Source organism: Mus caroli, unplaced genomic scaffold (genome assembly GCF_978045245.1).
Source record: "Mus caroli unplaced genomic scaffold, Mus_caroli_1 scaffold_10, whole genome shotgun sequence".
NCBI classification, from domain to species: domain Eukaryota; kingdom Metazoa; phylum Chordata; class Mammalia; order Rodentia; family Muridae; genus Mus; species Mus caroli.
The window spans coordinates 114179992-114252080 of NW_028227265.1; the positions used below are offsets into that span (position 1 = coordinate 114179992).

The window sequence follows — 72089 nt, forward strand, 5'->3', positions numbered from 1 at the left end:
GGACAGTTTGTCATATCTGTGACCCACCAACAGCTTTTTCCCTAAAGCTGGGTTTGTGGTTCAAGTTATCGTGACAGACACTCTTATAGCCCTGTCAGTTCTCCAGCACTGGCTTCCCAAGGCTTTTAAAACTCCTTTCTTCTTTCTAACTCTTTGTAGTCACTATAACCTATATATGCATATGTAAACAGAGATATACTTACAGAGTGATGTATGTGTGACCTGAGAGTTAATATTAGTAATTAAGACTGCAATAAAAGAACCTGTGTTTCCCTTAGCAAGGGCTACAGAGTAAAGTGGGCCTCTCTGGTGCCAGCGAAGCCACTGTACTTAGTGAAATTTATTGTCATTCAATACATTCTGATATCGTGTAAACTCCTAAGCACGTCCATCTGACATAGTGTGCTAATGACACGAGTCACCTGTATGCCTTATGAAGTGCATCTTAGAGGTGATGGGAAACATGGGGCAAAAGATGAAGGGAAGTCCAAGGCAAGGAAGCAGAGACACAGGCGTCAGTGGTGTGGAAAGGTAGAAAACAAGGGGCAGAATAAGCGACCTCAGGGTCACTTAGAGAAACCAACATAAACACATAAACACACACGCACACACATTTAAAACGGACTTTATACAGATCTGAGCGTGCACACTGACCTATTTCCTTCTATACCTACCTTCTTGTATAGAATTATCTGGTATCCACTAGTTAGGGCAGTGAAAGGGCCTGGGCCCCTGGATAAGTTTTTGCTGTTACTTAACTTTTCTAGTTTTCTGGAGGGAAGAGAACTTATGGATTCTACATGTATAGGGAAATACTTTTCTACACATTGAAAAGAAGAAGAAATGTAGGATATTAGGAAAACGCACAGTAGAAACAAGTTAAAGAGCAAGAGGTTATGAAAGGGCAAAAGTTAAGGCTTTGAAGGATTTAATACAAGGAGGTGACAGTCCTGTGAAAGGTGAACCAAGGGTATAGGAGACAGACTCAGCCTCATTCTGCAACAGCCAAGAGGGAAGGTGTGCTTCCTATGCACGTGGGGGAGCGGGTGGCCCTCCGGCACGCGAAGACGCTGCAGTTGTCCATAACCTGCGGCTTCGAGCTCCTCCTGTGCTCCACGGCCTAGTCGGCTCACGGGTGTCTTGCAGGGAGCATCCTCGTGTCTCCACGATGCTCTCACACGCCAGCACAGGCCAAAACCCACCACCTCACTTCTTCCCGGGCACGTCCCCAGCCAGCATCCGCAGTCGAGCATGCGTCGTGACGAAGGCAAGTGACCGAACCAATCAGAACACGTGTTACACCCATAAGTCGGCCAATCAGGAGGCACCTTATTACCTGGGAGCGTTGCCTCACCCCGCCTCCCCGCTGACAAGCACGGGTCGCGCGGAGCAAAGTGAGCACCCGGAGGCGAGTGCGCCCGGCAAGCCGAGGCGTGCCCTTTCCAAGGCGGCGAGCAGAGGCCGTCACTGTCCCCGCCGGGTCCCGGGCCCCCGCGGCCCATGCTGGGGGCGGAGCCAGGGTGGAGGGCGGCGGCGTGGCCGGCCCCGCGCGGTGATTGGCGGGCGGCCGGCGGTGGCTGAGGTCCTGGTGGCCGCGCGGGCAACGCAGGCGGAGTCGCGGCTGGCGAGCCGAGAGGATGCTGCTGTCCCTGGTGCTCCACACGTACTCAATGCGCTACCTGCTCCCCAGCGTCCTGTTGCTGGGCTCGGCGCCCACCTACCTGCTGGCCTGGACGCTGTGGCGGGTGCTCTCCGCGCTGATGCCCGCCCGCCTGTACCAGCGCGTGGACGACCGGCTTTACTGCGTCTACCAGAACATGGTGCTCTTCTTCTTCGAGAACTACACCGGGGTCCAGGTGAGGCGCGGCCGCGCGGGGCTGCGCGCGAGCCCTCCCCGCTGTCGGGGCGGCGCTTGCAACCCGGGCGAACACTTGCAGCCGGGCGAGCACGTGCCGCAGCTCACGGCCTCCCGCCGCGGGGGGAAGTTTCTGGTTCTCACTTCGGGGTTCCTTCTGGAACGTCCTGCTGAGGCTGAGTGTGTTCCCGGGTCCGCCCCACCCCCGCCCCGGGCCGGCTGTTACTGCCCATCTCAGTGCCTGCCAAAGTAGGGCACTGAGTCCGAGGTGGTGATGCTGGGACTGGCTTCATTTGCACTTCCGAGGTCTTTTAGATTAGCAAGACCTCTAGGCGCTGACCGAAGTGACAGCTGTGAAGGACAACTCCTGCCTTGGGTTCCTCCCGGGTGAAAGTGAGAGCCTAGGGAGGAAATGAATACATTGGTTACAATAGGAGCCTCACTGTCGATACAGTTCTCTTCAGCTTGGACTGGGCTTCAATGTGGGCTGATCTCTTGTCAGATTGCTTTCTTCCTGCTACTGTTTCTTTCTTTCTTTCCACCCCCCCCCCGGCCCCGTGGAGATTGAACTCTGAAAACAATAAAGAGTAGAAAGCTCTCCTAATGTGAATTCGTTATATGACATCCCATAAAAACCTACAGTTGTACTTCCTTTTTGGTTTTCAGCTTCAAAGAAGAGCTCTGTTTGGGTTCTCCCAGATGTATCTATGGCTTTCCCCCCATTTCTCAGTTCTTTTCATTCTGTGTTAGGGGGGTACTTTGGGGATTGGATCCCTTACTGGGTTTTGCGCCAGTTGGAGATTATGTCTGAGGTAGGGAATTAAGACCTCTCTGAATCACTATCTTTTTAAATGTTTTCCTAGGGAATAGGAAAATCACTGTTGCACATCAAGGTTTCTGAATATGACTTTTAGAATAGGATTTCATTCAGAATTTTTAGGAACTCCACACTGATGATTTCAAATCTCCCTCTTACTTTACTAAGTTTGTCAAGTGAATGTATGGTCTAATCGTGGGTAAGTATTTAATTTCACTAGCAGAAGGGACAAGACAGCTGGGAGCACAACTTAAAGTTGCTGACCTTGCACATGACAAGTACCCCTCAGATGCTCAGGGACCTCTACTCAAGTGCCACCTATATTCTTGCTGCAGAGAAATTCAGGATGAGTCAGAATGAAGCAAAGTTAGTGAGTTTATTGATTGGGAGAGAGGGCACGCATTTGAGGGGAGTCAAGTGCAAACCTTATTACCTCCCCCCCTCCAGGCTACAGCAGCTGTTTTCTAAGTGATTTTAGGGCTTTTGAAGTTAACACCTTAAAACTAAGATTAAGGGGAAGAGAGGGGAAAAAATGAGTTCTTCTATTCTTTCCTATAATGAGCTCTAAAAAAGAAACCAACCAGGACCTCACACTGTAGTCTTGGTGGGCAGGAACCCTTTATGTACACCTCACAGGCCTCGAGTTCACAGAGATCCGCCTGCCTCTGTCTCCTGAGTGTTAGCACTAACGGCATGTACTGCCATGTCTGGATTAAACTCTGTTAGTTATATGAAATTTAAAACGGATTCATGGTGGTACTGAGCAATTTACATATGAGGGAGAAATGTGGTTAGGCAGTAATATGGATCAAAATAAAATCAAAGTAATTAGATCACAAGAGTTTAAGATGTAAGCTTGTCTTCCGCCTTAGGTCACTAGCTATATGGATAATCTTTTGTTCGTTTTTTGTTGTTTTTGTTTGTTTGTTTTTTGTCTTTTTTGAGACAGGGTTTCTCTGTGTAGCCCTGGCTGTCCTGGAACTCACTCTGTAGACCAGGCTGGCCTTGAGCTCAGAAATCCACCTGCCTCTGCCTCCCAAGTGCTGGGATTAAAGGCGTTGCATTGGATTCTATGCAAATGTAGGTTCTTTTCTGTTTTCATTTTTGCTAAAGTTCTGAGTAATTCATGTATCCTTTCAAGTTAAAAAAAAAATCTTTGGTGTGTGTATGTGTGAATGAATGTACTGCATGCACATACATATTCATATATGTGATTGTGGGGCAAATGTACCATGGTATGGACATGGAGGTCATAGGAGAACCTTGGGTGTTGGTATTTACCTTCTACTTTGAGTCAGGTCTCTTGCTCACTACTGTGTGTGTGCCAGCTTAGCTGGCATCTAAATTTCTGGTTTCTCTCCTGTATCTATTCCCATCTCACTGTAGGAGCACTCCATAAGAGAGAGATGGGTGTCTGGCCTCGTATGGGTTCTGAGGCTCTGAATTTGGGGTCCTCAGGTTTGTGTGACAAGTGTTTTAGCTACATCTGCTAACTGCCCACACCAATATTAGAGCCTTTCGGGTCTCTTATTAGTGCTGAAAGTGAGCAGCGTGTTCCCCTATCTGTAGGGGAAGTAATGCAGCCTTTGTAAGTTTTGCTCATTTTGCTAACTTGAAATCCATTAGAATGTGGCCAGAGGGACTAGGGACTGAAGAGCTGTCAGTAGTTCAGAGGACAGTCTGCTCTTACACTGGCCTGGATTTGGTTTCCAGATCCCACAATGGCTGTTTCTCAACTACCTGTAACTCTGGCTCCAGGATAGAGGTCTGACCCCCGTGGATACTAGCCCTCACCGGCGTATATGCCTAACCCCCAGTATATATACTTCAAACATATTTTTAATCTTAAAAAAAGAAAAAAAAAAAAAAGAAAAGAAAAGTCTCTTCAACATTGTGAAAAGCCCATTTCTTAAGGCTTAACACAGCAGATTATTTCAGGCTTAGTGGTTTAGAATCAAAGATTCTAGATGAATATTCACATAGACTGTAGTAGTTGTAATAAAAATGAAATATCTTTTTCTTTTCTTGTTTGTTTATATATATATTTTTTAGACAGGGTCTCACTCAGTAGCTCAGGTTGTCTTAAATTCACTTGAAATTACAGTAAGCCTCCTACTTCAGCATCCCAGGTTCTAGCATTACAAAAATTAGCCACCACACTGGCTTTAACATTTTGATATTTTGTGAGAGAGAGAGAGAGGAGAGAGAGAGTAAGTATTGCATGTACATGAGTGTTCAGGTGAACATGCCCCTGTGTGCACACAGGGAGTCCAGAGCAGGATATGGGTCGCCTTCTTCTATTGTTCTATGCTTATTGCCTTGACATGGAGTCTCTCAACTCAACCAAAAGCTCATCATTTTCAGTGAGGCTAGCCAGCCAGCACACTCTTGGGATTTGCCCATCTATCTCTAAGTTCTGAAATTACAGGCATGTGCAGACATGCTCAACATCTCTTAGACATGGGCACTTGTGGTTCAAAATCAGGTACTGATGCAGAGCAATTTTTTTTTTCTATTGAATCATCACCATAGCCCTTTTAGAATTTTTTTTTAAGTTATTAAAAGTTAATGTGAATGGGCCAGTCTAATGGCTCAGTGATCAAGGGCCCCCGTCACTAAGTCTGATGACCTGAGTTTGATCCCCGGAACCCACACAGTAGAAGGAGAGAACTAGTCTCGAGAGTTGTCTTCTAACCTCTACAAGCTCAAGCTCAAGTACCCAGTCCCATACACAGACAGATATATAGGTAGGTAGGTAGGTAGGTAGGTGGATGATAGATTGATGTGGGCTTAGAGAGATGGCTTAAGCATGAAGACCTGAGTTCAATTCCCTAGCAACCACATTAAAAGCCGAGCATGGCTGTGTGTGCCTGTGGCCCCACCACTGTGGTGGATGGAGACAGGGGGATCACTGTAGCTTGCGCACTGCCAGCCTAGCTCCAGTTTTAGTAGAGACCCTTTGTTAGGAGAGTAAGGCACAGAGTGATAGAGCAGGCCAGGAGAAGTCCTCCTCTAGCCTCTAGGGAGTGTGCATGGCCATACACAGGTGTGCATACGCTACTCACACCCACCCCCCAAAATTAATTCATGTTTTCAAGTATTAGAGTATTTATCTTCTCATTGCCGTGAACTCCAATAAAAGCTGGTTATTGGTGTTTGCAGACCAGCTGTCCAGTGATACAATACGTGACTCCTCAGTACCTGGTGAATGCTTTCTCCACCATTATACTGCTTAAATTTGTTATTAACAATTAGAATGAACCTTAAAATATATTTCCCATGGCTTTGACTACCAATCCCCTCTGATCCAAATTCTAGTATTGATAAGATACAAGACTCTTGGGTTATTATTTATTTACAAATTAATTTTGGGACCCTGACGGGGTCTGCAGAGTAGCTAGGACTATAGAGGCCTGTGCCAGCACTCCTTGGCTGAGATCCTTTGTGTAGAGTAACTTTAAATGTTTCAGTGTACCTGCTTACGTTATAGAACAGTGTGAAAGTACTGGGAATAAGATAGTGTGTAGGTGTAAGGTGCTGCTGTTGATGTACAATGCGCAGACTCTTCTAGGGCTTGTACCTTGTACAGAAGCTCCTTTCAGCGTCTCAGAAACAAAGACTTTCTATGCAGTGGCCAAATAAACTGGTTTGCTCTTTCTTTAGCGCTGTCTTATCGAGCATCCTGAACTCTTCCTGAGTCAAGTTTGCATCTGAATCTTGCTGAAGGAACTAAATTCCAGGGACAAAATATGTTTACTTAGAGGGGACTCACAGGTTATCCAATCTGACCCTTGTATTGGGACTGAATTCTTTCCACATTCTGGAATCCACTATCGGTGATCTTTTTGAAAAAATCTTAATTGTTTATGTGTTCAGTTTTGTTCCTTTTTGCTTATTTATCATCTTTGCGATTCTTTCAAACCCCAAATTACTTGCTTTGTTTAGCTGGGAGCTGTAGAACTGTGTGGACTTGGGTGTGCCTTTGCTTAAGCAGAATAAGCAAAACTTTGATTCAGGAAATTGTTTCCCAGGTGTAGTTCTAGTCTAATACAGCTTAAATCTGGCTAGGAAATTGGCTATCGAGAGATTTACAAGACAGTTTTTGAAAAATATGGTTAAGATTTTATTTCAGTATCTTTTGTTAACATAAAACAAACTTGACATTTTGTGTTTCATTTTTGAAGTCTCTTATAAAACAATGTTGTTTTACTCTGAGAATTTTCTATATTTTGACCATATCCTTTTTCCTCCTGCAGTTCTTCCACATCTTCTGCCTGTGTAGTTTTATTGTTGTTGCTGTTTGACTTTTTTATTGATTCTTTGTGAATTTCACATCATGCACTCCAATCCCACTCATCTTCCCATCCTTCTGTATCTGCCCTCTGCCAATGGGAACAAAAAATAATAACAAAAAACAGATCTGTGGAAGCTGCGGTTTGTCACGGTGTGTCCCACAGTTCATCCTTTAGCTCAAACATCTTTACTTGCAAATGTTCCTTGCATTGAAGGTTTGGTTCTAGGCCTCTGCCTTCTGCTACACTATCAATACTGGGTCCTCACTGGGAGTCTTCTCCAGTATCCTGTTGTTGCCCTGTGTCATGGAGATCCTGTAGGTTAGGATATGCCCGACAGGCCCCTTAACACACTCCAGCAGTTCATAGATGAGGTAAGTGTTGGTGTGTGCCAACTCAGCCCTGGATCTAGGCCTGAGTGGCAGCTGAGTTGGTCAGCCTGCCAGTTCTCTTGCATACACATCACCAGGGCCAGCTCTACTGTGCTGCCCAGGCTAGGTGCGGGTGCTGTAGCCAACAAGAGGCAATGCCAGCTCTCCTGCTTTCAGTGTCCTCGGGGCCAGCTTTCCCACACTGCCCAGTGCCATGCTCTCCCTAGTGCCACAGCTGGTGAGGGGTCTGGCCAGCTCTGGGCAGTCCTTGGACAGCAACATGGCTCCAGGCAACAGCCTAGACCAGTGATATCCAAAAGGCCTTTGATGATAACATGGGCCATAGACAATGACACAGACCCCACCCAACCCCGATGCTGCAGAGTCATGGACCCGGACATGGTCCTTGGCAGCAGTATGGGCCAGGACCTCACCGTGGCCTCAGGTGGCTGTGCAGGCTGTTCCTCGGCACCTGAGCGTCTCCAATTCCGCCTCTCTTCATTGTGTAAACACTATTCCACTTCTCTTTCCCCTCTCTCTGATACTTACTTGCTCATCTTGGTGGGGGTCTCCCACTCCACCCACACAGGCAGGGGTCCTCTGGGTGTCCTCTGCCCCACCCGTGCCGTGTGGTATTGGGTGGGGCTTGTGTAGTCTTTGAACACTTTATTTTTCTATTTTAAATAACAGATCAACACTGAAACAATCAAAAACAGATCAACAATCAAACACTGAAACATTGGAGAAAGCCACATTTCCGTACTGCTTTCCCTATGCATACCTTCCTTAGGTCTATAAGTAGTCTACTGTGAAACTTTAGATTTCTTCCAAGAGCTTTTGTAAATAGATCTAATTTTGAGGAGCTGTGGGAACTTGGGAATTGACACTTCTTAATGGAACGAGAAGTTAATTCTTTCTGAATTTTCATGTTACAGTTTCTTAGACAGTGGCTGATATTGTTTGTTTGTTTTTTGTTTTTCAAGACAGGGTTTCTCTGTATAGCCCTGGCTGTTCTGGAACTCAGTTTGTAGACCAGGCTGGCCTTGAACTCAGAAATCCACCTGCCTCTGCCTCCCAAGTGCTGATGCCCGGCAGTGCCTGATATTGTGATAGCTAGAGAATGCAACACTAAGTAATACTTTCCCAAAAGGGTTCTGGGAACTTGGGTCTTCATCTGCGTGTCCATAGACCAGCATTCACATTTGCACTCTGTTTCGGGTACTGTGCTGGTGTCTAGTGGGTGAAGAACTATGGAGCTACCACACTATACTTACTAGTGGGGAGATAAGCAGTAACAAGACCATTCACATTGACTGCTTTGTGGCCTCGCTTAGCCTACCGGGTGGAGGGTAGGTGGTTAGAAAAGTTTCTCTGAACAAGTGCCAGAGCAAGTGCTTTGAAAAAGGTCCGGTGTTTGGGGACATTCGGACAGTCCAGGTAGAGGTGCTGGTCAGTGTAGTGAAGAAGTACATGTGATGAGAGCGAGAAGAAGCCTTCCACGTCTATTTTTAAAATAGCCAATGTGGGGTCTGGAGAGGTGGCTCAGAGCATAAGAGCAGGTACTGTGCCTCCAGACGACCTGAGCTGCTCCCAAGTCACAACCACCTGTGACTCCTGTTCCAGAGGGATCAAGTGCCCCTGGCCTTCTCAGGCACTCATTTGCACATGGCAATGCGCCTGTACAACATGTACACACAATTAAGTTAAAAATAAGATCTTTAAAAAAAAAAACACTAGCAAATATTGCTTTTTGGTTGGTAACAAAGCCTTTACTGAATGCTGCTGTATACCAGTATTGTCATTCATCCTTACGTGGTAGGCACCATGCTTAGCTTTTTATAGACAGAAAACAGGTCCAGGCAGTTCATTTGTGTAGTCTTCATGGCAGCCCAGTTTGGAGGCTGCGTTTGAAGACGTGTTTACAGTTGACGATTGAAGTGAGTTCACTGTTCTTGGGGTATTTGTGCTATGAAAGCACAGAGAAACAATTACAGAAAACACTTGATACCTGACATTGTTGGATGGTTGTTTACCAGCTTTTCCAAATAGAGGCAAAGGAGATGCGCTTCACTGCTGATGACAAGTTGACTCTTCACTTCAAGACAACTCACGTACGGCAGAGCGAGGCAAAGTGGTTCTCAGTTGATACTAGAGGGAATGTGACACCAGAATTGCTGTGAAGTCTTCAGGCTCAGGGTTTAAGGCCTTCTCCGTGCTGTGCTGCCCTGCTGGGCCAGTCTCTGTCCACCCCAACTGCTCCTTTTTGCATCATAAAAATAATCTATAGTGCATTTTAAACTGGTCCTCTGTACATTTAAGGTTCAGTCCAGACTTGTGCTGCTCCTTATCTGCCGTCACCATACCCTCCGTTTTTGAATCAATAACATCATTTTGGCATGAAATTACTATGTCATAATGTGTAGATTGTCTCCTATTCAAGATTGTAGTCAGTAAAAGGAGAATGATCTTCCTTTTGAACAAAAAGGGTAATATCTCACAGAGAATCCTGTTCAGGAGGCTCTGTGACCCTGCGTTAAATTTTACTTTTAAGGAGTGGGGGCTTTTGAATGGTTTGCTAAGATGGTTGTGTTTATCTAACGAGGTTCACATTTACTGAGACTATTGAATCCCCAGGACTATGGGGATATAAAATGGGTAAAGCAAGACAGTATAAAAGAATTCTAGGACTGCCAAGAAACAGAGCAACCTTTGTCTGAGCGTTTAAAAGCCTGTGGTTTTGGAATTGTTAAAACTGCAGCACACCAAGGTTTACCTTGTTTCTCCCATGGCATTTAAGGCAAGTACAGATGGAAGTATTAGGAAGGTATTTGAGTGTCTCTGTGTACATGTAAGAGGTAGTTCACAGGCTGGCAGCTTTGCTGCCATGTCTATGGGAATCCAAGGGCAAGAAATAAATGAGTTCACATCTAGGAGAGTTATATTAAGTTCCAGGCTAGGGACCAGTGTTATACATTGACAAAATAGCTGTCATTCAGGATAGAAAGAAGTTGGTTTGTAACAAAAGACAGTAACTGTGTAATGAGTTAAAGACCAAAATAAATACATAAACAAACAACTTTGGAGATAAGCAATAATGCAGCTGAATCCCAGAGTTTTGCTTTTGTTATTTATTTATTTATTTTATGTATAGCTGTACAGATGGTTGTGAGCCTTCATGTGGTTGTTGGGAATTGGGTTTTTAGGACCTCTGCTTGCTCCAGTCAGGCTTTTGTAACTTTTAAGTGAGGTTGGAGCTGTTCTTTGTATTAGTAGGTGACTCTGTGAGTTGTATGGATCATGGTGAATGTTACTTCTCTGTGTACCTATATAATGTTTTGTTTCCTTCCTGAGGGACATTTTTTACGTTAGTTTTTTTCCTTAAGGATTTCTTGCATATTATCCTTATAGTTAATATTCAGAGTGAAAAAAGGTTCTTTAAGACAAAACACTTTATTTAATTAGGGTAGCTCAGGCTGTCTTCAGACTCATTATGTAAGATGACCTTGAACTTTGGACACCCCCTTCTTAGGGGGCGTGTGTGCCAGGATTTATGTGGTGCTTAGGATCAAATCCAGGGCTTTAGGCATGCTAGGCCAGCACTCTACCAATGGAAGTGTATCCGCAGGCTTCAGATGTGAACTTTTGTGGAGAGTATTTAATAAGACATCCGGATCTTGGAGTGAGAGGCCTGGGTATAATTCCTTTTTCTTTGTCACACTGTAGCAATTCTGCCTCTCAGCCTCAGTTGAGAATGGAATACATTTGTCATGCTGTTCTGAAGACTTTAATGGTTGATCTTTACTGTCACCTTGACTGGATTTAGAATCGCCTAGGAGATGTGCTTATGGGTATGTCTGGGAGGATGTTTCCAGAAAGTGTTTACTGAATGTGTCCTCATCTGATAGGGTGGGGCCCTGGACTCAATAAAAAAGGAAAGGAAGCCGCAGGGTGAGCAGCAGCTTTTATCTGTTTCCTGTCCAGGGACACAGTGTGGCCAGCTACTTCACACTCTTGCTGCAGAGCCTTCCTACATTGAAAGACTGTATCCTTTCTTAAAAGGCGAGGCAAAATAAATCCCCACCCCCAGGATTTTTCTGTGTAGCCCTGGCTGTCCTGGAAATCAGGTCCAACTGTATCTGCCTCCTGAGTGCTGGGTCTACAGGAGTACCCACCAGGCCTGGCTAAAAGAAACCCTTCTTAAATTGCTCCTGTCAGACACTTTGACACAACAATAAGAAAAATAATTCATACAAAGACCAAGTGAGATAATATGTTATATTTTTTAGTTCAGAGAGTAGTAGGTAATCGATAGGGAGGAAAAAAAAACCTTTTGAAATAAGGACAGTATTGAGAAACATGTATGCTGATTGTATGAGTTTTGTGATATGTAAGTTTCTACTCAATTCACATGGTAATTGTGCATTCTGATCATTAATCAAATAATAATAGTGTTTACTACTTTAACCTTCTTACAAATTATAACTTTACTAATTTGTAATTTAGTAAATTTATTATTTATTTAATGAAACATTTCAAATTGGACTCAGAAAAAGACCACAGGTTTTGTACATATTATAGTAGAAGTCCCTTAGTAGGTGGAAATCCTGTGTTTCTTTACAAGGACATGTCTAGAACACGTTAAACAAAAATGAGGAGGAGTGGTTGCACCCGTTAGGCTAACCAGTGAACATGCCTGTTAAAGCCGTATGTCTTGTGTGTGAGCATTTTTTTAAATATGTAGAAAATCCCTAAAATAGCTAGTATAATAAGTTCACACGCCAGTAAGTCTCTTATTACTGTAAAATATTGTGCAATGCTATGTGCATTCTTTTATGTGATTGGCACTGGAGTAGGTTTCTTTACATCAGTATTTACCCATACAAGGTGGCTACTGTCATTCAGGCCTTGGAAAGTTTTCAGCTTCTTTGAAACTTGTGGGGTTACTTCTCCAGTTGTACGTGTTGTCCATGGTTGGCTAGACATAGCACATGACTGGCGCATGGACCTAAAGACAGATTAAAGAATTCATTTCAAATGATTTCAAGCACAGAGTTTAAATTGTACATGCACTCTTAGCTAATGTCCTTGTAGCTGCATTTTGGTGTAATTGGAGGGATATGGACTAGTTAGCTATTTCTTTTACTTGATGACAGTTTTGAATGAAAAGCATGTTAGATACAAAAATAATTTAACTGTTGACCCCCCCCCCACACACACACACTCTCTCTCTCCCTGTATGCCTTCACTCCTTGAATTGGTTTTTATCAGATAGCTGTTCCAGATTTACCAGGCATATATGAAGTAGTTTATGTAGTTTCGTTTATGCCACTGCAATCCTGTGAGGAGCAATTAGTATATTATACTTTATAGTTAATGCGATAGATATAGAGAAAGCAGATACATCACTTCTCCTTCTTGTGTAAGATGGAGGGCTGGGATTCAAATGTTAAGTCTTACTCCGTTTCTTATACTTTGCAGCCTGTGGTCTTAGTGATGATAATGTTATGAAGGGCAACCTCTTCTTCAGACTGTGTCTGCAAGGCCTGTGAATTAAATGACCAAAGGCATACTAACGGTAGAGAAATTGCCCATTTTAATGATGCTAATATTTTCACATGGTAGGAAGAAACTTGGAAGAAATGAGAAACCCTACTCGGGGATTTTTCAGGTGAGATTATGTAGTGACTAGTGTAAAAGAAGCTACTATATGGGATACCAAGTGTGGGAAAATCAGTGCTACACACCTCAGGGTGGTCACACAGACTCGGACTGACAGCTCAGGTCTTTCTTCTGAAGAAGGGGACTTCTTTAAAAATGAGAAGTTCATGTCTTCTTTATAGAAAGTTCTACTCCAGCTCTAGGCCGAAGACTGGGGGCAGAGAGCTTTTCTTGTGCCTGCTATTTCTTAACTGTTTTTATTCAAAATCATTCTTATGCCAAAAGGGCATATTTTGGGTTGAGTTCTTTCAGCAATATCATTTATATTTGAGACCAATGAGATGTTTTTCTCACTATGTATTGTATTTCAACTTTCATGCTAAACCTACGGAACTTTACTGAGATAAATGAAGAACATATCTTTAAACTTTGTAGTTCTTCTTTGCCACCGTGACCAAAACACATGACTGGGAGAAATGGTTTATTTTGCCTCCCAGTCTTGGTGATTTTAGTCCCTCACAGCAGAGAAGCCTGGTAGAGCAGCTCACTCAGTGGCAACAGGAGTGTGCTCATGTGATCATGGACCAGGAAGTGTAGAACAAAGCCAGAACTAGGGGCCCTAGTAACCTACTTCTGCCAGCTAGGCCCCACTTCCTGAAGGTTCCACCTCCCCCCTCCCCCTCCCAAAAAAGAAAATAAAAATAGTGCCACCAACTGGACAGCAAACACCCCAAACATAAGCCAGTGAGGAGAGAAGGAGGTAGGGGGGAGAAAGGAGAGAGAAAGGGGGGAAGGAGAGAGGGAGGGAAGGACGGAGGGAGGGAAGGAGAGAGAAAGAGAGAGAGAGAGAGAGAACACACCAGCTCTCAATTAGCTTACATGTATGTCATGGAACAAATTAAAAACTATGTAACCAGAAAATTATTTTATGAGTCTTTAATTTGTCTATAATGAGTCTTTAATTTGTCTGTAATTAATTAACTGAAAAAAAAAGGAAAATTAATTCCTTTCTCTAAAGACTTTAAATGGACCATTTTTTTAGTGTATGTGTGTGTGTGTCTAGGTCAAAAGACAGCTTTCAGGAGTTGATATTTGACCATGTGGACCCTAGGGATCAAACTTAGCTCATCAGGTTTGGCAGCAGGTATCTTTATACACTGCATCATCTTTATACACTTTATATCTTTATACACTGCATCATCTCACTGGCCTTAGATACGTTTTGAAAAAAAGTGGAAGAATCAAAAGTTACTTGAATAATTATAAAATATAAAAACACGTTTTCATGTGCTTTGTATTAAAAGTGCTTTGTGAAATACTTTGATTAAATAGAAGGTTCACACAATGATGTCTTTAAAAGTCTCCAGTGCAGTGGGGCAGTGGTAGTGCATACCTTTAATCCCAGCACTTGGGAGGCAGAGGCAGGACAGCCAGGGCTACACAGAGAAACCCTGTCTTGAAACAAAACAAAACAGAAAAACCCCAAAAAGTCTCCAGTGTATTTAATATGTTCTATTTATATTTATTTTAAGATTAGTTTTATGTTCAAAAAGAGACATAGTTTTACTAATACAAAACAAAGCTGTAAATGTAATGATTCCATGAACATCTGTCTATTGGAAATTATCTGGGTACTCAAGTCTGGGCTAGAGAACAGGCCATACGGGATCAGTCTGTACAAAGTATCCTTGGACCTCTCCTAGGACTCTGAGTAGAACATGCCGTGGTGCAAAGCAGCCATGGTGAGTGAAGTCTGAGGTTGGGCTCAAGACGGAAAGACATTGGTGAGGAGCCAAGAGAACAGCCCCAGAGAGAATCAGAGAATCAAGGGCGTGGGCAAACATACACTACATATCTACAGTTTTTATCTGTAAATAGTTTATAAATTCTTAACCCTTTAAAAAAATTCCCCAACCCCTACTCTGCAGATCAGACTGCCCTGGAACTCATTGTAGAAGCCTAAGATGGCCTCGCATTCACACAGTCCTCTGACACAGCTCCCCAAGTGCTGGGATTACAAGACTAAGCTACTGTGCCTGCCTTCTTAGCTTTTTAAATTTTAAAAGCACTACAACCTTGTAACTAGTTTTATACTTGTCAATAAAATAACAGTAACTGGGACTGGGGAGATGGCTCAGGCTGCTTTTCCAGAGGGACCCAGGTTCGATTCCCAGGAGCCACACAATGGCTTACAATCATCTGTAGCTATAGTTCCCAGGGGTCTGATGCCCTTTTCTGATTCCTGCAGGCCCCAGGCAAGCATGGGGTGTACAAACACACATGCAGGCAAAACAGATGTCTTTCTGCATTGCTCTTCACCTTTTATATTGAGGCATGGTCTCTCACTTGAACCCAGATCTCACTGATTGGCTAGTGTAACTAGCTGGCTTGCTCCAGGAATCCCTGTCTACACTTCACTAAAGTTCTTGCTGTGTAGCCCAGGCTAGCCTCAAATTCCTAATCCTCCTGCTTTAGCCACTTAAGTGTCAGGGATTTCAGGCGTGCACCACTACATCTGGTTGAAAGGTATCTTTGAATGGTTTGGGTATTATTAGCTTGGAGGCTAGAGATGTCTCCAAAGAACCTTACATAACTTACATATACATACATCCATACACACATACATACATACTTACACACATGCATACATTTACCTGAAACACTGCCATGGGTCTGTAGTTCTTGTAAGTGTACCCAGTGGTCCTTAAATAGTTCTACTTTATTTCTAAGAGTGATCATGAGCTGGCATCCCAATATTAACTCTGCACAGATCAGCTAACCATTGGTTACTTATTTGTTTGATTTATGTCGTTTGTAAACTTGATTAGAAGTAATTAGCACATGTGAACACACTGTGCAGTTGTCTTAGAGCAGTAGCAGAAGCCTTAGTGTAAGTCCTTGACATCTAACTTTATATTATGTAGCTGCATTGTTTTACACAGGGCTTATTAATGCCCTTTCAGTTTTTGTTATCATTATGGTATTTGTGAGTAGTTTCACCATCAGGAAGGCAAACCTTTCCGGCATAGTAGACTCCAAAGCGTTCACTAACTTATGCATACTTCTTAGTGACAAAGTATAAGAACAACTACTAAGTAAAAGCGCCCCAAAGGAAGGAAACAGATGAGCAACATCAGTCATTTCTTCCCTTCAAGTCCCTTTCTAATCACTGGATACTTAACACTTACAAAACAGAACAGTACAGTGAAAACCTGGCCTCATCCCTTGGTTTAAAAACAGAGTGTAGCCAGGAGGGTACAGTGGCCCCGACTTGATGTTCCAGCTCACAGGGACCTCTGGCCTCCCTGTTGTACTCCCCTGGCTCCTTAGCCTGCGTTTTTGTTCAGCACACAAGTGGACTAACACAAGACTCCAACACACAGCTTTCATTTGGTCTTATGCTCAGAAACCCTTTCCTCTCATTTGCTAAAATATATCCAACGGACACAGTAGCTCTCCATTTTACAAATCCTTTAATATAAAGTATGTTCATAATATTTGGGTTATTTCCCATTATGTTATTATGAATATGTCCATCTCTCCCACTGGACTGTAGAGCCTTATATATTATTAGCGATCAATAACTTCTTGTGGATTTTTCTTACAGTGATATCAATCATTCTGTCTTACTTTATGATCATTAACCTGTCCTACATTTAAGTACTTTGTAAGTATGAGCTATTTATAGTGTGTGGGGCTCCCAAGAGAACTCTGATGTTTGTTAGTCATAGATAGAGCTAGTAACATTGTGTCCTTGTCTGTTTCCTTTCACATTCTTTTTTTTTTTTTTATTGTCAAAGTAATGATTCTTTTTGTTTTCTCTTTTAGATATTGCTATATGGAGATTTGCCAAAAAATAAAGAAAATGTAATATATCTAGCGAATCATCAAAGCACAGGTTTGTATTTCATTTGATGAAATTTGGGTTTTTCTAGAAATGGTAAATGAGCATTAATATGTACACACATATGCACACAAACACACATATGTTTTAAAGACAGGATTTCATGTGACCCAGAATGGCCTCATACTCTCTAAGTAGCTGAGGATGATTTTAAGCTTGTGACACACCTGCCTTCTTCTCCAAGGTGCAGGAATTCAGGTGCTTTCTTTGTACGCCCAGCTTATGTGGTGCTGGGTATTAAACCCAAGGCTTCATGCAAACGAGGCAAGCACTGTCCCATCTGAGCTACATCCCCAGCCCATCAAAATAATATTTTAAGGTCATTTATTTAATGAGTTTTATCATGTGTGTGTGTGTGTCTGTGTAGGCCAGAAGGAGAACACCAGATCTCCCTGGAGCTTGAGTTGCAGGTAGTGATTAGTCGCCCTGGATGGATTTGGGGAACTAAACTGGGGTGCTCTGAAAGAGAAATATGTACTCTTAACTGCTGGGCTTTGTCTCCAGCCTTTAAAATATTAATCGTATATATTTAAGCAAACTAAGGTAGCTTTTGCTTTTAACATAAATTTGCTATGGATTTGAATCTGGCTTGCAATTTTATTTTACTTTTTTGGTGGGGAGGGTAAGGTTAGTAATGTGAAAGGTATGGTTTTTGTCCAGGCTTCTCTTTTTCTTCCCTATTTCCCAAAATAACCCTTTAGTTTATTTGGTTTTCTGTCTCTACGTTATATTTCTAGAAGTGGGATTGGTGGACCCAAGTGTATACATTTTAATTCTTAATTCTACACCTAGCCTTTTATTTACTCTGAGACATATTCTTGCTATGTTGCCGAGGCTGGACTCAAACTCAAAATTCTCCTGCCTCCGTCTCTGGAGTGGTGGATCACAGTTGTATGCTGCCACCGTTTGCACTCTAACTGTGTGGTTGTTAAGCTGCTTATTGGTATGCTGGTGTCTGACTGCTCATTTCCTGGACACAGTGCTGTTATAATTAGCTGTAGTTCCTGTTGCTCTTTAATCCTGGTAGCTTAATTCTAACTTGCTATTTTTCCGTCAGAGAAGGCACCAGACTAGTTTCCAGTATAGAACTGTATTTACTTTCAATCAGGTCAAATATTTAAAACTACCTCTTTTTGAATGATTATCAATGAATTGTGAATTATGCCACTAGTCCTGCAGTCCCTTCATGAGGGTCCTCCCCATGAGGCACCGCACAGGTACAGGGCCCAGCCAAGAGGCCAAATGATTGCCTAAAGTATGCTTTAATTCTCCAAATGATTCACCTCATCCAAAATCCCACTTCGTATATTTTCTAAACCACGGCCACTTTGTGTGCATATGTTCTATGGTTCATTTTGATTGCTTTGAAAAGCTCAGTACCTAGCATCCCAAAGCTAGAAGCATCCAACCGTTATGATATTCTGAATGGAAAGCCACTTGTGCTGATGGCTTTTATTTTCCTCCCACCCCCATTTGGTTGGGATTGTAGCTCTTGTACCCCCTGGACCATAGCTAACACACAGGTAAAGGAGCTGAAACACATTTTCCTCTGTGTGACACACTGGAAAACTGATGAAGCTCCAAAACTTGATAGGGATTTTGATATCAGATGTATTATCCTGGGTCATGTTCATGAGACTGGCTCAGACTCTGCGTTTGACTTTGAGTCGAACCACAAAGTGGCCCAGAGTGACTCTCTGCTTCTAACCAGCCTGTCTGACAACCTGGCTGGCCCTCCTCACCACAGTCTGCCCTCTTGCTGGTGAGGGGAATTTTTACCGCATGGGCCATGGCAGCATCCACTCATCTCCGTCGTACTTCTGTTGGTTAAAGGTGGATCCCACTGCAGGAAACTAGAGTTTCCCATCAATGTCTTTCTTCTCAGTTTTATGGAAATAACCTTTCCTTAATGGAACTGTAATCCTACAAGGACAGGTGGGACCATGTACTCTTGCTCTCCTGTGGGTCTCGCAGTAACAGGGCTGCTGAAGGCACGGCTGTGGTTGCCATTGCTCTGCCATCAGAGCTGCCTTTGCCTTCCTTTAGAGCAGGCCTCCAGGAAATCACTGTGAGTAAGCAGCAGGTAAGAGTTCCTACTTGGTGTTTGAGATCTGAAGATAACATGGCAAGCAAGAGACTAAGCCGGTTCCTTTCTTAGTTTAGAGAGACATTCCTTGACCCTGCCTCCAGGTGACCTGCTTTAGGTCTGATAACAGCCAGCCTTTGGGGTTTGAGAACATTTTTTTTTTTTTTTTTTTTGCTCTTGAGAAATCTTTAATTACTAAGAGGGAAAGGTTAAAGACATAAAAAAGGTTAAAGACATAAAATAAAACCGTTGGGGTAAGAGTATCCAGAATGAGGGAGTATGCAAAAATTATCTTAAACTAAAAAGTGAAAATATCAAAACTTCTATTTTAAAGTTATATTTATGATCAATATGATAATACATATTTATATTACAGTTTTTAAAGGATAAATATATATATATATATATTGGGTATTTATTTCATTTACATTTCCAATGCTATCCCAAAAGTCCCCCACATGCTCCCTCACCCACTCCCCCACCCACCTACTCCCACTTCTTGGCCCTGGCGTTCCCCTGTACTGAGGCATATAAAGTTTGCATGACCAATGGGCCTCTCTTTCCAATGATGGCCGACTAGGCCATCTTCTGATTCATATGCAGCTAGAGACACGAGCTCCAGGGGGGTACTGCTTAGTTCATATTGTTGTTCCACCTATAGGGTTGCAGTTCCCTTTAGCTCCTTGGGTACTTTCTCTAGCTCCTCCATTGGGGGCCCTGTATCCATCCAATAGCTGACTGTGAGCATCCACTTCTGTGTTTGCTAGGCCCCGGCATAGTCTCACAAGAGACAGCTATATTTGGGTCCTTTCAGCAAAATCTTGCTAGTGTATGCAATGGTGTCAGCGTTTGGAAGCTGATTATGGGATGGATCCCCGGATATGGCAGTCTCTAGATGGTCCATCCTTTCGTCTCATCTCCAAACTTTGACTCTGTAACTCCTTCCATGGGTGTTTTGTTCCCAATTCTAAGAAGGGGCAAAGTGTCCACACTTTGGTCTTCGTTCTTCTTGAGTTTCATGCGTTTAGCAAATTGTATCTTATATCTTGAGTAATCTAAATTTCTGGGCTAATATCCACTTATCAGTGAGTACATATTGTGTGAGTTCCTTTGTGATTGGGTTACCTCACTCAGGATGATGCCCTCCAGGTCCATCCATTTGGCTAGGAATTTCATAAATCCATTCTTTTTAATAGCTGGGTAATACTCCATTGTGTAAATGTACCGTATTTTCTGTATCCACTCCTCTGTTGAGGGACATCTGGGTTCTTTCCAGCTTCTGGCTATTATAAATAAGGCTGCTATGAACATAGTGGCACATGTGTCCTTCTTACCGGTTGGAACTTCTTCTGGATATATGCCCAGTTCTTATTTTTTGTTTTTGTTTTTTGTTTTTGGCAACTTGAAGAAAGTGCCCAGAGCCTTTGCATGTTAAGCAAGAACTCTTCTGCTGAGACAAACAACTGTGCAACACACACAGACAGAAGCAAGCAGCACAACCTAAGCATGCTGCATTACAAATGCTTTTAAGAAACCCACAACTTGGGAACATACCAGAGGAATGACTGAACTGCATTAGAATTGCATGTTAGTCTACGTGATGGAGTCTTCTCTAATAAAACTGCTCATGGAAGACTTTGCACGAATTCTAGGCTCCCAGAGGGTTCAAACCAGCAACCCAAGGTGGATTTGGTTCCTGGGGATGACATATTTAGGTAAAGAGAGCTTAGGAATCAGTCTGTGGAAGTGTTCTGGGACTGGTGTTGGTCACCTGTTCACTCTCACCTAGTACTTGCTGACCTGATGCTCATGTAGAGTTGACCTTTACCTTAGTCTCAGGTGCTGCTTTTTCTTGGTATCCTGCTGTGTCTACATCCTTACTGCCTCTAACATGTCTGCTTTTGACACTGTTCGCCTTTAAAATTTATTCCTGTTCATTTCCTGTCTGATAGAGTATATGGTTCAGTAGATGGCCATAAAGCTGAGGGCTCGGCATTCTGGGAGACCCTGCTCATGTGTGCTGCTTCTGTGTGTTCTCTGCCAGTGGGCAGAGCACCCAGGCTCTCTGAGCCTGCTGGTTGGGTCTGAATGATATCTATTGATAGAAGCTTTAAGGCAGTGTACATATAGTTCCACTCAAAAGCCCAGTGCAGTGCCTGGAATATGGGTGACATTTAGCAGTACTGTGAATGATGGTGGGGATAGCCCAGTGCTGGATTCATGGGCATAAACCCTTACGTGCCATCCCATAACACTAAGAATTAGTGAGACACAACTATACAGACGAGGAAAATAAGGTTTATTTGCCTGTTCTCCTCTCTTCAAGTTACTGAAAACATGGCTTATGGCTAGATAAGCCATATGGCTAGATCACTGCTAAAGAATCCTGACTTAACCAAATTAAATTATTCTTGCCAAAACACAGATATCCATGTGAATGTAATACATTCCCTTACGTATTTTAATCCAGCGTTATCTCGGAAGCAGTGTGCATAAGTAGAGAACAGTGTTGAATCTACATTGTATTCTTTGACTGTACTTAATTTTTTTTAATTTGGGACAAGGTCTTACCATATAACCCCAGCTGGCCTTGAACTTACCATATAGACCAGTCTGGCCTTGAAATCAAAGAGATTTCCCTGCCTCAGCCTCCTCCAACTCTGAGATTAAAGGCCAAGCTTGCCACCATTCCTGGCTTGTAAGTTACTTCTTAAGTGTTATTGCTAAAATTTTCAAATTTAAGGTTATGGTTCAGGGTAGTTTATCTTGTATGCATGACATATTTAAAAATATTTACATATTCTCTTAATAGTTTTTAGAAGGTTATACCAGAGTCCAAAAAATATCTGCTTATTTAAATATAAAAACAGATTTATTGTTCCCTGAGCTTAAAAAATAAAAGTCTCAGGAAAAGATACCAAACTTGGCTCTTACCCATTTATCTCATTTATACCTAGTATATTCATTGGCCAGCAAACTCTGTAGAGCAGTGGTTCTCAACCTGTGGGTCACAACCAATCCTGCATATCAGATAGTTACATTATGAATTGTAACAGCAGCAAAATCACAGTTACACAATATCAACAAAATAATTTTATGGTTGAGGGACACCATAACATGAGAAACTGCATTAAAGGGTCGCAGATTTAGGCAGGTTGAGAACTATTGTCACATAGAGCCTTCACAGAGTTCATTCTCATTGTTTCTATAGAAAACGTTTATATTAGATAACTTTCTCACAGACTTGGTTATATTTCCAAGAAATAACTGTTTTATAATCCCTACTCTAAAACAATTAAGATTTTTCTAGAAGTTGATTATTCACATTTAAAGAGATAAAATTCTAGGATATTTCATTTGTATATGCATTATGTAAAAATTTTAAATGGTCAAGAATTATGCTATAGCTGTGGGAAAGTGCTCCATTTTAACACACTTTGAACTCCAGGCTTCATAATGCATACTGCAGTTTGTTTGTTGTTCCTCCCCCGCCCTATCCCCAACTTTATTTCATGCTAGGACAGAACCCAGGGCCATGCACATGATTAGAATATACTCCATCACTGAGCTGCACCCCCCCCAAGTTCTTTTCTTTCCTTTTCTTTCCTTTTCTTTTCTTTCCTTTTCTTTCCTTTTCTTTTCTTTTCTTTTCTTTTCTTTTCTTTTCTTTTCTTTTCTTTTTTATTTTGTGACATTGTCTCACTAAGTTACCTAGGTAGGCCTTGAACTCATGATCCTTCTGCTTCTGTCTCCGAAGTAGCTGGGATTACAGGCCTGTGCTGTCAGCCTAGCTGTAAGAGTTTGTTGTTGATTTAAATTAGATATTGTCTCCTCTAATTAACTCCATTTGTTGTCATTTTCATGGCCCTGAGTACACTTCAACAGTATGCCTGTTCATATCCTTGAATTCTTCTCTAAATCCTAGCAGACCTTTCCTGATCTTTCATTTTCTGTTCACATGGAAGGTACCTGCAGCCATTTATTCTCAAGTCTTCAAATATTCTGCTTCTCAGGACACTTTCTTATTTCTTTTTATTTCACCATAGAAGTTTTGCATGACCCCAGGTATATAAGAATAATATAATCAAACACTGACTGATAATAAAGAGTGGAGAGATTTTTTTTGTTTTTCTGTTTTTGTTTGGTTGGTTGGTTTGGTTTTTTGAGACTGGGTTTGTCTGTGTAGCCCTGGCTGTCCTGGAACTCATTCTGTAGACCAGGCTGGCCTCGAACGAGATTTATTTTTAAATACATAGAATTTTAGCAGTTATTAAAGATAAAAGGCAGTCTACATACTGTGAGATGGTTGGGTTTGTATAGAAGAACTTGACTTTGGCTGAATATTTGATACTATAGGATGTAGAGCATTTCCTTGTTTTTCAGAATTCATCAGGATTTTGATTTTGTAGATGCCAGTGCTAAGAATGTTATTTCCACAAACACATAGTACAATATGTTTAGTGTCATTTCAGAAATTGTTTGAAAACTCCATTGTAATTCTAGGTCAAAATTCATTTCATGGAACTCAAGCCAGTTTTTATAAATCAAACATTCTAATGTAATACAATCAAAAGTGCACTAGTTTTGTACTTACATGCTAAGAAATGGCACTGATGAAATATTTACCTATTTTCTGTAATTAAACCATTATATTTCTGTAACAGGGGAAAGCTCTATGTATACTAAATGTACTGCACTTAATGGCACGATATTACATATGTGATGGCATGTGCAGTAAGAAACATGCATGTTGCATACTCAAAACAGAAGACGCAGGGGCAGCTGCACAAGGCAGCAGTGGGCAGAGATGCTTGTTCATTCATATGTATGTGGTTTTGAATTAAGTTTTGCTCATTGCTTATTCAAAAACTTTTATTCACAATTTTTTTTTTGACCACTAAAATCAGTTTGCAACCCACCGTTTCTAAAGCTGCAAAATAAGAACTACATATCTACCTAGCACAATTGTAAATCACCCGAGACCCTTGTTTGGGTATTGTAAGAATTGAACACTGTATCCAGGAAGTCATTAGTAAAAACCTAATGTGGTACCTTGCTTTTTAAAGATTTATTTACTTATTTAATATATATGCCCTATCATATATATACCTGCATGCTAGAAGAGGGCATCAGATGTCAGTAGAGATGGTTGTGAGCCACCATGTGGTTGTTGGGAATTGAACTCAGGACCTCTGGAAGAACAGCCAGTGCTCTTAACCACTGAGCCATCTCTCCAGCTCCTAATGTAGTGCCTTTTGTCAGACAATATGTGTATGGGATATTTAGCTACAGTTGTTTCACTTGCCATTTTTTTCCTTATAATTTTCCATTCTTCATTTAAAAAGAAATATCTTTTATTTTTTTACCCTTAATTAAATATTATTCAATGGTTATTTAGTATTTGGGTTGTTGAGTTACTTAGCATTTTGTAACTTTTAAACGTTTGTTCTTTCTTTTCCTGTGTATGTTTGAGTCCCTACATATATGCCTGTGCACTGTGCATATGCCTGGTGTACTTGGGGCTCATGGAGGGCCTCATATCCACTGGAACTGGAGTTAGAAGCAGAGCTGGCTTATGGGTACCAGACCTGGGCCCTCTGTGAAAGCAGCAACTGAATCCTTAACCACTGAACAAAATCTCTTCAGCCCCATGTATTTTGTAGCTTTGTGTTTTATCCTTGAAATAAAAGGCCTTTTAAGAAATGAGAAAAGCCTTTCATCCCAACAGAGGTAAGTGGATCATTGAGTTCGAGGCCATCTTGTCCAGAGTGAATTCTAGGAGAACCAGGCTACACAGAGGAAAAAAAAAGACAAAAAACAGGAAAAACACACACCTCCTTGATTTAAGGGTTTTTTGTTTGTTGGTTGTTTTTTGGAGTTTTGGGGAGGGGGTATTTTTTTTAATGTGTCTGGAATTGGCTTTGTTTTAAGCATTTTAATCATACTTTATTTTTAAAAAACCTAAAAGCTTATTTAAGGCCAGGTCTTGTTATGTGGCCCTAGTGGACCTGGGACTTGCTCTGTACACCGAGTTGGCTCTGAGCCTGTGCGCCTTCGGCCTTCTGCCTCCATAGTTATATTCTCAGGACATGGTACAAAGGCAGGGCTGTGAAGAAGAGTTTTGGTTCCTGGGAGGGGAAGGTTGGAGCTGATGTGTGAGGTACTCACTTGGGTCTGCCTTACAGTTGACTGGATTGTTGCGGACATGCTGGCTGCCAGACAGGACGCCCTTGGACATGTGCGCTACGTACTGAAAGACAAGTTAAAATGGCTTCCGCTGTATGGGTTCTACTTTGCTCAGGTAACCTTTGTCTTTGCTCTATTATTTCAAACTTAACACCATTTAATGACACTATATCTGATTTTTTGTTTATTTGTTTGTTTTATGGTATCAGTGATTGAACATGGGGTCATATGTGTGCTACTGAGTGACATCCTTAGTTCAGACATTTTTTAAAGCGACTTTTAATGACTTATTTTAAATTTAAGTATTTTTATTTAGAATTCTATATGTGTGCACATGCATATGTGTGCTTGTGTGCACACGTGGATGCATGTGAGGTCGAAGGACAATTTTCAGTACAAGTGTGGGTGTCACTTTTCAGGCACCTTCCACTCTTACTTTGAGACAGTCTCCTAGACCTTCGCTGAGTTGCCCAGGCTAGCCGGCCAGTGAGCCCCGGGCATCTACCCGTCTCTGTCTCCTTACCTTTACTTAGGTTACAAGTGTGTGCTGCTGTGCCCAGCTGTTTACTGGATTCTAGGGATCCAAACGTGGGTCCTCGTACTTGTGAGACAAGTACTTTCCCAACTGAGCCACCTCCCCAGCTCTTCTTCGCGGCTCCTCATGGTGTGTGTCTTAACTATATGGCTGGTTGTCCATATAGTTAAGTCCAGTAGCAGAAATACAAATACCTAGGAGTCCAATAGAAAGCTACAAGTGCAGAATTGACAATCGGTAATGTTCAGAAATTGATCCAAAAGTAGTTAGTGAGTGACAGACAGGAGGTAAAAGCAGACTCTGAGCTCAGAGTGTGAAGTGTGAAGTGTGGAGAAATGCTTTCTCACAGTTCTGAAGGCTGAAAGTCTCCCCAAGGTCAAGATGTGGGCTGTACTGCTGTCTCCCAACACCCACCTCTTTGGATTATGGACTGCAGCCTTCTCCCTGTGTTCTGAGCTGGCCTTTCCCACATGTGGACATCCTTGGTGGGTGTTCCACCAGCAGGGCCTCAGCTAGTACCCTTATTTCACTTAACTGTAATGATTTTCTTAAAGACCCTGTCTCCACACACAGTCACTGTGGAAGCTAAGGCTTCAATGTAAGAGTTAGGGAGGGAGGGGGAAATTTAGTCCATAATGATGTCACACCAATCTCTGTAGCTGAGTCCATGATTCAATTTTTTAAAGGCTGTGATGTAGACATTATCTTAATTAATTTTGTCTATTTATGTATTATTTTTAATTTATTTTATGTAACTGAATGCCTTGTGTATATGTACTTCTAGTTCCTGGTCCATATTTTAATTCCTTAAAGGATGGAGGTGTAGACTTTTGTCTTTTTAATTTTCTATCCTTCCCTCCTGGCCTCCTGTGGCCTCTTTTACTTATTTATTATTTTTAATTTATTTTATGTGTTTGAGTGTTTTGTATCTATGCATTCCTGGGGCCCATGGAGGTCAGAAGAACGCATTGGGTCGCCTGCAACTGAGTTATGGATGGTTTATGACCATGTGGGTGCTGGGACCTGATCACCAGTCTCTGAGAAGACTCGTATCTGCTGAGCCTTCTCTCCAGTCCTGGCAGTGTGGATATTTTAAGGATACTTTTAATTGACTTGGTGAATGACAGTAGAAAATCAATGAGTTAGGATCCATCAGAAAAAGCTTTTGAACTAAATCTTTTAAAGAGAAAATGTTTTAAGTGTTAACAAAATTAAATGTGTATTTTTCATGATGCAGTTTTACTTGGGCTCTGTAGAAATAGGATTTTCAGTTACATATTGTATCGTTGGCAATATTTAACTATTAACTGTAGCTTGAGTTCTGAAATGTAGTTTTATGTTTTTTACTCATTGGGAGAACAGTTGCCTTAATAACTACGGTGATTAGTTATTGAAGAATAATTGCTCTTCTTTTTTCTTTTTCTTTTCTGTGTACCAGCATGGAGGAATTTATGTAAAACGAAGTGCCAAATTTAATGATAAAGAAATGAGAAGCAAGCTGCAGAGCTATGTGAACGCAGGAACACCGGTAAGTGTGCCCGCTTTTATTCCTCAACGCAGGCTAAGAAGTTCTTAAGTCATTTTGAAAATATATTACCCCATGTGGGACGATGGGGCTCCTTCAGGGTTTTGTTGAGATAAACTGTCCTCGTGGCCGTGAGGTAAGTTTGCTGCAGATGATTGTAAGGCTTCTCCCGAGTAACACTCAGCATTGGCTCGGGAGGGGCAAGGGCAGGCCTTAGTGTGTAGAGGATGGAGCTCGCCAGAGCCTTACACTGAGGCCCCAAAGAGTTAGTCTTCACATGAGATTTAGTTCTAGAAGAAGTTAAATTGCTTTCTTTCTGTGTAAATTTGGATTTTTATTGTAGAAATTAAAGTTTGTTTTCTTTAAAAAAAAACACAAACCCAGAGCAAAGAGTCGCCTAGTGAAGAATCATTCCGTGTCAGTATTTTACAGAACTTTTTTTCTGTAAAGGGGGAAAAAAAGAATTCAAATCTTCTATTTCAAGAATGCTGGCTGCTGCCAACTGCCTCTCCCCGTGGCCCCTCTCTGTATAGACAGTCATAGCTATGGTGAGGATTGGGCAACTCTTGTCTTTCTCCTCTCTCTGCTTCTCTACCCTTTCTCTCATGCCCTCCACTTACCAGGCACTGGGAAGCTGCACACCAGGCGACAGTGACCAGGGCCTCGGCCTTCCGACCAATTACTAGAGCAGAAACAGCAGCAGGCTGCAGTGTTGTTTTGTGCTGTGCACTGTATTAGGTTGTGTTTTCATCACCTTTGGGTTTTGTGATGTTTTGATGAAGTCCTGGTACCATTCTGGTTTTTACTTTCTGGGTAGATAGAGTTTATTCAAGGTCTCAAGGCATGTATATGAATGGAAGAGCTCCTCTTTACAGCCATTCAGGTAGCATGCATAACTGCTCTTCTGTATTCTCTCTAGTGTCTTTTTTTGTGTGTGTGAATCTGATGTCTTGTTATTCACCTACAATGTGGAGTAATGGTCATAAACATATAAAGTACTTATGCCTTTATCTGCTAAATTATATTTAACTTTTCAGCTTTTAATATAACTTTTTATATAATAATTAATTTATTTTTAAAAAATTGAATACCAGCCTGTTATAGTGGCATATACCTGTGTTCCTAGCACTCAGGAGACAAAGGCAGAAGTGTGAGAACTTCAGACTCATACTCAGCTATATACAAGACTCCAAATTTGTGCTAGATTCTGCAGTACAGCCATGAGTGTCCCCATCTTAGAGGGAGATCGCTCATCCTTGTGCTGTTCTTTAAGTCTTACCCTACAACCCACTGTAAGTACACTCTTGCTCACAGTCCTTTAGAATCTCACACTCTTTCTCTTTACAGACACCATGTCATTGCCCACTTTATTATTTATCTGATGTCTACAAAGATTATGAAAGAGAAACTTATATGCATTCTATTGTATAAAGTACCTGACACAAATAATAGAATTCAAGAATGACTTCTTAAATGAACACTGAATGAATAGTTCCTGATTTTTTTTGATCAACAGATCAAAAAATATTTAGATTAAATATCTAAGATACAAAACATAATACCACATGAATCATTAAAGTGAGTAATCAATCTTATAAGTGACTGACCCTAAGACTCATAGACATTAATAATTGCTTTCATTGATTAGATATAAACTTTATTGATTAAAAATATGTTCTCATAAAAGTGGTTCTTGGTAGTTCTGGAAACTAAAATATTTTTCTTACTGCTTTTTTCTTCTAGTAACTGATTGAATTTTAATTTTACAAATTTTTCTGCAGTTCCATAAAGCATCTGGTCAATCGCTATTATCCAATATGAGGATATATAACAAAGTATTGATTTTTAAGTTTGGCGGTGATAAGACAAGACTGAGCGTGTGAATGAGGGGTCTCTGGTTCTTGTCCCTTCCCTTGGGTTCTTTTCCTTTTGTTGGTTTGCCTTCTCCAACTGCTATGTGATGGGTTTTGATTATCTTATTATATCTTATTTTGTTATTTTTCATTGTTATCTCTTAGAAGCCAACATGTTATATCACCTCCACTCCCACCATTAGGTGTCTCACAAATACCCCAAGCTAAACAACCACATCGTGTCATGTTCTGTATACTTCTATAAGTGTTGTTAACTCTACTGACTCTTGTGAGCAGACCCAATTGGCTTTATCCCTAGCTGGGTGACCTGGGTTCCTCCCCAACACCATACCGTCCATCAAAACTGAGTCCTTTTCCAAGCGCACACCAGGTACTGCTCATCCACCAAAGGACTGCCTGCTCCTCGGCAGAAAGGGCCTCTAGTCCCATACCCTTATGCCCTCATCAATGCCTTAGGAACATGTGCTCAATGCCCCTGTGGGTCATTTCCATTTACAGTAGGGAAATTTGCCTGATAACTTGCAGCACACCTATAAAGAACCCTTGCTTCCTCTCATACTTAGCTGGAGAAGATAATGTACTCACCAACTCCACTCTATGCAACCCAGTCTGCTCTGCCCATGCCAGTCAGACATGAATCTTACACCTGGATTCAGACTGATGAATCTACAACATCACCCACTCCATGCTTCCTTCTAAATCAACAGTCCTAGCCTGAATGACAGATGCTACCTAAGTCTCATCTAGTTAGCCCTGTCCGGAGTAATCCTGACCTTGAGGATTAGACCAGGATGCATATCCTGCACCAGTTCCCTTTGTCCACCTGACTTCATCCCACCCGTGCCATAGCCCATGCTCAGGCTCCACCCTCCATGCACAAAGCTGGCTTTTCCAGCTTCCTTCACCTGTATCACACACAAATAGCAAAGGGGTCCATGTGCCTAGGTCCCATCACAAGACCATGTGCGGTAGTTTGGAAGTCAGTCTCCACTTGAGGCTCAGATAGTTGGAATCTTGGTTCTCATGTAGTTGTACTGATTAGATCGGTTTAGGAAGTATGACCTTTCTGGAAAGAGCATATAACTGGGGAGGGGCTTTGAGATGTAAAGGCCCCACACAATTCCTAGTTCAAACTCTACTGCCTGCTCAAAGCTTGAGGCATGAACTCTCACTGTTCCTGATGTCATGGTTCCTGTCTGCTTCCACAATTCCCTATCATTAGGGGTCCCTTTCCTTCCTGGAATTTTAAGTATAAATAAACACTTTCTAAAACAACAAGAACAACAAATCTGACACTGATAACGGATTCTAAGGCGTCTTCTCTGGATAAGAAAAAAAAAGAATATATTTGCATAGGTGCTGTACTACTTTTGTCATTGGTATAACCTGACTGGAAACAACTTAAAGGAAGAAGGATTTATTTTGATTTGTAGATTAAGAGCACCATGACTAAGAAGGCATAGCAGCACAGGTGCAGCAGCAAGAACATAGGCTGCTAGCTCAGATCTCTGTAGATATGGGAACAGGGCAGGAAGCTGAGATAGTCTATTAACCTCAGGACCCATCCCATGGAGTTCCTTGTCTTCCAGTGATGTCCCATGTCTTAAAAATTTCACAGTGCCCACAGCAGCACCTGCCGTCTGGGAACCAACCTGTGGTGGATATTTTAAAACACGATAGGCATATTTCATCTCTAGCCCTGTAGGTTCATAGCCATCTTATACTTCAGTGCATCTAGTCCAACCTCAGTCTGATGGTCTTATAGTTCCACCACTTCAAAACTACAAAGTCTTAAGGGCCATGGGCTCAGGTTTATTAGAACAGTAACACCACTACTAGCTTTCTCTGTTACCCACTCCTCTTAAGGTCTGGTTGAATTCCTAATAGGAAGCAGTTTGAGAGGAGGATTTATTCTGGCCCATACTTTGTTGGTACATTCTATCATGCAAGGGTGGCACTGTGATATAGCCGAGGCCATCCAAGGATGATACTGTTGGCTTACATCTGGGTGGGACAGGAAATGGTAATTCTCAAGGCCCGCCTGCTTGGTGACTTCTTTCAGTTAAGCCCCATACTCTAAATATTCTCTACAAGCTCCCAACATAATGCCACCAGCTGGGGATCAGCTGTTGACAGTGCTGGCCCAGGGAAGTAGTTTAAATCCAGACCAGAGGAGCTGAAAACAGAGAACTGCAGAGGGGCTGTGGGACTTTATACCAGCTTTGCAGACAAATCACGGCATTTCTTTGTGACCTTGGTTCATAAACAAATATATATTCTCCTATAGGCTCCTTTAGTGGGTGTTTCATATCCACAAATTTGTTCAGAAAAACACTGTTTTATGCTAGCTGTATAGGAGATAATACTGCTGGGAGTCACTTGAGCATGGATAAGTGACATAGTTCTTCATCATGAATTCCTGTCCTGTTTCTGTGTTATGTTTACTTGATGAGTTTAGTTTGTCAGTTGGCCACCAATTAAAAAGTATCATTTTATTTTTTTTTACAATACTCAGTTCTCAAGTTAGGAGTTTTGTTATTACATGGCCTTAATATTCACATTTTAACCTTTCCAGCAGTTAAGTATAAAAACTTATATCAATTGTTGACTTAGTAAATATCTATTACAGATAATCTATTCTTCTTAGTTTATATCATGAATATGAGGTTGCTTAAAGTAAGTGATGTAAAATAAACTAGGGGATGCTTATAAAATGGAATGTTGTGAGTTTTTTGAAACACGAGTACTAAATTCATAAGTTTTTAAATAGATACACTGTTAGTATTGCTAAATAATATGTCTTTGATGGCTGAAGAGTAGAGCTTGGATATTATAAGTGTACTCTGTGTTTTCATGCAGACATATAGCAGATTCCACTAGTATGTGTGGTTAATATGTGCTAATAAAAATTTAATACAAAAGTAAAATGTCATGTTTTATTACTGGGAACCAGAGGGGTTGGTTGTGTCAATTTTAAGTCAGTGACTATTAGCATATTCTAAGAAACAGTTTTAGGATTTTAAAGATTGGCTTTACCATAAATGTAGAGCTATGTTTTACTATAATCCATATTATGGTCGGCCTTAATTCAGTCTCTGCAGTTTGGTTACTCTGCTCAAAGTGAAGGTCATTTATAAATGATACACATTTTCTCACCGTAGGAAATACTACCTTGGCAATAACAGAGTTAGAATTGCTAAATTGATGGTAACAACAATGGACTCACACAAACTAAAGTTTATTTATGCCCACAGATGTATCTTGTGATTTTCCCAGAGGGAACAAGGTATAATGCAACATACACAAAACTCCTTTCAGCCAGTCAGGCATTTGCTGCTCAGCGGGGTAAGTAAAGATTTGACTGTATTCAGAAAAAATACTTTTTAAGAAGAGTGATCCTTGTTTCCTTCAGAGTCATACTAGAGAATATGTGTTTCTTGTAAGAGCTAAGTGAGAGAATGTCCGATCTTCTACAGAGTTAGGTATATTCTTACTAGTCTGTGTCTGAGGGGTTAGAGTCGCAGGCTTGCTATGGCACATTTCCCATGCTGTGAACTGAGTTAAAATGTAGGTAAATGATATCCCAAGAAAGTATACTTTTGGAGTGAGTCAGTATAAAGCCTGGTGTTATAACATAAATACGCACATGGTGGATGTATATGCAGCACATATGTAAACACAGGTATATGCACTGTAATCAGAAAGTGGAGGTCGGGGTCCACTGCAGGCAAGTCTTTTAGTGATGCTGAGCTAATGCTGAGAGGTAGAAAAACCAAGAAGGTTGGAGTTGCTCATTCTGCAAAGATCAGAGCTCACTGTGTGCCATAACTTGTGTGTTCTGTCTCCCTTTTGATACAGTTTTCTTGTTTTTAATTATTAGTTTTTAGAATTATCCCATAAAATATGTGCTCATTGTGGTCATCATTTTCATAAAGTCCTTCAATTATACACCCAGAAAGGATATAAATACACTAGGAAGAATCAGTCAGCTGATGACTTGAAGTTTCAGGACAGTTAATGCCACATCATGCTTCAGAACTGACCCGCACTTAGTCAGGGTCATATTCATTCCACTTGAAGACTAGAGGAGGTCACGTCTGACTTAGGATGGAAATTTCCTTCCGAGCAACCATGAATGGGCTAGGTCTTAGTTATAGGCATAGTGTCTGTGGTTACACTAGGCAGACGTTAATGGACTGGGTGTTAGAAAGTAAGAATTTGCTGTGGATTTGTTTCCCTCATATGTTGACACCACATCTAACCTGCTTTTTGAGCTTCTAGTCCTAATAATCTCATAAAAATACTGGTTGAGCCAGAAATGGTGTTGCAAAGCTATGATCCCAGCTCCTGGGATCTAAGGTGAGAGGATCATAAATTTGAGGCCAGCTTGGGTCTGTCTTAGAGAAAAAAGGAAAAAAAAAAGTCTGGTCAAGGTAACATGGAGCCTGGAGGTTTCACAGGGTGATTCTGTAAAGGTCCTGAGACAAGATGGCCTCTAGTGGCGAATGACTTAGCTGACAAGAAAACTTTCCCAGCTTGGTTGACTTTTCAGACTTCATACAAGTTTGTGAATAAATTACACTCCTTCTGCCCTTGGGACTGAACTCAGATATGTGGTGTGGGAATGGCTTTCTTTCCCACACCACCCTGCATTTTAAAAATTCTTCTGTAGACAGTCCCACCATCCTGTAGCTGTTCTTCCTTATGTAGCCACTTTCCCTGGAGAGAGGCAGTACAGACTTCAAACCCGCTTCTCCCTAGTCACTGTTCATAGCACATCGAAAGATCTAATGCTTCCTGTGAAATTGTAAGTACATACTGGAGTCCAGGAGAGGAGGAAGCCGAACAGAGTGGAGGGAATGCTGAATTCTGTCCTAAGAAAGACTGCGTGCTTAGCAAGATGTGCTGCTGTCGTGTCTTTCTTGTCAGAACTTATCAAAGAGAAGGCTCGCAGTGGGTCATAATCTTCCCAAGGACTAGCCTTCCCAGCTTCTCGCAGCATATCTCATTCATGTAGATGTTTAATGGATATATGTTCAATGGGGTTGACCTAAGTGAGATGGGAATGTACGCGAGCATTCTAGGTGTGAGGTTATGACATTAAACTTTAATTCCCGTCTATTTGTGCTAGTTGATAAGTAATTTAGATGTTGAATTTCATGTATTCCTAATTATGACCACATTGAATCTACCTGCTTTCTAGGCCTTGCAGTATTAAAACATGTACTGACACCAAGAATAAAGGCCACTCACGTTGCTTTTGATTCTATGAAGAGTCATTTAGATGCAATTTATGATGTCACAGTGGTTTATGAAGGGAATGAGAAAGGCTCAGGAAAATACTCAAACCCACCATCCATGACTGGTAAGTCCGTATTTCCATAGAAGCTGAATAGTACATGGTACAGGTAAGATAAACTCTTGTTTGTTTGCTTTGCTTTGTTTGGTTCGGTTTGGTTTTCAGTAGAGGGTTCCACTATGAAGCTCTGGCTGACCAGGAACTCACTATGTAGACCAAGCTGGCCTTGGGCTCCACTACACCGAGCACCAATCACCCACTCTTATCTTTTATGTGTTTTGTTTTTGCCTTGAGCCTACTTTATAACATGTTTGGGAAGGACATTGCCATTATTTACAAGAAGAAATATGGTCTTTTTCCAACATGCTAGATTTTAAAGACTCAGAACTCATGCCTTTGTCATATGACCAGAGGGCTTTGAGTGAGAATAGTTCAGGTAACTATAGCCACAGACTCAACATTTGAACATGGGAACAGGTGAGAATGGAGTGATGGAAGATTCTCGCCCCTTTCAGAGAATTCATTTTAGAGAGAGATGAGAGTGGTAAGGAAGAGAGAAGAGAGAGATGTGGTATTTTGCTGCATACAAAAGAGATCTCTTATAATCCCAGTACTAAGGAGGAAGAAGCAGAAGATGATGGATACACAGCCAGGCTGAACAATCTAGTAAAATCTAAATCAGGAAGTCAAGGGCTGAGATGGAGCTCAGTAGGAGAGTTTTTGTCTGCCCTACTCAAGGCCCTGGATTTAGCTCCCAGTAACAACAAAGGGAGGCAAGGGTGGGCAAAATCGAACACTTACTCTTGGAGATTCCCTGTATGAATAGTACCACACTCCAGTTTCTTGGAGAGTAAGTAAATACTCTCCAGAGATTTCAGGTGAGATTCTGCTTCCTGGTAAACAGGAGGCCAAGAATATTATGTCACACTGAAAATGGGATGGAAGACATGTTCTGAGAAATGTCTGCACTCCAGTGTGATGAAGACTTGAAGTTTAAGGACATTTTCCCTCCCTGGCCCCACACACTCCTTCTGTATTGAGTATTCCCCTAGTACTCATCTTTATTTGTATGTTAACTTTCAGGAAGGTGAAGCAGATTGATATTCAAACCCCGCCAGTTTTCTTAAATACTTTGTGAATGGGATTGGCTTTGACAGTAAATGAGGAAAAGTACTAAAATGTAAAAGATTCTAAATGTTAATATTTTAAAGGTGAGGTTTTCTGTTAGTACACAGAGTGAGAGGTTTCATACTGATGTCTGCGTACCTAGAGGAAGGATGGCTACTTCTCCAAGGCTTGCTGTTAGAAGTCAGTGAAGGCCAACATGGGCTTAACAAGAGATATGTGCTAATGAGGTTTTAATTTCAGCTTAATACTGCAAATCATAAGTACATAGCTTTATTGTTTTAAATTCTTTTAGTCTTAATGTTTCATTTTTACTGTAAGTTACTTTGTATAATCATGAATTCTAAACTAGTAAGACATGAAATTTTCTTCTTTGTTAGAGTTTCTCTGCAAACAGTGCCCAAAACTTCATATTCACTTTGATCGTATAGACAGAAATGAAGTTCCAGAGGAACAAGAACACATGAAAAAGTGGCTTCATGAGCGTTTTGAGATAAAAGATAGGTAAGTGGTAACAGCTCCAGCATTTAGAAACTGCAGTTCAACCACATTTTACTCTCACAACCTGCTTGAAAGGAGTCTTTTATCTTCACTATTTAGTAAATAGTAATCCTACCTGCATAGACAAGACCATATACACTTAAATGTAACATGTTTAATGGGGCATTACCCTTCTTTAACAATTACGTCTAACATTCTACATCAGTTTGGCTGTTGATTTCTGTACCATGACAACTCAACACAAGGATGCATTTATTCCAAAGTCGATGGCACAACAAAAGTGAAACTGAAGTCTGTATTGTTTCAAGAATGCTTTTTGTGAACTCGGGTTAAATCTTATTCTATCCTGTCGTGCTCACATTGTACATTTTCATGAGTCACTATAAAAATCATGACATGGTGGCCTACCTGCAATGTTTGTTAGACAGTAGAGTGCTGTGTGATAAGAGCCTTTCCTCTGCAGCTACACGGGGAGCACAAGGCTGTGGGGTTCAAGACTGAAGCTCAGGTGAGCACAACACCTTTGTGTTGTGAGAAGGAAGGGAGTTGTTATTTTCATGATGAAATTGTCCCCTTTCGTGAGTTAGTAGAAAGTATTACAAGAACAGATAGTTGAAATGAAGCTTTATATTAGATTTATGCCTTGTGTTGTCACGTGTTTCTACCTGACATAACTTTTCAACCCAGCAGCTCAGGATTATTTTGATGATGGGAACAATGTAAGAAGACCTATGTATCAGTTACTCACTGTTGTTACCTCTGTGGAAGTGGCTCACAAGGCAGTAGGGACACTTCTGTGCTTTTGTGACTGTCTTGCTGTTAGAATCTTACATGTTTAAATCAGAGGAGGATGAATGAATTACCCTTTTTATTTCTCTTGTCTGCTTTTATAATTTTATGGGAATAAGAACTTTTGATAGGTTTCTGTCACTGGCCTCTTGTTGTGAAGAGACACCTTGACCAAAGCAACTCTTCTAAGAAAAAGCATTTAGTTGGGGAATTCCTTACAGCTTCAGAGGTTCAATTCATTATGCTGAGGATAGGGGGGCACTCAGGCAGACATGGTATTGGAGAAGTAGTTGAGAGCCACATTCTGATCTACAGGCAGAGAGAGACAGACTGAGCCTGGCATGGGTTTTTGGAACCTCAAAGCCTCTCATCCCTACCCCATCTCCCCACCCCTATAACACACTTCCTCCAACCAGGCTACACACCTTCTAATCCTTCTTATAGAGTCACCACGCCCAGTGACTAAGCATTCAAATATGTGAACCTATGGGAGCCTTTCTTACTCAGATCACCTCAGGAGGAAAACTCCTATGCTATAAGAATTTCTTTTCTTTCGCGTCTTTGAAAGCTTGTTTTTGTGTGATTAGATCCTGGCCTCACACATGCTCGGCAAGCATTTTACTGTTGAGCTCCAGCCTCAGCCATTTTCATTGGCTTATGGGATGCGAGCTATGGGAGCAAGGAGAGAAGCTGGAAGGCCTTGAATGAGTCGGGTTGGTAGAACCACTTACAGATGGAAGGTTTACAAACAAAAATGAAGCTTGGGCCATCAAGACTCAGCACTCGCTGCTCTTCCAGAGGGTTCAGGTTCATTTCCCAGTAACCACATGGTGGCTTTGTAAATGTAACTTCATATTCAATGACCCTGACACCCTCTTCTGGCCTCTGTGGGCACCAGACACAATCATGGTATACAGACATACACACTAGCCAACACCCATATACATAAAAGTATATAAACATATCTTTATCTTAAAAATCCCCTAAGTCCTCATTAAATATCTTAGACCCCGCCGTGTTTTGATTTTTGTTTCCCATGTGGTGAGGATATAATATCATGTCCATACTGTAAGGAGTGAATGCCCTCCCGTGCCTCTCTGACACCTCTGCACTCATCCAAGTTTTCTAAGGAGCTGTACTTGCTCAGCAAGTACTCAATATCTAATAAATGGTTTATGTTTGTTTCAACACCAAAAATGTCCAAAACTGAAAGATCAATTCTGTTGTTTTCATTCTGGCCATAGGTTGCTCATAGAGTTCTATGATTCACCAGATCCAGAAAGAAGAAACAAATTTCCTGGGAAAAGTGTTCATTCCAGACTAAGTGTCAAGAAGACGTTACCTTCAGTGTTGATCTTGGGGAGTTTGACTGCTGTCATGCTGATGACGGAGTCCGGAAGGAAACTGTACATGGGCACCTGGTTGTACGGAACCCTCCTTGGCTGCCTGTGGTTTGTTATTAAAGCATAAGCAAGTAGCAGCCTGCAGTCACGGTCTCTTACTGATGGCTACACATTGCATCACATTGTTTCCTGAATTAAATAAGGAGTTTTCTTGTTGTTATTTTTTTGTTTTGTTCTGTTCTGTTTTAAGCCTTGATGATTGAACACTGGATAAAGTAGAGTTTGTGACCACAGCCAACATGCATTTGATTTGGGGCAAACACATGCGGCTTTTCAGGTGCTGGGGTTGCTGGAGACATGGAAGCTAAGTGGAGTTTATGCTGGGTTTTTTTTTTTTTAATGTTTTCATAAATTAATGTCCACTTGTAAAGATTATTGGATACTTTCTGTAATTCAGAAGGTTGTATTTTAACATTAGTTTGCAGTATGTTTCACTATATTGGTTATCTTCCATTTGACTACTTGGCAGCTCAAACTCTTAATACTAAAGTATTTTACATTTTGAAGCTATGTGATACTGTTTTTTTGTTTGTTTGTTTGTTGTTGTTGTTAATTTCTGAAAGTCAATGAAAGACTGTAATGATGCGTTAAGATGTTCCAAGAAAAAGGTGAGAATTATTCATGGCAAAAAAGATCTGTCTAGTGTATATTTTTATTATATTGCTCTATTTAGCTAATTTTCTTTATATTTGCAAAATAATGAACATTTCTAATATTTATTAAAATGCTTGATTTGCATACCCCCGATTCTACAGAGAATAATGTGTAAAGTGTCAGAATAGACTTGAAGCTCTGCTATGACTCTGTCTCCTTTGTCAGAGCTTCTCGTAGCCCAGCTTCTGAGCTGCTTTGTTAGTACCTCCAGCACCTGTGCCGTTAAGTACTTATAAATGCAAGGGACCCCGTTATCTTCATATCGGAATAGACATGAACAGAGCTCTAAGGCAATGAAAGTCTGCCAGCATCCTCTCTGTCCTAGCACGTGCCTTCTGCCTGGCTCCATTTGCTTTGGCACTGCGTTCGATCTGGAGTGTAGGTGCTCACTGCTTATTTCAGCCCTGGCTCTTTGGTTTTGTGTCCTCCAGTGGTGCTGTTCACTGTTGGGGTGCAGGTGGTGCTGCCCTGACTCAGAGGGGCAGCTCCCTGGCTCCTGAGGGTGAGCCTTCTTGGCTACTACAGAAGTATTGTGCGTTTGTTTATGGCAAGAACCATCAGGATTGGATAAATTTGTTATTTCTCTTTGATTTCCATGGAGCCACACTGTTGGTACATGTCCCCTGTGAACAGAGCTACCTTTTAGGACCACATCACACTGCCGTGAGTCATGGGACAGTGTGTCCTGTGAGAGGAGGCTTTCTAACGTGTGATTTGCTATGTTTCTATGTTGTGATTTAAGCGTGATTGCCTACTAGTCATTCAAGGTAACATTTCTGCAAATTTCATACAGATTTTTGTCACAAAATTACTATACCAATGATCTAGTTGAAATAGACCAATTGAATCACAATAAATAATTTTTTTTTAATTGAGGGAAAATTTGCTTCTTGTTTTTTCAAAGCCAGAAAACGAGCCATTTCAAACATCTTTGAAGAGTCCTGTGCTGTCACTTGTTTTCTATGTGTTAGTGTCTATATTCATGTATGGATATTCACACATGAACATGTATATTCATACACACACACATGCCAACAGAATATAACAGCCTAAAAACAATCCAGCTTGTGTATCATGTTACTGTGCTGAATTGTAATGGTTTTCACTTACAAAGTGAGGCTGAAATCGATTTTATGTCTTTGCTAAATACGTTTTTTCAGCAGTCCTATTAGAGCTTATTTTGACCAGATCAAAATAAGTACAAGTTCAGAGACTTTAAATATGGCTGAGGTCTAGAGTGATAGCTCAGTAGCTAGGAACACATGCCACTCTTTCAAGGGCTTCAGTTCCCAGCACTCATATGGAGGCTCACAGAAGGCTGGAATTCCAGCTCCATGGAATTGGACACAACATCTGGCCTCCATGGGTCTGTCTGTCTGTCTCCTCTCTCTCTCTCTCTCTCTCTCACACACACACACACACACATACACACCTTTAAATATCATGGATATGCTGTGCATTTAAATTTTAAGACACAGAACTATTGGAATTACATGGATTATAGTTGATTCTCTTTGAACAGGGCACAGTGTTCTGCGTAAGATCTCTTGATCTTTAGCACTGGGCTCACTCTCCTCACAAGTAGCCTATCAAATGTGATATCAGGAAATACATTGTGTCAAAATCTTTGAAAAATGAGAAGAGTCTCCTAAACATGTTTATTTTGACTTGACATCACTATTTCCTGAAAATTAACTGTCTATGATTCCTTTCACATAGTTTAAGATCTTACTTGTATTACCATTGGCTTGAAGCTTAGGGGCTGCAGTTGTTCTCCTTCATAAGACTGCCATCCGTGTGCATGCTTTTATGTTTTTCAGAAAGGATGTTGGGATGAAAGTAAGAAAACAAATAAAGTCTCTCCTTGTCTCTCATGTCTGTGCTCACTAACATTTCACAACTCAGGGATTCATCCATTTTCCAGCAGATTAACCCTGCATTCTGAGTTTAGAAAGCTACAATATTTTTTAAATATTGAGCAACGATTTTAAAAAAATACATTGGAATACCCCAAATTGTGAAGCAATCCAATAGTTGGACTGTATAAGCTAATTTGCCTCCTTTAAGGATGTGACCCCCACCCAGGAAACCTGTCAGATTTACTTAACAAGGCTTTACATGAAAGTGCCACCGTGGCCAATTCTTAGACACTGGTGGCTTCTTCCAGATTTCATTTCTATGTTTTGTTGTTTGTTTTTTTTTTTTAACATAGATTGGTGTCAGGTTTTGGTTTTTTTAATAACAAATATAGATTTTTTTTCCTTTGTCATATTACATGCTTTGTCAATCAAATGACCTAACTAGGTTAGCTATTAAGAAAACTACATATCGAAATCTGCCAAAATGTCGGCATAAACAAACTGGCTCCTAATTGTGTACCAGATCCACATTTGAAAGAACAGAAATGTCTCACAAGACAATAAGGTCAAATGTAAAACACTAAATAAACTTTAACCTCAACAATTGTTTCTGAAGTGTTGAGATTAAAGACTGAGTGTTTGCGGAATGTTGACATGTCCATGGCTAGGCTAGTTTCTTGTTTTCTTTTTGTCTTAAGACTAAACATTGGCTGACTTAAAGTATTACCAGTTCTATATAGTTTACATTATAGACAGAATATATAACATTTAAGTATTAGTATGAAAATCAGTACTTTGGTGAGACTAATATTTGGAATATCCAGATGATTTCATATCATGTAGGTAAAGTAAGTAAGTGTGCAACTGACTGAACTTAAAATCTCTTATTCATATATCATGGATAACAGCTGGGAGTTGTGACACATGGCTCGGAAAATCCAGGGAGAAAGAGAGTGTTTTCCAAGTCAGCCTGGTCTATATAGCAAGTTTCAGACTACCCAGGACTGTGTACCAAGATCTTCTTCACACCACCCACACAAACAAGAGAATACGTAGTAATACGTGGAGTTTTATAAGAGGCCAGAGATCTCACTTTCATATAATATACCTTAGATAATAACCTAGTTGCTACCTAAGCAAAGAAGTTCTTTGGAAGAACTACATCACATAGAAAACTGGTATCAGAGCAGATACTCAGTCCATGGTTATGCGATGAGACAGGCCAGTGTTTTGCCCAGACTAGTGTTTTGTCATATCTGAATAAATAAATAACAAAGTCGTATTCTACAATTCTATAAATCCTCATATAGAAAATCAAATAGGAATGCTATTGACACAATTTGTTGCCTGAAGTGATGAAATTAAGTTCCAAAGTAATCAAGAAGTACTCAGTTACTGTATCTTCTTATGTAGCGTCAGAATAAGTTCTGATAGTGTTACTGGGTTTACTGGTGCTTGATAATCCAGTACAAGGGAAAATATCAACCTCTTTTTTTTTTTTTTTTTGATAAAAATTTGGTGACAAAAAAGTTACATTGTTTTATAAAGTGTTTTGTGTTTTATGTATATATGTGTGTTTGATTGCCAGATCTAGCTATAAAGCTACATTATTTCAGATGGGTATTTTGTTTGAGATTTGCTGAGCGTTCACTGTATGCTGACTGCTTCTGCACCTCTTGTAGGCACCAGCCTGTCTGCAGGCAGACCACCCACCGCATGTTGGGTCCTTCTGCCTCTGGCTAGCCATCCAACCTTGGATAACTTTAAATAAAGAGTGTGCCAGGTTTATCACCTGTAGAACATTGCTACAAGGTTAGCCACAAAGAATTGTTGAGAGCACGTGAACTACTACAGATGACGCAGCAGATGCAGAGCATAGAAAGAATGTAGCTGGTGCTGGCTCGGGTTCATGTCGTCTATCTTCATTGATGACCTTCAGGTCAGACAGGGTTTGGATAAAGTCTAGTGATGGGATGCCATCTGGTCCTTTCCTGTTTCTCAAGGAGACAGTGGGGCGTGGAAGTGGATGCTCCTAGTTATGATTCAGATTGTAGGTTTTGTTTAAGATTCAGATCACGTGGTGTAGAGAGATACAAGAGAAAGAACATCTCCATTATAAGTCTCATGGCCTCTCAACTACAGCTCAATAGAAGCTGGATCTTCAGGGCTAAGGGTGGGGTCTGAGTCTTCACACTTTGGGCACAGGTGGAAGGGATGGTGTGGCAGCTGCAGGAATATCTGAGGGGTTCCTCCTGGCATTCTGCACTATGGTACGTTTTAGACTAAGTTCGGGACAATGCCTATCAGAGTGCCCCTTTATCCGTGTAGTGGGGAGTGTGGAAGTCTGTGGGGAGGTCAGTGTGGTGACTCCATGGAGTGTGGGTTCCCATATGTAAAGTTGCATTCAGCTCAGCTCTACTTGTCGAAAGTGTGAGGGCACATCTGTTCATTATTTTCTGACATATATTAGAGCTCAGAATTGTCAGGAATGTTCATGATTAAACATTGTTCCTTGTCATTTGGAACCATGCCTATATTGGCTTCTGTCCTATGCCTGCATGAGTTAACTTTCTGTCTGGGCCAGGAGTCGTTTTGATTTTTACAGGCATCTAACATATTTCTGTTTGTCTGATACTCCCTTCTTCTGTTTTCCTATCTGCACTGTCTCTTCAGTCTGTTGCAGAAAGAGCAGAGAAAGTCCTTCTGTCTCCCAAGACCTCCCATGGTCTTTGTGCTCTTGCTGAAGACAACCAACTAGTGTGGCATCTAGTTTGATATCTTTTCTCTGTATAATAGAAATGAGATCATCCAAGTTACACTGAAGAACTAGGGTGTTTGTCTGTGTCTCTGTCTTTCCGCTCCCCCTTTCTCCTAGAGAAATTCATTGTAGTTTGGTTAGTTGGAAGTCCTGATAAGGTGGCAGTTCCTGTGGTATAGTGAGGGCCTTATTGCTGGGCTGTGGGAGTCCAAAGTGAGTCTCAAGTCCCCTGAGGGCTCAACCTAGTACCCAATCTTTCCAACCACCCTTTCTTCCCAACCCTATGACATTAAATTTTCAGTGCTTCAATTTTGGAGAGACATACAGACCATGGTGAACTCACATGAGCACCAAGTTGGATTCTTAGGGGAATTCTGAAGGAACTGCTTTTAAAAATATACAATTTTCCTGATGACGTTGGATTGGAACCAGCTGTTTAGAACTGAATCCCCTCCTCCCCCATGAATGGCTTGAACAGGTGGTTTATTTTCCAGAAGCAACATAGAGCTGGATTAATTTGTTATTAGGGAACTAAATTCTCTGTTGACTGTACTACTAACCTCAGCCTCAAAATGTAGTAGTGGCTACCAGACTACCCCAACACCTCTCTGATTAAAGCCATCAGGAGGACAGTAGAGGACAGAAGAATGCCTATTTCCCTTCAAGGCATTTCCAGAGAGTCCCTGATGTTTCTACTTAGCTGTGACTGCTTGGAACCTAGTACAAGGCTTCATTTAGCTGCAAGGGAAGCTGACAAATGAAATCTTCAGCTTTGCCATCCTCGATAAAATTGAAGGTCTGAAGGATGAAAATGTTCTGAGAACAGTGGCAGTGTTCACATCATCTTCTGAATATAAATGCTGAAGATTTCTAAATGGATAAGGTGAATTTTACCACAGTCCAAACCAACAGAGCAGGCTGGGAGTGTGGCTGAGTTGGTACAGTACACTTGCCTAGCATAGAACAGCTGCTGTGGTAACAAACATTGTTACACCAAACACTCAGTGTGTGGATGCAGGAGAATTAGACATTTCAAGGCCATCCTCAGCTCTGCAGTGAGTTCAAGGCCACCTGGGGGTAACTGATTTCCACCTTACATTTTGAGGCAGTGTCACTAAACCTGTAGTTCACTGATGAAGCTAGAGTGGCCCACAGACTCCAGCAGCCCTTCCAGGGCTATGACTACCTTTAAAAAAACAACAAAACAAAAAGTGCTGGAGATCCAAACTCAAGTTCTCATCCTCTGGGCAAGTGAGCTTCCAGGGCTACTCTATTGCCTATGGCAAGACTCACCATAACTACCTACAGTTCCTCTTCAACATCTGTTTGGATTCTCTTTTTGTTTGTTTTTGAGACAAGGTTTCTCTGTGTATCTATCCTGGCTGTGCTAGAACTCACTATGTAAACCAGGCTGTCCTCGAACTCACGGAGGTCTGTCTGCTTCTGCCTCATGAGTGCCGGGATTAAAGGTGTACCACCACACCCCTACCTATTGGGTTCTTAAAGGGCACTTTCCAAAACTGATGAAGGAGAGTTAAAATAAGGAGAATTTTTGTAAAACTAACATGTAATGTGAACTGTGAACGTATGCCCCAAAATCCTGCATATCTACAAAATACACAAGTTTTTTTGTTATTTTAGTCACCTTCTCTGGTTGGCTTGGTTTTACTCTGAGTAATTTTTACTAGGCAACTTTCAGGACAGAATTACAGTTCTTGAAGTTTAATCTTAGTAGAAAAACAGGCAATAGTGAGAAAGCTGTGTCACATTGTTGTTCTGCAAGCACTCCAGATCTATTTGGAGTGCATTGTCGGCTTAGGTGCTGAATAAGGACATGCCAACATTTCTTATCTACTATAAGGCAAAGTTGGTGAGCAGTGCCACTAAACCTGTAGTTCACTGATGAAGCTAGAGTGGCCCACTAGTGAGCCACTATCACTAGTGAGCACACTAGTGATAGTGTGAAAGAAAGTGACTTCCACCGACCCATGAACACACCCACCGTCATCTCCTCTACCATGCACCTGGTTCAGATTTCGGCAGATGCAGTGAGCATGGTGCTTAAGAAGTCTGAAGGATAGCTCTGGGGGACGGTGGCACATGAAGGTCACATCTTTTTTTAATTAAGTGATTTAAATGGGTTTGTGCACATGAGTGCAGCACCCATACAGGCCAGAAGAGGGCATCAGATCCCCGGCTCTAGAGTGCCAGGCTGTTGTGAGCTGCCTGGAATAGGTGTTGGGAACTGATCTTGGGTCCCCTGGAAGAGCATTGAGTGCATGTAATCACTATCTCTCCAGCCTTACACTCTTATCTCCCAGTATGTCTCATTTGTGGGGGCAATTTGGGGAGTCCCACCTGTGGATCAGGTACTGTGAAATATGGAGTTGGCGGGGCTGGATCCCTGTCTTGCCACCAGCCAGCCGAGGAAAGCTGTCAAATGTCTTCCTGTGTCTGCCTCAGTTTCCTAGAAACTGGAAAGGAGAAACTGATGGTATCACTAAGTTCAGGCTTCCATTGTAAGGATCCATTGAAGTAGTCTGTGTGATGTACTCACGCTGGTGCCCCTCCCCTTCTGAGCTGCAAGCATCGGCTGCTGGACGCAGCAGTTCTGTGCTCCGACAGGAAGCAGTGGGAAACTGGGCTGCAAGATGATTCCAGTTCTAGCATTTGCTGCAACCACCTTTGCTCACATCTGTTTCCACATTTTATTTTATCCTTGGGCACATAACCGTTTCATTTTGATACATGCTTTTCTTTACATAGCCTCGGCCAGCCTTGAACTCGGGCTCCTCCTGCCATAATTCCTTAAGGACTGACAATGACAGTGGACATGCACCGGCCAGGTCCCACTGCTCCTAGTACTTTTGTTATGGGTTTTCTATGCTGGTCTAATGTGGCATGTGACACTGCACACCAGGCATTGTGGGATGAAGTAGAACATGTGCATGCACACAAAGATCAATCCCAAACAGCATCTGCCCCCCGCGCCCCCCGTAGATGTTAGCATTCTCTTGTGTGGTGCTGGGTCGGCCCCTTCTCTGTCTCTAAACATTGAAACAAGGGGAACAAACCCATAACTCCAACACAGCGATCTGGTCCGAGTCTGGATGTAGAAGCCTTGGCTCTACTCTTTTCTCCTCTTCCCAGAGCTGTCCCAGTGGCCTCCCTTTCTGATTGGCTGGTGCTCATCTAACTTGATGTATATGCTTCTTTCCTGGTCTGTGTTATGACTGGCCTGCTCCAGTCATTAGTGCATCTGGAGTTAGAAGCTAAGCTCAACTTGGCCTCACAGTCTTGACGGTCAGGACACATGGGGTTATGGCTGGATCCTGTGTCAAGCACATCACTTCTTTCTGAACCCACACATCTTAAGACATGGGCATTGTCACATGGCTGACAGCAGTACATTCTTGTATGTAGTTTTCTCTCAAGTGTTTTGGTTACATGGCCCTAAAGCCTAGGAATGTCTGTCTTCAATCATGTCTGCCACCTGCTGCCCAGCAAGCCCAAGTTGTGGTTCTTCCTGTCTAATCTGCCTCTCTTTTTTCTTTAGCCCTCCTCCATAAGCCTCTTTTCTACTGAGCTCTGGGTTATTCAGGTTACAGCTCCCTACTGCTTTCTGAGACCCTAAGCCGCTCCACGATGCACAGCAGCACTTTCCAGCAGTCCTATGGAGATGCAGTGTCGAGATGATATGAGCTGTGCTGTACGTGTAAAATGCATGGTAGAATCTGAAAACCAAGCACAAAAAAAATGAAAAAAAGTTCATTAATATTTATAGCAATCATGTAATGTTTTGAAAATACGTGCCTAATAAAATTATTTTCACCTTTTTAAAAATGTGGATACTATGATGTTTAATAGTGCATATTCATGTGGCATATTTTCCTCAATGGCCATGGAAAACAAGACGACAAAGGGTGGGATATTTCTCTCAACTTTCCTAGCTGCAACTTGTGACAATTTGTGAGACACATTAAGCATTCAAGAAGGGTTTGATTCTGTAGACAAAACCCGGGGCAGACAATCCACACTTCATCATAAGGTGTTCACTCTATCTAAAGTAGGTTTTACTCCTTTAAGATTAACTTTGTTCTTAGACAGTTCCTCACATGCAGCACAAAACAGTTACGTTTTAATTTTATAGACCACAATGACGGTATTTCAAAAAGTAAGATGTGGGAGTTGCAGCTTGAATGGTCACCCAAGGATTGTTGGCCATCAGCACTGAATGGCCCAGAACCAATCTACAGCAAATCTGAGAGAGCAGAGACATGCCGCTCCACTGTCTGAGGGCCCTTGCCCATGGTGGTTGGTATTGACATCTTGACAGGATCTAAAATCACTTATGTGTGCTCTGGGCACCTCTGGACATATCTGGGAGTCTCTAGACTGGATTGCCTGAGGTTGATTTAAAAACCCTAACTGGGCAGCACCATTCATTGGGATGGGGTCCTGGCGTGGATAAAGACTGGAGGATGAGGGAGCACCAGGTTCCACTTATCTGCTTCCTGACTGGATGCAGTATGATCAGCTCCCTCTCCTGCTGTGACACAATCTCTGTACCCTCAAACTGAACAAAACAAGCTCACTCGAAAGTTGTTTTTGTTAGTCACCTTGTCACAGCTTTGTCACAGTGATGAGAAAAATAACACACACACCCAAAATGAGGATTGGATCGAGGCCCTGGGCATGCTGGGTAAACTCTTCACCACTAAGCTATATTCCTAACCCTTTTTACTTTGAATAGGGTCTTAATTGCCCAGATTGGCCTTAAAATGATAATTCTCCTGTCTCAGCTTCCCAAGCAGCTGGAATTACAAATGGGAGCACTAGTATGTATATGTAGTATATAAATAATATATTGTGCATATGTTCACATGTGTGTGTACATGTGTGTACACAATTACAAATGGGAGCCCCAGAATGATGTATACACATATATATAAGTAGGTAATTATATATATACATACATGCACATATATACTAGTGTGTATATATAGTATATATAATATGTATTGCACATATATTCACATATGTGTGTACATGTCCATGACACATTATGATTGCTAGTTAAATACCTTTTCCCTGCTCTCTAATCCAAGTAGCAATTGAACCTGTGAATTATGGTAAACTTCAGGGGATTGAAAAGCCTGATGTCCACAGAATCAGCTAACGTTACCTGCTACTATGATTCCAAGCAGTGGTTACTGGAAGTGTTGGCTCCTGTAGTCTCTTAGAAGGAAGAACTAGATTGTTAGTCATCAGTTCACAGTCGGTCATGGTCCCCCTGTTGGCCTCACAGGCCAGAAAGTAGAGTTGCATGGTTTGATTGTAAAGTGACCCAGCTCCCACAGGTTCACATGCTTGAACACTGGGTCCCCAGATGATGGAGCTCTTGGGGGAGGTTGTGGAGACCGTCTAGGAGGTCAGCTTCCCTGGAGGAAATGGGCTTCGAGGGGACAGACATGGAAGAGGATAGGTTTTCCATGCTTCCGCCCTGGGAATATACCCAAATTCCTCACTAATGCCACGGCCCTGAGATGAGCCTTCCCCTTCACAGTGGTCTCTAACCTCAAACCCTGAGCCAGAGTAGATCCTTCGTCCTTTGCTAGACGTTTGGTCACAGCAGTGAGGTAAAGTAACAAGCACAGCATCATTGTTCCCATTTTACAGATGAGAAAACTGAGCCTTGGGGGATGCCCAAGGCTGTCAGCCTTGAGTGTTTAAAAGCTGCAAGGATTGGATGCGTTTGTCCTATATCAGGGAAACATGGTGGGGATGGAGTCTGGGTGCTGAGGCACTGAGTTGGCAAGAGGGAAGGACTGGTGTTCACTCAAAGTCACCAAATCATTAAGGACCGATTGTGTCTACAATCCTGTGCCCTCCCTTGAACAATAGGTAAGGGTCAGTGTGAGCCCTGATTACTCCCAGCAGAAGGATACATCTGCTTTGGAGGCCAAAGTCCCTTCACTGTAGAAACTAGGTCCTTCAAGGTCTCAGATAAAAAGACAATGAATGGGTTTTGTGCTAATTTCCACCCAATGGGTGTGTGGGTCATACTGCTCACTGGGCCAACATGGTGGCCTGGACAGTCACACAGGATGAAGTGAGGAAGGGCAAGCCTCCCGGGCACCTCCCCTATTGCCACTGCCAGGCCACCCTGACTAAGAGTCTGCTCTTCAATGCTGGCCCTACGAATATCTTATCACTCTTCGTGTTTACAAGATTTTTTTCCTTAGAAGATGTGATGTGGACAGTGAAGCTCTCAACAACCCCTACACACCTAAGACCTAGACAGGAGAGTCTGGGATGGCCAAGTATATACTCCTTCAGTAATTGTCAGCCATTTTCTTTGTCTAGGAAGTCTTCCTACAAGCTTCTGCACCATAAAGGTATCAACTGTCCTGATTTACAGACATGTCATTGGGACTGATATGGGGGCAACAAAGAGCAGATCTCCAGTCACTCATCTCACTCTAGCTTGTTCACAGAACAAAAAGGGGTTGAAGGGAAGTCTTCATCATTGGGTGTTCCCTTCCATGGAGCATAGGACAGGCATGGTGCCCAGAACCTGCCCAGCTTCTAGCCCTCCAAGCCTCATGCTTTCCTGTCTCAAAAAAAAAAAAAAAAAAAAAGAGTTAGGCCTCTTCCATATTCCCTGAGGTCATCCAGTAGAGGGGGAAAGACCTTTTGGTGCAGGGAATGGATGTACCAGACAGCCCCCCACAGACCAGGAGCTGAGGCTTGGCTTGCCATGATGAGATTGCTAAGTATAGCTAACACCACCCCCCCATTATGTCAAAATCCAATACTCAAACCCTCAGCACACACTGCATCTCAAGGCAGCCATTCCATAGGTTAAATGAAGTCATCAGGGTGTCCATAAGCCAATCAGACTGGTCAGAGAGACGCCCATATGAAGACATGGGGAGAAGGTGGCAGCTGCACCTAAGCTGAGGAGAGAGGGCTCAGGGGAAACCAGCCTTGCTGATACCTTGGGCATAGACTTCCAACTTCTAAAACAAATGACTACTTGAGCTGCCCAGTCTTTGGGACTTTCTTGACACAACTGGTACAAGCCAGTCCAGAGATCAAAAGGAAATCAGACTAAGCTCGGGGAACTCCCGGAAGTCAGGGATGCCCACTCAGTAGAAGGAAGCTGCCTATAAAGTGCATGATACTCAGTACCCACTGCCTCTGAAGGCTGCTGTGAACCCTGTGGGACTGGTGAGGCCCCTCTGTTCACTGTCCACCAGGCTCTGTGTATGATTTGTTTTTAGCTTGTATGATTTGTTTGAGCTCCAATAGCATCTCAGGCAGGCCAAGTCTACCAGGAGCCTGTGCCAGCCAGACGTGGATGGAGACAGCCCAGAGGCCTTCAGACTTCTTCCCTCTGAAGACTGCCGAGGACTGTGTATGCTTCTTGTCACTGACATTCTAAAAGCAGCTACGTATCCATCTATCTGTCGAGACATCTGAAACCTTTTGCAGGAGAAGCCTAGCTGTTCTTGGAGCAACATGGGAGCGAGAAACAAGTTAAGTTCTTTTTGAATTATTAATTCATTAGATACACCCACCGTTACTGTTTTACTCTGAATAATTAAGAAAGATTGATGCTACCTAAACTCTGGCACAATCTTTTCTTCTCATGCACATCCCTTTGGCTTACTCTTATCTCTCAAAACCCATCTCAAGGGTCATTCCATTCAAAGGCTTTTTGTCCCTGCTCCCAAGCTATGTGGGGCTTCCTTTCTTTATCGGTGCTTCTTAGTCTAATGATGGAGTCTCACAGACCAACCTCTTGTATCCACCCTTGAATCCCATATTGAAGTTCTAGCTCCCTGTCCAGTGATATTTGAAGGTAAGGCTAGGAGTCAGCAGTTCTCAACCTTCCTAATGGCTGCAACAACCCTTTAAGACAGCTCCTCATGCCGTGGTGATCTCCAACCACAGAACTATTTCACTGCTACTCCATGACTGTAATTTTGCTGCCGTTGTGAGTTGTAAGGTAAATAAATATCTGATATGTAGACACCAAAGGGGTTGCTCAAAGGTTGAGAACCGCTGGTCCAGGACTGTGCTGGCTAGTTTTATGTCAACCAGACACAAACTATAGTTATCAGACAGAAAGGAGCCTTAACTGAGAAAATGTTTCCAACACAAGCCTATAGAATATTTACTTAATTAGTGATTGATTCAGAAGGGCCCCACCTATTGTGGGTGGGGCCACCCCTGGTTCTGCTTGCTACAATAAAGCAGGCCGAATGAGCCAGGCAGTAAAACAGCATCCTCCATGGCTTCTGCGTCAGCTCCTGCCCTGTGTGAGTTCTTCCTGTTCTGACCTCCTTCAAGGATAAACTGTGATGTGGAGGTGTAAGGTGAATAAGCCCCTTTCCTTCCCCAATTTGCTTGTATTTATGGTGTTTTATCATAGTAAGAATAACCCTAACGAAGACAGAAATTGGTGCCAGGCTAGTTGGGTATTGCTGTGACAGACCTGACTATGTTTGGGGGTGGGGGGTGGATTGTGAAAGGCCTTTGGAACTTTAGAAAAGCCATTGAGTGTTGAGAGCTCAGTGAGCTGTTCTGCGGGAGCTTGGAAGATTATGAATGTCGCAGGCAGCGCAGACAATGGAGGCCTGGCTTGTGAAGTTTCAGAGCGAAGCAAAGACTCAAGTGGGCCATTTGTGTAAAGAGTCTGTGGTTCTGGTCAGCTGGAGCTGAAGAATCAGCTGTGATTAACAAGAGACAAGAGTCACTGAAGTAAAACCTGTGCTTGTCTGCGCCAATGGATGCTGGTCAGCTGGAGCGGAGAAATTAGCAGTGATTAAGAAGAGACTGGTATCCAAGAGGCAATATCTTCTGGGAAGTGTTTCCTGAGAGTCAGTATGCTGAAGCTATGTTCCAGAGGTAGCCAAGGTTGTACCTCATGTTGGTGGCCCAATTTAGTCATGGAAGAGTTACCCGGGGGGGGGGGGGATAGTAATTTTGAAATCATGAAGGAGTCACCGAGAGCAGCTGGGGCCCGGCACTGTGAGAGACCAGGAAAGGTCATTGGTGAGAGTGCAGCCCAGTTGCGGCAGAAGACCCTAGCATTTTGGAGATGGCAGTACCATAGGATAACCACCTAGAACTATAGCCACGGTGGAGTAGAGCCACAGAGGCTGAGAAGACAAGCTGTGTGTGCTGCAGAGGGTGGAGCTGGAGAAGTGACCGAGCCCTTTGAGGGGCCCCAGAAAATTGTGAGTGAATCCCAGACATTAGACATTAAGTTACTTACACAGTTGGGGAGTGGTTTTGCCTTGGTCTGATTGTGAGTGTGACCTGGTTCTTCCTTCTCGAAGTAAGAAAGTATTTATCTTTGATTTTTACAGGCACTCACAGTTGAGAGACTAAAAATTTAAAAGAGATCTTATGTTTTAAAAGAGACTTTGGACTTCTAAACAGAGTGAATTTTAAAGTTTCTGTATTTGTTTTGTTTTGTTTTTGCTTTTTTTTTAATACACTGTCACTCTCTTTAGACACACCAGAAGAGGGTGTCAGATCCCATTACAGATGGTTGTGAGCCACCATGTGGTTGCTAGGAATTGAATTCAGGACCTTTGGAAGAGCAGTCCTCAGTGCCCTTAACCACTGAGCCAACGCTCCAGTCCCAAGTTTCTGTATTTGTAAAGACAGACTTTTTAAGTTTATGAATGTTTTATATTGTGATATTTATATTGATGTGATCTGTGGTCTTGGGTGAACAAGAAAGGAAAGGTGGTGGCTTAACAGTGATGTTTGTGTCAACTAGACAAGGGATCAGTTGTGCTGGCTTATTTAATGTCAGCTTGACACAAGCTATGGTTATCACTTAACTAAGACAAGGAGTAAGGGGTTACAGGGCTGTGTGTGCCCTGCAGGCTGTCATCCATAGAGTTACTTAGCCTTGGTTTTTGTCCCAGCCTCCAGAACTGTAAGGTGGAGCTGTCTCTAGTAGAATTGCCCACCTGGTTACTTTGTGACCACAGCTGAGCTGACAAAAGAGGTTCCTGGAGGGAGGGGCTTTCAGCCCTGCCCTCAACACCTGCTGAGACTGGCTTGTGGTGGAATTTCCCTGGGCAGTTAACAGGGCAGGCAGGGTGACCCAGGAAAGATTCCCAAAACATTGGGGTCTAGTCTTTCTGTCTCCTGTCACCTAACCTGCCCTTCCCACCAAAAGTCCTAGAGACTAGCTCTCCTTTCCCCAAGGGAGCCTAGAACCTGGAGGTGCCTTGCCTCTCAAGTGGGTGGGAAGGAAGAGATGCTGTAGGTTTTGAAGGTTCCCTCTATCTGTCACATTAGGTCAAATCTCAACTCAATCACATTCCAGTGTGGCTGTCCATCCCTCATCCAAAGGCAACAGAAACCTAAAGGATTTCCCCTACGGTCTTTAGGGCTTCATTCTCTATGGCATCCATAAATCTGTCATTAAGTAAATTTATTATGCGTTTCTCTTGCCAATCTGTAATCTGTCTGTTGTGGTAGGAGTGTTAGTCAGGCCCTTTGTGCTGGAGGAGAAGGCTCCCACCTGCTTCGCCCTCCCCCCACCCCCACTCCTCCCCACCCCTCCCTGTCTTCTTGTCTTTGTTATTTACACTTGAGTTGGTAAGGCATTTCACCTCAGAGGGAGGGAGGGAGGGAGGGAGGGAGGGAAAGCTGCAGATAAGACCTCCCTCAGTAACAAGCCCAGAAAGTCAGTTTCCCCAAGGCAGTGAATGAAGCCACCTCCCCAAGCCCCACGGCCACCCTGGGGCTGCCACCAGAGGACAGCTAGTATTGAAAGTTTTACAGTCAGCCTGGTAAACACAATGAGTGAGCTACCTTTGGCCATCTCTGGGGAAAGGCCCCTTTGTGGATGTAGAAGCGGTAAACAGCTCTGACTTCCTGTGCCGGAGAGCAGCCAATCACAGAGAACGAGAAATCGGGGCGATCAGGGTCAGAGAGGTGGGCTGCACCAGGAGCTCCTATGGAACGTGCACCATGGACGAGGGGCTACCCTACTACAAGGGCTTCCACTGGGGGTTCCTTTTGCGACGACTCCAAGACTGGCTTTAGGGTTCAGGACATTTTTCTCCCCCATCCTGTTCATTGTATAGTTCTGTTCTACATTTGGGCTTCGCTTCTAGTTTCCTACTTGAAGTGAAACACCGACCAGGGATTTGGCACCACCTAGTGGTCAGGGAAAAAAGCTGACAGTTGAGTTTTTGAATAGTTCTGAATCCAAGTTCCGAAACAGTGGCTTAAACACAAAGATGAAAATACTACACAGCAGAGAGAAGAGCAGAAGAGCAGACCCTGGGAGCCTCGCCACCATAGTCAATGAGCCCTCCCTTTTGGCGGGCACCTTTGTGGGGAGGGCGCTGCTGCTCCTATCGAGCCAATTCCTTTTTTTTTTTTTCTCTCTCTCTCTTTTAGGTTTTTTTATTTGGGTACTTTGGGTTTTCTGAGTCAGGGTTTTGTTATGTATCCCAGGTCAAGGTTCACCTTGACCTTGAAATCCTCCTTTCTGTGCTTCGGAAGTGCTGAGATTGAAGGCATGTTCCACGATGTCCAAGTTTGGCCCATCTTTCTAAAGAAGAAGCTAGGAGTAGTATTTGCTCCGATCCCTCAGGATAGTTTAGGTCATCGAGTGCACGTGTGTGTATAAGTGCTACACACACACACACACACACACGCATGTACATTCGAACACACTTAACTTATCATCAGCTCTGCTCCTGATGGTAGAAACTCCCCAGGTCAGCACATACATCCCTGGTAGCCAAGGAGGGATGGGGCCAGCCTGCTTGACCCTGATCACCTGATCTAGGAGTCTCCCAGCTCCACCTGAGGCAGCATTTGAGGACCATAACATTTGAGGACCATAACCTTACTTCTCGTTGCTTATTAAGGTGCTTCTGACTGTGGGAATGAGGTCCACCGAGGAGGGGGAAATGTCCTAAGCCCAGAATCTTCTGCACCCACAAATCTCACAAACAAGTATCTTCTAATTGAGATGCAAAGGCTGCCTTTTGGAGAGCCCAGGATCACTTCTCCAGATGACACATGGTGCAGGGGTTAAGCAGTTATTTTGTAGGGGGGAAAAATGCCTATATGATCTGTTCGGACACCAGACAAAAGAGAGTCACAAGAGACACAGCTAGGTGGACAGTTTCTAAGAGCTGCAGGAGAAGGGTATTCGCAGAGCCCAGCATTTGAGTCCTGATGCATGGGGGTGGGGGTGGGGGGCATAAAGAAGCCACAGACATGCAAGACACATCTCACAGAAATCCATGTTCCGGCTGAGCATCTGTTTGGTTCCACAGAATGAAAAACATTCCATGCGGCAAGGTTTTAAGAAGGGCCTGGAGAAGAAGTCTGTTATGGCACACTGCAGAAGGGGATGACAGTCCCCTGTCAACAGGAAGTCCATGTAGCGTGTCCAGGAAGCAGCGTGTAATTCTCGGGGCTTCTGTGCTAATGTGTTCTCTCTCGATATTCATGTACGAAGACAACGTAAGTCACTCAAAGAAGTTTGAGGAACTAAATTCAAGTCTTTACCAGGGTCTTTTCCTGCATAGGATACAGTCCTCTTTAGGCTCAGTTCAGGGACTCCTTCTCTGGAGATATAAATGTGCATCTCCTCCTTAGAAGTTGTCCATGACAAACCAATGTGCTGTTCCAACTTGGGGAACCAATATGTTTATTGGGCATACTTACAGAGATGGACGAGGGGTTACTGGGAGGAGCTCCACACCACACGAAAGACTTGCCCCAACATACATGGTGACTCCCATAGTTGAATAGATGGAGTCTACCTGCTTCCAGTAAACTTCCACAGGTTATAAACACTAGTGCCACCAGGGATGGAAAGGCTACAGATAATTAGGACAGAACTGCACAAGAATAGCCTGGAGTGCCTGAAGAAGTGGACGTTCCTTAGGCCTTCCTTTTACGATATATAGAATGTCAACAGTCTACAAGCCCCACCTTGGTGGGCGGAGTCTCCTGACAAGCGTCATATCAGCTCTGTGTTCTATAAGACAAAAAGCATGAACGATTTCTTTTTCTTTTCATCAAAAATAAGCCTCTTGAAATGTAATGAGAAAATGAGTGAAGGGAAGTTTTCAACTCGAGGAACATTTGACTGTAAGATCTCTCCTGGGACGGGGTGGCTGCACGGACTCTGGGGCTGTGTGGTAGAGAATGCCCTTCCCGGGACTGAATGGGATGACTGAGGCACATTTTCCATCTGTGATGCCTACGACGCTGTGAGAGCAGTTCCCACTGGCCTCTAACCAGCCTGAAGCCCATGTTTCTGTGACAGTTTTCTTCCGAATGGAAAAACCCCAGCAAGTGGAGGAATCCCCACCAGGGGACCCTGTGTACCTCATGACTGTCAGATACATTTCCTAGTCTGTGTCCCTAAGGAGTTTATCCTCGTGAAAATATGAGAATCAATATCATACAACTAGAATTTTCCACAGCCATGGCAGCGCGCGTTGGAAGCCTTGTTCATGTGGCTCCTGCCCACTGATGTTATCTGCCCTGCTGTTTAGAGAAGAACAGACATTTGCCGTTGTACGAGCAGCGTGACAAAGCTTTAAGAACCTGGTTCTGCATGCTGCATACAAACTGTGATCGTAAGCCAGGCATCGTGTGTGTCTGTAACAGCAGCTCTTCGTGGAGTCCAGAGCCCGACTGAGCAACACAAGACCCTGTCTTTAAGACAGTTATGGAGGCCTAGGGAGATAGCTCAGCAAGCAAGCAGAATTCAGACCCCCAGAATTCACAAGAAGGCTGTACGGGCATAGCAGCTCACCTGTAATACCAGCAGCATCTAGGAAGCAGAGAGACAGGGAATTTCCACAGCAGCGAGTATTGGAAATGACTTCTGTGCTCAGTAGAAGATGGAATCTCTATGTTCTACTAGTCATTGAAGAAACCAGCCTTAAGACACCAAGTTTACCGTCTTGCCTGGAAAGGGAAGAGAGGTTTGAAAATAAGAGAGCTAGGTCGGAGCCATGCTTTTGGGGGCGTGGCTGACTTTGATGTCTCTCTAGCTGGCATTCCTTTGGCTTCTGCTTTCCAGGCATCTGCGGACATGGGATGCTGGCCATGGACACGGAATGCTCGCCATGGAGCTGGGTTTCTGAGAAATGTGACTGCAGCTGGTGATCTGAGGTTACGGAAGACTACCAGGCCCTCTTGGTTACTTTCTTAGTGGTTGTGATTCAGTGTTTAGCAGAAAGCTATGGGCCCAGTTTCATTATGTTGCTGTAATAAAACACCCCGATCAAAAGCAGTTTAGGAGAGGATAAGGCTTAACCTCACTTACAGGTCACAGCCCTTCCCTGAGGGCAGTTAGCATAGGAACTCAAACCAGAACAGGAAACAGAAACCATAGTAGAACACTGCTTGCAGGCTGGATCAACCTCGTCCTTTTACAACTCAGGATTACCTGTCCAGGAGATGGTACTGCTCGAAGCCTGCTGGGTCCTCCTTTATCAATTAACAAAATGACTGCCCCCTCCTAGGACATGTTCCAATGCCCATCTGATCTGAGCAGTTGCTCAGCTGAGAATCTTTTCTCAGATAACCCTAGACTGTGTCAAGTTGACAGTTCGCCTAGGACATCAGCTTGAAGGAAGGCTTTGTTGTGGTCCACAGTTTGAGTAGTGGTCTATCAAGATGGGGAATGCATGGTGCTAGGATTGTACAGTGGCTGGTCATGTAATATCTGTAGTCAGGACTCACAGAGGAATAAATTCAGGTGGTTCTTCTTTGTATTCAACTCAGGATCCCAGCTCATGAACGAGGGCCACCCTGTTGAGGAGCAATCCCCTTTGGTCAGAGAAACAATGCAGCAGTTAAGAGCATGTTGTTCTTGCATAGGACCCAGGCTCAATTTCTAGCACCCACATGGCAGCCCACCCCTCTGACTCTATTTTCAGTAGGGTAACTACATACACCCAGGCAACACACGCATAAAATAAAGTTAAATTTAGCTCTCAACTGCAGCTTATCCACATAACAAACACAGTACCAGGGGCAAGGATCAGAAAAAGGCACAGGGCAGAATGCCATGTGGGGACTGTGGCTGGGAGCCAAGCATCCACAAGCCGAGCTTGTAGGCAGTGTCCAGAAGGTAACAGGGACCAAGAAAAGATTCTTAATTAGTTTCCCCAGGAGAATATGGGAACATGTTCCCTGCCAACACTTTGACTTGGGACTTGAACTATCTAGAACTGTGAGACACTAAACACGTTGTCTGAAACTTTGTGATTGGATGTTTAGGCAGCCCTTGGGAATGAACACAGATTTTTGGAAAGAAGGCTTACTTTAGTAAAGTGCTTAAAACGCTTTCAAGAACAAAATTGAGTGAGGTGAAGTTCATCTTAGGTCTGATGAACTATTACTTGTAGCAAATTTGTTGGACCATAGTGAAACCTACTGCCTGCCAAAGGCCATTAATTGGATTTACAGGAAAGCTATTGTTGCAGACCTAAATTTTTAAAGTAGTAGTGTTTATACACACAGTTTTCTGGATAGACTGGGGAAGTACCGTTTCCTTTCTGAATAGGAGCTGTTCACTTTGAAAACACCCAGGATGTCTTTAAGCAGTAAGCACGGTGATGATTCGAGGTTACGAGAGTGGACTGTTGGCTTCATCTGAGAAAAGGAAAGAAGGGGAATCTGATCACCATTTGAATTTTAATGTCTTTTTATATCCATCAATTTAGTATTGCGATTAAGTGCCAATATCTCAGGGGAATATGTTAGTTATCAAGAATAAATACCAAAGGGACCAGCCGCTGGTGGCACATGCCTTTAATCCCAGCACTTGGGTGGCAGAGGCAGGAATGTATATCTCTTTGAGTTTGAGGCCAGCCTTGTCTATAGAGTGAGTACCAGAACAGCCAAGGGTACACAGAGAATACCTGTCTCTAAAAGACAGGTATCTATCTATCTATCTATCTATCTATCTATCTATCTATCTGTCTAGATATATGGGGAGCGGGGAGAATACCCCCAAAACAGGTGTAAGTTTAGATTTTTAAAAACTTAATAAGGTTTTTTTTTTTTTATAATGTTTTAACCCCTCTTTTAGTCTGTCATCTATTACAGGTAGTAGAAAAGAAAGGTTATTAGGATATGGGGGAAGTAGACCTGTTTATAAATTATTTTTGGGGGGTGGGCAATCTAATCTGTGTTGTCTGGATATTAGCATTGTAGTTTACATGAAATAGCAGCGGCAGCTCAATCTAGAAAAAGTCGTAAGGCTTAGTTGTTGTTTAGAAATAGTTTGGGGGTGGGGGGATTTTAATCTCTAATTGTCAGGATATCAGTAGTCTAGTTTAGTGGTGTCAGGGTAGTAAACATGAATTGGCAGTGGTGGCATGACCCAGCAGAAACAGCCTGGCATCTGCCGAATTGGCATGTGTTGGTAGGAGCTATCAGGACCAGCAGGGATGCTAGGAGAAGCTATCTGTTGTGAGTCTCTTTCAATGAAGTGCAGGTCAGTGAAGACATGGGACCAACAAAGCATTGTAAATCTAGATATGTAAGTCAGTTGTCTCTGTTGAGTCTTATGTTCCCTCCAAACATTATATGTCCTTCCATGGGTCTTGCCTCAGTAAAACACCACATGAGTCTGTCTTAGCTAAACTTTATGTAATTTTGCCTTAGTAAAACTCTACGTGAGTCTGTATTAGCTTCTCTAGACACACGAAAAGGTGTGCTTTCTTCATGAATCTCATGAGCTCCTTAAGCCTGTCAAGGGGACAATCAGGACTGACTATCTTGAATATGCACTTTGCCTATAGTCTATGGCAGAGAACAAAACACTTCATGATCAGTTATAGACTTTCCTTCAGACGAGCATTTGCCCCATTATGACCAGCATGATCTCACTAGGGCACACCACATGTTCTACCATACTCCTCCCTCTTTAGACCCCTCTTGCCTCAGCCTTCTTGGTCCTATGGGTGTTGGGATAGCAGGCAGTATCCTCCCTGTTCTTATTAAGGTCAATGATATTTCATTTATAGACAGACCCTTGTAGCTTAAGCCAAACCTCCCTGTTGATCCTTCATTTGCATAGACACTATCTGTTGACTGTTGTTTATTTTCTTTTTTTTTATTTTTAATATTTTTTATTACATATTTTCCTCAATTACATTTCCAATGCTATCCCAAAAGCCCCCCATACCCCCCCCACTTCCCTACCCACCCATTCCCATTCTTTTGGCCCTGGCATTCCCCTGTATTGGGGCATATAAAGTTTGCAAGTCCAATGGGCCTCTCTTTCCAGTGATGGCCGACTAGGCCATCTTTCGATACATATGCAGCTAGAGACAAGAGCTCCGGGGTACTGGTTAGTTCATCATGTTGTTCCCCCTATAGGGTTGCAGATCCCTTTAACTCCTTGGGTACTTTCTCTAGCTTCTCCATTGGGAGCCCTGTGATCCATCCAATAGCTGACTGTGAGCATCCACTTCTGTGTTTGCTAGGCCCCGGCATAGTCTCACAAGAGACAGCTATATCTGGGTCCTTTCAGCAAAATCTTGCTAGTGTATGCAATGGTGTCAGCGTTTGGAAGCTGATTATGGGATGGATCCCTGGATATGGCAGTCTCTAGATGGTCCATCCTTTCATCACAGCTCCAAACTTTGTCTCTGTTGTTGTTTATTTTCAATGTCTGATGACTTATTTGTTATTCTTAAAGCCTTGTTTTTGACCTGACTCAGACATGAAGTAGAAGCTCTCAGCAAGGGCAGCCTATGTCTCTTGGTGATCTGTTCCTGGCCTTTTCCTTTGGCTTCCTTCATTCTCTTGACCCAAAGTTTAGCATACTCTGCAACCTCCTCATTTTTCTTACTCATTCTTTCCTCAGAGCAATCAGTCAGCTTTTGTGTTGCAGGTCATGGAGTAACAAAATGCTGAATCTTGGGACATTTAGTCTTGAGCTTCCTATCCTCTTTGTTTGGGGGCTTTCTGATGATGTATTAGAGAGCTTGAAAAGCCTTCAGATACTGCTAGCCCTTGTGGGCCCCAACCAATGAGGCATAGTAGTACTTGTCAGGCAGGACTATTCTCCTCTCCTTTATTCTATCAATTCTATTCTATTCTATTCTATTCTATTCTATTCTATTCTATTCTATTCTTTCTGTCTTAGTTAGGGTTTTACTGCTGTGAACAGACAGCATGACCAAGGCAACTCTTATAAGGACAACATTTAATTGGGGCTGATTTACAGGTTCAGAGGTTCAGTCCATTATCATCAAGGTGGGAGCATGGCAGCATCCAGGCAGGCATTGGGCTAGAGGAGCTGAGAGTTCTACGTCTTCATTTGAAGAGAAAACTGGCTTCCAGGCTGCTAGGATGAGGGTCTTAAAGCCTGCACCCATAGTGACACACCCACTCCAACAAGGCCACACCTACTCCAACAGGGCCATACCTTCTAACAGTGTCACTCCCTGGGCCGAGCATATATAAACCATCATACTATCTTATTCTCTATCTTCCTTTTTTCTTCCTTCCTTCCTCTCTTCCTTATCTCCTTCCTTTCTCTTTTCCCTTTCTGCAATTAATCGAGTTGAGAACTCTCAGACTGGCATGCAGAATGCATCTTTGAACAGACCTGTGCTTCCTCTCCCCAGTTATCCTTGGTCTATACAAGAGTGTCCCTTACTCAACAGCAGGTTCACTCTGCCAGGCTCAAGACATGTTGCTTAATGGTCATTCTCACCACCCTCCCACACCTTATCCAGAGCACCAGCAGCTACTTCTGTGTCCATTTGCTTCAATGAACCTTTAGGTCCTCATCTCCTTGGATGAGTTTCTGACAGCTGGTGGCTGGGAGGGAGAGATTCAGCTTCATTTTGACACAGCCGATGGCCTGGGAAGTGCCATGATAAAGCTGTGGTGTGTTTCTGAGGCTCCAGCTAACGGAACTCATGTACAGGTAGTTCTTAATCTAAAGTTGCCATTTATATGCAATGCCTTAAGCCGGGTGTGGCGGACCACACCTTTAATCCCAGCACTCAGGAGGCACAGGCAGATCCCTTGAGTTTGATGCTAGCAGAGTCCTCAAAGAAAGATCTAAGATAGCTGGGGTTACTTCATGACGAGAGCCTGTCTTGAAAAACAAATAAATAAATATATAGATGCAATGCCTTCATCCCTAAAACTTATTTTATCTCATGCAATTAGAAAGAGGCCTGTCAAGGGAATGCTAAACACTGTAAAAGCCTGAAGTCTCTTGCATGGTGTGGTGAGGGTAGAGGCAGGGAGCATGAAGGCACAGACAATTATCCTGGCTTAGCCATTCACTGTATCATATCATTGCCTTTTATGTAGCAATCAAATGGGACAGGATGGATTCAGCATTGTACTTTAAGACCACTGTGGAGGGAGGTACATCTGTTCAGACATGAGACACTGGATTCCTGGGGCCCTTCTCAGGAGCTAGCCTAGTTCCCCCCACCCCCCTTCAAGGGAAAGAACAAGCTGGCCAAGGCAGGTTGTGGCAGGATGGTGATATCTTGGCTCCATTTGCCTCTTGTGGAAGCTGTTTGCTTCTCCAGGCCAGCCAGCAGAGCCTCCGCACAGCACAGAGCAGTACTTCTCAGTCAGGTCTGGGGATGAGGCTAGGCTAGGCTGGGCGTGGCCTCTAGGTCCTCCATCCCTCTTGAGTGGCCTGGGATGAGGGTGCCGCAGACGCCCACCATGGGCTGAGGTGCTCAGGAAGCTTACTGGACAATGCAGCTTGCACTTCCCTTTCCTTAATTACCCCATTACTTCTGCATGACACTCCTGTGCCAGGCACAATTGCCCTTCCTGCCGTTTATGCCTTTCCCATGTTTGTGCTCTAAGTGTCCCTCCCGGACAGCGCGTGGGAGGTATGGAATTCCATGAGGTACTCTCCTACTCTTGACACCCAGCCCCTCTACTCCACTAACCCTGAATGTCCTCTGGACCAGCTCTGACACAGTTACATATACTCAAACAGACCTATTCCTACACTCAGACACAAGCACACAGTCACATTCAAACATACACAGACATAAATCTACACACTCAAGCATATACTCAGAAACACACACATAGACACACACAGACACACATACAGACACACCCACACAAATGCAATTAATACTGTCAGATAGAACACACCCAAACATTCAGACACAGAGATATATCCCTGCATGAGCATACATGTTCAAATAACCCCCAATCCTCTCAAACATTGATACACATAACCAGTCACTACCCTCAAATACACCTACAATGACACACTTCACACATCGACACAAGCATACATTCACACACTCAGACTCCCCCCACCTCTGTATACATTCACACACATTAACACATAAACATTCCTAAGCATACTCCTTGACATATACAAAACACAAACACTTGTACACACACTCAGAGATATAGAGCACAGAAATAATGCTTGTGCCACCAGCTATGGGGGGCTATCACTAGCCTAGTCTAGTACCACATAAATCGACCTTCTCCCTGTAGCAATCCGAAGGGAATATTTATATGTCCATCACCTACACTCCCCTCTGTGCCTGCATCCCCATCTCTGCTCCTGTGGAGCATCAGCCGAGGCTCCTTGCTTAGCCCCACCCCTCATCACCTGTGTGCCTTCACTTTTCAACTGCCAGGCTTCCTTTGCATTACCAGGTTCTCATCTCTTTGGGCTCCATCCTACCTGGATATTAAAAATACCTACTGGGAGTAGTGGCTCACATCTACAGTCCTGGCACTTCAAAGGCTGGGTCAGGAGGACTCTTGTGAAATCAAGGTCAGCCTGAGCTACAGAAAAAGATTTCCAGCAATAAACTAACCTACCTCCCATTCACCCACCATCACCACCACGACCACAACCACAACCACAACCACCACCGACAATAACAGCATTAAACCCAGAACAAAGTCCAAAGCCCAAGCTTTTATTTATTTTTTTGCTTCAAACTACTATGGGTCTGCTTCTACTTTACCCAGAATTCCTCTGAGGGAGCCCCTGTCTTCAGTGCCTCCACCCTCCTCCCATTCTTGTGGGCGTTCAGAGTTGATCAGCTCCAGACATTTCCCAGAAACAACCTTGCAAAGGTCACAATGCAGTGGCATTGTGTGGTTAGACTGGACAACTTCCCCAGTCCACGTAGGATTTGGCTCACCTGCCACAGTTGGTACTTCCTGGCCTTTGTACACTTGCTCCTGGTACACACTCAAGCCTGGTATCCTAACACTTAGCCATCCCTCTGTTTCATGTGTGGCATTTCCTCTTATCCCCAAACTCAATGGGGACTTGGCCCATCCCTTGCTCCTCAAAGACTTCAGGCACAGTCAACTCTGGCTTTGAATCTCCAGACCAGATTTCCCCCTTGGTTATCCCAGTGGTCCAATCTAATGTCATATTCTCACTCTACTCTGGAAGGCATCTCACAAGGAATGTACTTGATACGTGAGAGGAGGTGGTCTTAGGGGTCTGCCTCTCTATTGGTGAAATAATGTGTGGATGCACATGGCTACCTTGTTAAATGATCTGTTAACCCCAGGTCATGTGTTGTCTGAACAAAGACTAGTGTACAGAAACATTTATCTATTATCTATTTATCTAGGCACAGTCCCACTAGGGAAGACACTATCTTGGCCGTCTTTGTATCTCCATGCCTTATCCAAGAACCTGAGATACGGCAAGCTTGGGATGTTTGCTGAGTGAACGACCTTGTGTAGAGTGGGTAGCCACAGCTGATCTGATTCCCAGCACCCCTGTTCTCTGTCTCCTGATAGACAATAGCACCAGCTCTGTCTTGAGGGTATAAACTGAGAGAGTAGCTGCGGCCCTTGGCTAAATCTTAGAGCTTCCTATGTATTCTTTGTCAACCGTGGGCCCCGGTAGCATTTTGATGTGTGCTTTCCTGTTGAGGAGTTAGGCATATTTGTGGTGACAGCTAAGTTGTATGTGGGGCGATGAGGTGTTTCAGCTTGGGTAGGCAGATTTCCAAATGAGTTTCAAAGGACCAGTGAGACATGATGAATGCCAGCAAGAGAAGGTCTAGGTACCTACAGAGAGGATCATAACTGTGGGAACTGAAGGGTAGACAAACATCTGGAGGAGTGAGTATCCAAGACTTGGTGGTAGGAATGGAGACAATGCTTGAATTCTGGGGGAAATAGCCTGTGGTGGTGGTGGGCACTTACGTAACCATAGCAACATTCAGCTTAGGATGAGGGATGAGTGGCAAAGGAGTCTAAAGAACAGTGTGTTGTATGTAAACTGAAGATAGTAAGACCAGTTGTGGATTCCCTCAAGACAACACTTTGGCTTTTGATTGAGGGTCTTTTCATTTCATTATATAGTCCAAGATGACCTCAAATGCATGATCTTCCTGCCTTTACCTGCCAACAGTTGAGACAACGGGAGGTGTATCATTATGTCCAATGAGATATGTGTCTGGGTAAGGTTCTAGGATATGGCATGGAGATAAAAAGATGGCCAAGACTTCTTCCCCTGTGGGACCTATGAGATAAATAGATAACAGATAAGTGCACTAGTCTTTGTACAGGCAGCATGTGACCTGGGGTTAGCATATCACTAGACAAGGTAGCCTGTGTGCATGCACATATTATTTCACCCATAGAGAGGCAGATTCCTAAAAATTACCAACACTTGCTAACTGAGCTATCTTCTCAGGGAGTGGATCGATCGGTGACAACCAGGGTGATTATGCCATTGGGAGACATGATTTGAGTCTAAGGCACTTACATCTAGTAATTTAACCTCCTTTCCCCCAAACCCATAACTACTAAAGTTTTAATTGTTTCTGTCTCCCCTTTCCTTCCCCCACGGGGACCGATGAACTCTCTACTTGGCTGGAGCCCACAGCCACCCACATCTTGACCCTGTAAGGTTTTTCCTTGTATACCATTCCAGGCACGAACTGGACCACGTGGTATGTTTTTGCAGCTCCAATTTTCCATTTTCCAGGCCAAGATGAACTAACAGACCTTCCAAAACACTTTGCAGAGGCCGCAGCCACACAATACTGCACCTACAGGCTTCTCAGGGGAGACAGGATGCATATTGAGGTGCTGTTAAGGAGGGGGCTGGAAACCTGAATGTCTGCAGGAGCATTAACACCTCCTTGAGCTGCCTCCCGTGTGGTATCAGCTCTGAGAGATTGCTTCCTCTCTCCTCCTGGCACGGTGCAGTGACTCTAGCACAGCAACACCTCCTCTCAAAGTTTTTCCAGCTGATGTCACATTTCCTAAGATCCGCCATCCTCCCCCAAACTAACAGTGCTCCGGGAGTTCTCAAGCTGGGTTAGGAAGAACTTTTATTTGACTTTTGTGAGAAAAATTAAAGGCTTAGGTATGAGTGGCTGGCGAAACTTCTGAGGCCAGAGGTCTTTGGAAGATTTTTAAAATGAAGACATGTTGAAAACTTAAGCCCCATATGTAGCTACTCAGCAACAGAGAGTATAGGTAACTCACTAGAGAACAGAACGTTCTCATCCTTAGCAGGGATTGAGGAGGTCATTTGCATTTACTCTTCTTGAGCACATGTACATGTGTGCTCATGTGTGTACAGGTGTATATGCATGTGTATACTTGTTCTTAAAGATTTTCTTTACTTATTTTTCCTTTTAAAAATATTTATTTATTTATTTTATATAAAGACATTGTAGCTGTCTTCAGACACACCAGAAGAGGGCGTCAGATCTCATTACAGATGGTTGTGAGCCACCATGTGGTTGCTGGGATTTGAATTCAGGACCTCTGGAAGAGCAGTCAGTGTTCTTAATCACTGAGCCATCTCTCCAGCCATATTTATTTATTTTTTAAAATTTTACGTGCATTGATGTTTTGCCTGCATGTATGTCTGTGTGGCGGTGCCAAATCCCCTGGATCTGGAGCTACAGGCAGCTGTGAGCTGTTGTGTGGGTGCTGGGAATTGACTTGGGTTCTCTGGAAGAGCAGCCAGTGCTTTTAACCACTGGGCCATCCTTCCAGCCCCAGCATGTACATACTGTACACACGGAGGACATCATCAGTTGTCATTCCTTAAGTGCCATCTTTTTGTTATTGTTGTGAGATAGAGTTTCTCATTAGCTTGGAACTTCCCAAGTTGTCTAAGCTGTCTGGCCAGTGGGCACAAAGGATCTATGTTTGCCTCTCAGTGCTGGGGTTACAAGCACTATTTTCCACTACAAAAATAAGTTCTGTAGATGGAATTCAGCTTCCTTGACCACCAAAGGAGGGAGTAGATTGGATGGCACTGAGAATTCTTGATCTCAAGGCAAGCACTTTGCTGACAGTTCTCTCCCTAGCCGTGGACCTAGGCCTCATTAGTTACGAGCAGTTGTGAAGGCCAGAGACACCACGCACAGATGTCTGAGCTCTGCTTTTCGTGAAGCATCTGGCAGAGGGCACAGATGAAGATAGATTTCGCTCAGCCAGGGAAACCTTTTGCTTGTGACCTGTATACAGGGGTCTAAGAACCCAGCAATGGCTGGATCCTGAGTGGTGGCCATGCACTGAGTGTTTGGGGCACAGAAACCAGTAAAATATAAGCCCTATCCTTCAGAAATCAGCTGCCTACAGGGGAAGAAAGAGTGACAGACAGGGTGCTCTCTGTGGTAGTGTTTCTGCAAATTCACTCTTGCTTGGTTCTTGAAACTGAAAATTCACTGAGGGTTTTTAACATGGTGACAGCATATTAGGTGCTTACGTAATCTCAAAACTACGCCCCTGCATTGGCATCAGGCCTATCATGGAGAGCCAGAGCCAGAGGAACCTCACCAGAGGTGGAAGAACTAACAGGGTGTGTTTTGACTTCACTCCACTCTTCTTGGAGCCATGCTCAGGGGTGTTTTTATTTCCCATACTGTTTTTCTTAGTATTGTGGAGTTTTGTTATCTCTCTTGTCCCAAATGAGAACGGCATCTTTTGTGAAATGTCAAAGTAGAGGTGACAAGATACCTTGAACATTAAGAAGTATCACAAAGATGGCGTCTGTGATGGCCATCTGTCACTCGGCATCTCTCTATATGATTGCCACCTGTCATCTGGATGCAGATGTGTCCTAGAATTGCTTTTCTGGTTTGTTCTAGGACTTACATGGTGATTGACAAGGAAGAAAGGGGTTTATATGGTGAGTCCCCAAGCAAAGGAAACCCAAGTGTCCTTGGTGAACGTCCATGCCTTTGGCAGAGTTTTCTTATTAAAAGATGCTATTTGTCTGTTGATAGACGTCTAGACTGACTCCAACTCCTTACTATTGTGGAAAGACACTTATTACTAAAGTACTGGACGTGTATGCACGTGTGTCTCTTTAGTAGGTTGTATCGTTCTTTAGGTAGATGCAGGAGCAGAATAGCTGGGTCACATGGTAGCTTCTTGAGAAGCCTCCACTCTCATTTCCATGGTGGTTGTACCAGCTTAGAGGATCTGGAGGACTCCTCTCCTACACCCTGGGCAGCACCTGTTGTCATTCGCTTTCTTGGTGGCAGGCATCTGGCTGTAGTGGTACATACATGCAACAGAGTTTTACTCAGCTGTAAAATGAAACATTGAAATATGCAGGAAAATGTACAGAACTGAGGAATGTGACATTACATGTGGTGCCCAAACTGAGAAAGACACATTGCCAATGCTCTCTTATACCAGGATCCTAGTTTGTTAACTGTGTGTGGGAGGAAATACGGGTAAAGACCAGGAAACTGGAAGGAGGCCAATGAGACTAGAAAAAAAGAGGCTTTAAGGGAGGGGTAGGGAAGACAGAACAGTGTGCAACTGGGGAGACTGGGGCAAAAGAGTGTAGCAGGGAATAGGGGTGGGGTGAGAGGGAAGGGAGGGGCAGGGGAAGGGAATAATCAACCAAGATATATAGGTATAAGAATTCCATGTGGGCCGGGTGATGGTGGCTCTTGCCTTTAATCACAGCACTTGGGAGGCAGAGGCAGGCAGATTTCTGAGTTTGAGGCCAGCCTGGTCTACAAAGTGAGTTCCAGGACAGCCAGGGCTATACAGAGAAACCCTGTCTTGAAAAAAAAAAAAAAAAAAAAAAAAGAATTCCACATGGAAGTCTGTTGTTACCTTTTAATTTTTTTAATCAAATAGACTTCAAAACTGATGTGCCACCGACCAGTGGCTTGAGAGTTTTGATCTTTACTGTCAAGTAGACTCAGCTGCATCTGTGTCTTCTATAGGACAAACTCTCCAGAGAGTAGGGATGGCCTTGGACTTAGTATTGTGGGAGGAGCGATTCTGATGTGGAGTGCTGACTTCTGCTCTCTGGAGAGGAATCTAGGTCCAGTTTACAGATATCTATGAAAATCTTCACTTATAATAAAGTAATAACAATGCTAATATACTTTAAAATGTCCCTTGCATAGTCTTTCCCCATACTTGGTTGAGGAGCAATGGGTCTTTCTATGCATCCTGCTTTCGTAATTGCCACAGAGAGGAAAAACTAGAGGAGACTCACCTCTTAGTGTGTCTTGGAACACTCATAGCACAATGTGAAAGTGAAGAGCAGAGGTCCCATGCCCTGGGTTCTAGGAGGTCAAAGGCTGATTAATGGCTACAGAGGTAGTGAGGAGTGAGGCACTGATGGACAAAGGTGTCCTCTTGGGTGAGATCCTAGATAGGAGAACCATGACAGATGTAGGGGAGAAAGTTGTTCATGCTAAAATGTGCAGTCAGGCTGGGGTGCTGCCAGGCTGGTACTGGGAAAGGACTTCCCTCCTTCATTCGTTGTTAGGAATAGGGAAGTGGTGTGCGGGAAGAGAGCATTGTGAACAGGAAGGAGAAACTAAGATTTTTATTCCAAATTCAATGTAATTGCAACGTTAGCAGGTGTGTCGTCTTCTTTGCCTTCAGCTTCTTCCACCTTCAAGGGAGGAGATGGATGGGGTGACATCTGAGGATTCTACCCCATGAGACAGGATTTTGTAAGAAAAGGACAGAAGAGGGTGAAGAGAAACTTGAATTCTTCTACAGATAAAACACTAAGGGGTTCTTATTTAGGTGAGCCTCATCTTTCCTGCAAAGCAGGGAATTCCGTTAAAGTGTCAGTGTCTGGAGGTAAGGAGGCAGCTGCTGGGCACTTCCATAAAAGCACACAAACCCCACATAGAAGAGAGTGTCAGTTTATAATGAAGTTCGTTTTCTGCTGAGCTGATTTCTCCTTAGCTCTGTGAAGTAGTTATTTTGCCCAGGTCTGAGGTTAATGTTGCCATCACATCTGTGGGTCAGGTCTGGATGCTGTTGCCAAAGGACAGGGCTTTGAGATCATCATGGTGAGTCTTGGCTTTTCTATTGTGAGGCGTGCCGTTCTCTCTAGCATTTCGCCTGGTGTGTCCATCCGGAGGAACTTCACATAGTGTCACTTTCCATGGCTAGATTCTCACATTCTGATGACATGGTCTTAGTGGGACCACACGTTGAGAGGCACTGGTGTTTCAGTACTGAGACATGAAGATATTACTTATGGTTTCACAGGCACTGTTCTGGAGGTGTCAACGTGTCTTCTCCACATTGTGTCAGAATGTGGCAGCGGTGAGAAGTGAGGCCTTGAAGAATTGATTAGGCCAGGAGGGACCTCCCTAGCCAGTGGTATAAAAGCTCTTATTAAGACCTTTCCAGGAACTGGAGAGATGGCTCAGTGGTTAAGAGCATTGACTGTAGCCAGGCATGGTGGTGCACGCCTTTAATTCCAGCACTCGGGAGGCAGAGACAGGCGGATTTTTGAGTTCGAGGCCAGCCTGGTCTACAGAGTGAGTTCCACGACAGCTAGGGCTACACAGAGAAACCCTGTCTTGGGGAAAAAAAAAAAAAAAAAAGAACCCTCTGGGTTTGAAAAAAAAGCGCACAGACTGCTCTTCCAGAAGTCATGAGTTCAATTCCCAGCAACCACATGGTGGCTCACAACCATCTGTAATGGGATCTGATGTCCTCTTCTGGTGTGTCTGAAGACTGTAACAGTGTACTCACACACATAAAATAACTAAATCTTTAAAAAAATGGTTTCTGTTGCCCCAATTATTTTTTTTAAAGATTTATTTATTTATTATATGTAAGTACACTGTAGCTGTCCTCAGTACACCAGAAGAGGGCATCAGATCTCATTTCGGGTGGTTGTGAGCCACCATGTGGTTGCTGGGATTTGAACTCTGGACCTTCAGAAGAGCAGTCGGGTGCTCTTACCCACTGAGCCATCTCACCAGCCCCGCCCCAATTATTAAAAAAAAAAAAAGGCCTTTCCACCAGGAGAAACAGATACACTATCATGGAGAGATGTGGGAGAAACCAGAATGGGAAGATTAAATGAGGAGGGGGATGCACGATGTGAGGGAGGGACAATAAACCCTAAGGGCCTTTTGAGGGTCCATATGCAAACCTGCCACTGAAGATGTTTTTAAAATGTATACATCTATGAAAGGACTCTAACTGGAACAGCCAAATAATGAGGAGACAGTGCTCCAGCTAGACCTCTTATGCAAAATTACATTTCTAAATAGCAGCAAAATTTTATGGTGTGTGTGTGTGGGTCACCACAACAGGAG

General features: G+C 43.0%; 1 protein-coding gene across 1 annotated transcript; it reads left to right on the top strand.

The window, feature by feature from the left end:
• The first annotated feature begins 1345 nt into the window (after nt 1–1345).
• Agpat5 (1-acylglycerol-3-phosphate O-acyltransferase 5) lies at nt 1346–38565 on the top strand. The gene is made up of 8 exons (XM_085844146.1): nt 1346–1856; nt 16822–16891; nt 25169–25284; nt 27143–27232; nt 32358–32448; nt 34307–34468; nt 35908–36031; nt 38062–38565. Exons 1-8 carry the CDS (start codon nt 1638–1640, stop codon nt 38285–38287), a joined length of 1098 nt encoding a protein of 365 aa, XP_085700272.1. The 5' UTR covers nt 1346–1637; the 3' UTR covers nt 38288–38565.
• The last annotated feature ends 33524 nt before the right edge of the window (nt 38566–72089 follow it).

Bases quoted from the DNA above. Each gene is read 5' to 3' on its own strand.
- Agpat5 (XM_085844146.1), top strand. From the start codon at position 1,638: ATGCTGCTGTCCCTGGTGCTCCACACGTACTCAATGCGCTACCTGCTC. The intron at 16,892-25,168 runs GTTTGTATTTCA...TCTGCCTTACAG, and splicing joins AGCGAATCATCAAAGCACAG to TTGACTGGATTGTTGCGGAC. The intron at 32,449-34,306 runs GTAAGTAAAGAT...CCTGCTTTCTAG, and splicing joins GGCATTTGCTGCTCAGCGGG to GCCTTGCAGTATTAAAACAT.